Source organism: Rhinichthys klamathensis, unplaced genomic scaffold, assembly GCF_029890125.1.
Source record: "Rhinichthys klamathensis goyatoka isolate OS25496 unplaced genomic scaffold, OSU_Roscu_1.1 h1tg000819l_1, whole genome shotgun sequence".
NCBI lineage: Eukaryota > Metazoa > Chordata > Actinopteri > Cypriniformes > Leuciscidae > Rhinichthys > Rhinichthys klamathensis.
In genome coordinates, this window is record NW_026607205.1 from 891,774 (window position 1) to 963,862 (window position 72,089).

Genomic DNA, 72,089 nt, shown 5'->3' on the forward strand with positions numbered 1-72,089 from the left:
AGGGTGGCCATACATCCGGATTTTGGCCGGACAGTCCGGATTTTAAGCCCCCTCTCCGGCGCAGACTTATTTGTCCTCCTTTTTGGAGTTGCGCTGAATCGGCATAAAAACCCGCTCTAGAATCTTTATTGGGACGCAGCAGCAAAGCGTCTATGCCGTAGACCTCTGGTTAAACAAATGATTGGCTGAAAGCGGTGTCAAATAATTATAATCATTGGTTAAAAACGTAAACAAGCCTCCACGTGCTGGCTACGTCATAACGTCAACATGCCGAAACGCCAGACCTCCTTTAATCCGGAATTGACAAAAGAGCACGAGTTTATATCGGTTTATATGAGCTGAGGCTGAGCACAGGGGGAACTTCTTTATTAAGAACTGAAATGTGTATTTATTTATTTTTCGCATTCATTATTTGTTTATGTATTTCTTTTATTTCCAGAAGTCCAGAAATGTTATGTTTTCGGGCACTGTGCACTTGGCAAGATATGGTTAATCTCAGTGATCAGCTTTTAAACGGACATCATCACAATGTCTTGATTGTTTACAAGTGGGTGAATGACGGATAAGGATTTAAAATGTACAAAAAAAAAAAAAAAACCTGCCAAAAATTCTATTTTTAGGACTTTCTATACGTATTAGAGTGTTGTGTATGTAATGCAATGACATGTACACATTTCAAGAATGTAATAAACCATTTTTTTGGTGAATCAGATCTTTTACCCCATGAAAATGTCATTCCTGGGTAAGTAACTTAATACATTTTTTAATTAATTACATTTCTACCAATGTTGGCATATAAGAATGTATCCATAATTGGAGCTCAATTAACAATTAGTGCTCGGAAAACTACATTTTAATCGCAATTAATATAATCAATTTGGGATTTTCATATAGACACTAAGACATTTTCAGTTATCAATTGAACAATCGTTTGTAATTTAATTTTGTGTGAAAATTTCAGAACTTTTGATCAGATCGTAAAAGTCTGATCAATAATGAGTGAAGGTGATATTAAAATAACTAGTATTTTTGTAAACAGAGAATAGCACATACAGTGCAGTAATGCTGGGGTTTTCCAGATGGAGTCGCTGTGGTCTATAACTAAACAGTAACCTATGTAGATATGAATGTAAATGTTGCCTTTATATAGAAATATAGGCTATGAAATGGCTGTAAAGAAAAATATTCTACATATAGTCTGTAAACTTAGGATCATTCTTTATGTACATGCCATAAAGAGAGGATTTAATGTAGCTAATAATGGCTGTACTAGTGTGTGTTTTCACACAGATGATGGCAGTAATGCACCAGTTCAGTTTGCACTGACTCAAAAACAATACGAATGGGCGGGGCATCTGTCACTTGGGCGGGGTTTGTGTGTCTGGCCCCTCCCATCACTGCGATTGGTCTCTGCTGAAGTGTGTCCCTCCGCCGCTTCCGTCCGCGCTGACAGCAGCAGTAAAGATGGAGAGAGACTCTACGGTCCGCAGAATCAGAGCCCAGCAGAATCAGAACCAGCAGAACCAGCAAAACATTCGCGATGAAGCGAACGCGACGAACGGGTTCCGGAGCCGCAAACCCAAGCCGGAAGTGAGCGCACAGTTGCTGAGTGAGACTTCCGCTGTGGTTCTGATGCTCGGGTTCGTGTGTGTTCTGTGGGTTCTGGTTCTGGTGTCAGTCCAGCAGCTCGTCATCAGCAGAAGCACAGGACAGTTCAACTCCGTCCGGGCCAGGTACACTTTACCACAGTACAGACATGTTTACTATGGTATTGCATGATAACCATAATATTTACATGTCACTTCAATAATATATTCATAGAATACTATGGTAAATCAACATAATGTCATGGTAAAAAAATGTTATAGTGTTTTTAAATTATTTCTGTGATAGACCCCAAACAACTTTATATAGACTGGTATAATTAACATTTAAAATTTAAATATCTTTTTTCCCTGAAAGTCTGTATGTGTTTTTATTAACTATTCTAAATTAAGTTATCATTTTAATTGGTATTATTAATTGTAAACAAAATACTGGTAACACTTTACAATGTGGTTTATTAGTTAACTACCTTTGTTATTAATAAACTAAGAATGAACAATACATCTACAGCATTTATTAATCTTAGTTAATATTAATTTCAACATTTACTAATAGTCTACACATTATTAAAATCAAAGGTTGTATGTGTTAACATTAGTTAATGCACTGTGAACTAACATGAACAAACAATGAACAGCTGTATTTATTAAGTAACATTAACAAAGATTAATAACTGTGAACTAACATGAACAAACAATGAACAGCTGTATTTCTTAAGTAACATTTAACAAAGATTAATAAAAACTGTAACAAATGAATTGTGAACTGTTATACATTACTCAATATTTTGTTTACATCTACTGTGGTTACTACTGTTATTGTTACTTTTGTTACTGATACCACTATTGTTTTTGATGACAGTTGTGGCTGATACAATTTACCAGAGTGTTACCATGACAACAGTAACTAGTACCTCTGATTTAGTGGATTAATTATGGCTACCATGGTCAAATAGATTACTTATTATGAGACATATTTATTAACTTTAATGCATTAATAATATCTGTCTGCTGAGTTTTGATTACACAGGAAAGCATGAACAGAATCTAAAAGGATAATAAAAGGTTAATTTTAGCATAACTATTATTGTTTTTTTGTGTCATAGTGTAAATATCTCTGGCAACATAAAATAAGTCACGTGAAGGTTACAGATCTTTTAAGGAAGCAAGTTGTGATAAATTCATTCATTCTTGCTTTAATAAAATTGTATTTCATTTAATGTGCTTAAAACAAGATTTTTTTTGTTCACATGTTTATGTTTTAAATATCATACTACAGATATCTCTACTAATGATGCTTAAAGTTGGCAATAAATAAAAATGTGTTTCTTGTTCATCTCGTTGTGAATGTTTCATTCGTCCATAAAGCATTGAGTACTAAAGAATAGAGTAAAGTAGAATACTGTAGATTAACAGAATAGGACAGCATAGAATATAATAGAGAAAAATGTAATATAATAGAAAAAATAGGATAAAGTAGAGTAGAATAAAACAGAATACAATAGAATAGAGTAGAAAAGAATAGGGCAAAATAGAGTAGTGTAGAATAGAATAGAGTAGAATAGTATAGTATAGAGTGGAAAGAATATGATAGAATGGAGTAGAAAGGATGGGATAGAATAGAGTGGAATAAAATAGAGTAGATATAATAGAGTAGAATAAAAAGAATGAGATGGAGTAGAATGGAAAGAATACTATAGAGTTGGGTAGAGTAAAGTAGAGTAGAGTAAAAAGAATGGGATAGAATAGAATAGAGTAGAATAGAAAGAATGAGATGGAGTAGAATGGAAAGAATACTATAGAGTTGGGTAGAGTAAAGTAGAGTAGAGTAGAAAGGATGGGATAGAATAGAGTAGAATAGTAAGAATAGAGGGGATAGAATATGATAGAATAGAGTAGAAAGGATAGGATAGAATAGAGGGGAATAAAAAGAATGGGATAGAGTAGAATGGAAAGAATATGATAGAGTTGGGTAGAGTAGAGTAGAAAGGATAGGATAGAATAGAGTAGAATAAAAAGAATGGGATAGAGTAGAATGGAAAGAATATGATAGAGTTGGGTAGAGTAGAGTAGAAAGGATAGGATAGAATAGAGTGGAATAAAAAGAATGGGATAGAGTAGAATGGAAAGAATATGATAGAGTTGGGTAGAGTAGAGTAGAAAGGATAGGATAGAATACAATAGAGTGGAATAGAATAGAACTAATTTTATAGAATAGAGTAGAATAGAATAGAGTAGAAAGAATATGATAGTATAGGATAGAGTAGAATAGAATAGAGTAATCTTTAGTCATTACACACAGGTACATTGAATCTTTATCTGGCTTCTCTGCTGCAATTGAATAAGTGATAAAACTCCATAGGAACAAAACTCAAAATCTATAGATAATTAAATAACAATAGAGTAACAACAGAGCAGCAGAGTTGAGCTCACATGTGTAAAGTTGTGTGTTCTGATGATGTGCATCAGGAAGCATCTGGAGCGGATCACGAGCGTGGGGCCGCGGACCGTGGGGAGCCCAGAGAACGAGGTCGTGACGGTGCAGTATCTGCTGGATCAGATGGAGCAGATCCGGGCCGCGAGCAGAACCGGGCCTCACTCCATCACTGTGGAGGTGCAGCGGCCCACCGGCTCCTTCAGCATCGACTTCCTCGGCGGCTTCACCAGCGTCTACGCCCGCGTCACCAACATCGCCGTCAGACTCGAACCCAAGACCGGCGCGCAGCACTTCATGCTCGCCAACTGCCACTTCGACTCCGTGGCCAACAGCCCGGGTACGTCACATCAACGCTTCACACATCAACATGCTTCTTCCTTACAGGGAAAGTTCACCCCAAAATGAAAATTAGCCCATGATTTACTCACCCTCAAGCCATCCTAGGTGTATATGACATTCTTCTTTCAGACGAAGACCATCGGAGTTATATAAACAAATGTCCTGGCTCTTCCAAGCTTTATAATGGCAGTGAATGGCTTTTTCTATTTTGAAGTCCATCATAAAAGTCTATCTGTCCATCATAAAAGTGCATCTATCGTCATAAAAGTGCATCTGTCCATCATAAAAGTGCATCTATCGTCATAAAAGTGCATCTGTCCATCATAAAAGTGCATCTATCGTCATAAAAGTGCATCTGTCCATCATAAAAGTGCATCTGTCCATCATAAAAGTGCATCTATCCATCATAAAAGTGCATCTATCCATCATAAAAGTGCATCTATCCATCATAAAAGTGCATCTATCCATCATAAAAGTGCATCTATCATCATAAAAGTGCATCTATTCATCATAAAAGTGCATCTATCATCATAAAAGTGCATCTATCATCATAAAAGTGCATCTATTCATCATAAAAGTGCATCTGTCCATCATAAAAGTGCATCTATCATCATAAAAGTGCGTCTATTCATCATAAAAGTGCATCTATCCATCATAAAAGTGCATCTGTCCATCATAAAAGTGCATCTATCATCATAAAAGTGCATCTATCCATCATAAAAGTGCATCTGTCCATCATAAAAGTGCATCTGTCCATCATAAAAGTGCATCTATCCATCATAAAAGTGCATCTATCCATCATAAAAGTGCATCTATTCATCATAAAAGTGCATCTATCCATCATAAAAGTGCATCTGTCCATCATAAAAGTGCATCTATCCATCATAAAAGTGCATCTATTCATCATAAAAGTGCATCTATCCATCATAAAAGTGCATCTGTCCATCATAAAAGTGCATCTATCATCATAAAAGTGCATCTATCCATCATAAAAGTGCATCTGTCCATCATAAAAGTGCATCTGTCCATCATAAAAGTGCATCTATCCATCATAAAAGTGCATCTATCCATCATAAAAGTGCATCTATCCATCATAAAAGTGCATCTATCCATCATAAAAGTGCATCTATCCATCATAAAAGTGCATCTGTCCATTATAAAAGTGCATCTATCCATCATTAAATTAATATTTTTTTCATTTTTGGGTGAACTATCCCTTTAATTCCTCTTTCAGAGCTTTGAGATCTCAGTTACGTGACGTTTCATTTAAGTTTCAACTGTGATACAATATCAACTCTATGATCTAAGTATCAACATGTTTCTACTAGTTTCTCTCAGTGAATATTATGCAGCTTTATTATTGCTCAGAAGTTGCTCTTTCATAACTTAAGAGACTTAAATGAGACATAATTGAGAATCAAAATTATCTTTGACTTTGTCTCAGATGTTTCTTTTTAGGAAAATAAAAAAAAAAGTCCCAGTGAGAGTCTGTAAAATGAGTTTATATTGAGATCTCTGACATATATCGCAGGCTTTGAGCAAATCTCACTCTATTCACTCTCAATCTTATTTTTAAAACTCTATTAGTGTTTTCCTCAGGAGAAACATCTGAGTCGTCTGTTTAACTCTTCACTGTCTGGGAGAAATAGCTGAGATCTTGTGTGTGTTTGGGAATCTAGAACAGGCTGTTTTTTGTCTTATGAGAAATTATTTTGAGGAATTGTTTTGATATGATGTCATAAACGGGGAATGTTCCACATTTCTTCATTGGTGAACTCTGTCTCAGTTTTGTTTGTGTTGTTTGCTGTAGTTTGGAGTGACAGAGATCAGATCGAACAGTTTAAGGGTTCGTTGTGTTTGGTGTCAGTGATCTTTGAGTCAGATCTCATGACTTTCTCATTTTTCACTGTGTTTGTGTCTGGTGTTGTGTGTTATTGGACGGGTGTGTTGTGTTATTTGTGTTATTTATGCATACAGTGCATTATTTCCTATTATACTCTTTTGTGCTTTGTGTTGTGAAATCATGATCTTTAGAAAACCAGGAATTGAAAGTGAACAGCAGGAGCACTGATGTGTGTTTGTGTGTGTTTTTGTGTGTGTGTGATCTGGTCAGATGATTTGCAGATGACAGCATGTTAAAGATGCATATGCATGAGTGTGTGTGTGAGTGTGAGAAAGAGAGAGAGAGTGTGTGTGTGTGTGTGTGTCTCAGTCTGAGTGATCTGCTGATGTATGCATGTTAAAGATGAATATGCATGAGTGTTTAATAGGCATCTGTGGTTTGAGTTAGTCTGTGATTCTGTTGTAGTTCTGCCATGTTTCAAATTTATTTTATTATGTTCGTGTGCATGCTTTACTCTAGTGTGTCAGTAGTAACTTCAGGTTCTGTGTGATTAATAACGTGTGTGTGTGTGTGTCAGGAGCCAGTGATGACGCCGTCAGCTGCTCAGTGATGTTGGAGGTTTTACACTCTCTGGCGAATCTCTCGACTCCTCTCAAACACGGCGTGATCTTCCTGTTCAACGGGGCCGAGGAGAACATCCTGCAGGTCAGAGGTCACGACACACACACACACACTCATCTTCCTGTTCAACAGAGCCGAGGCTGACCTCTCTCACACACACACACACACACACACACACACACACACACACACACACACACACACACACACACACACACACACACACTCATCTTCCTGTTCAACAGAGCCGAGGCTGACCTTCTCTCTCTCACACACACACCCACACACACACACATATCTTCCTGTTCAACAGAGCCGAGGCTGACCTTCTCTCTCTCTCTCTCACACACACACACACACACACATACACACACACACACACACACACACACACACACACACACACACACACACACACATACAGTGTCTGAGCTGATACAAAATCAGTTTCATCTCCTCAGCATCCCAGATAGCTTAGAAACATGCAACAGAAACTTTTGACTCTTTCCTTTCCAGCACTTTAGACACAGTTGCTCCGTTAAGCTTAAAGAAGATTAAAGAAAATAGTCCAACACCGTGGTACAACGAGCACACACACACACACACACACTCAGGCCCTTAAGAGAGCAGCCAGAAAAATGGAGCGCAACTGGAAGAAAACTAAACTAGAGGTATTTCGCATTTCATGGAAGGAGAGCTCGATTGCATACAGAGAGGCTCTAAAAGCTGCTAGATCTGCTTATTTGTCAACCCTATTAGAAGAAAATAAACAAAACCCAAGGTATTTATTTGAAACAGTAGCTAAACTAACGAAAAAGAAAGCTTCAAGCCCAGAAGTGTCCAAGCAACACAGCAGTAATGACTTTATGAACTTCTTTACTTACAAGATTAATAATATCATCGAGAAAATTATAACCATGCAAACGTCTACTACAGTATCGCATCAGGCAGTGTCTGCACACACACTCTCACACACACACTCATGCATGTAAAGGTCGAGGTTGACTGTTGTTGACGTCTCTCTGTCTCAGGCGAGTCACGGCTTCATTACCCAGCATCCCTGGGCTCAGCAGGTGCGAGCGTTTGTGAACCTGGAGGCGGCAGGTGTGGGGGGGAAGGAGGTGGTGTTTCAGACAGGTAAACACTCCACACACACACACCTGTGTGTCTCCACACCTGAGGAGAATCTGCACTGTTGCTAGGCAGAACAAGATTCACTTCATCATCCTGTCATCATTTACTGACACTCTAAACCAGCGGTTCTCAACCAGACGATCTCGAGACGACAACCAGCACCGCAGTCAGATAAAACTACTAACAATCAACTGAAAAAATAATATTTATTATTTTAATTCACCCCAGAATTCACATGGTCTTCAAAAACTAGGATAAATAAGGACGCTTATTTGTAAAAGTGTGATTCCTAGACCTGGATATTAAATATTTTACCTAAATATTTTTTTTTAAAGCCTGATATTTTCTAATTTTCCAGTAAATCAGGAATAACTGGAAAAGTAATGTAAATTCACTGGTTAACAAGAGCGACCGATAGAAGCTTGTTTCCACCAGAGAATAAAAAATAAAAAAGGTAATCGCAAGCTTTTTATCTTCTCTTTATTATCAGAATTACGAGTTATAATGACAGAATTGCACGATAAAAAGTAGAAATTGCCTTTTTTACTAACTTTTTAAAGTTTATATCTCACAATTTTGACTTCTTTCATTGCAGTTCTGCATTTATATCCCACAATTTTAAGTAAAAAAAAGTTTAAAAAGTCACAATTACATTTAAAAACAACATCGGCTTTTTAAAATAGTAGTGCAAACACAGAATATAGTCTATTTACTCCACGAACATGTAAAACAGCGAGAGATGGACCGACGCTGAAGTCCAGGCGCTTCTTAAATGACGTTGCTACTGCCACATTTAGTTCCCGGGGAACTGCCCTGGTGGATAGTTCCTATAACTGACTTCCTTTTCTATAACTGACTATAACTGTGTGAAAGTGAGATTCGCTGATCTAAACCCAGATGTGTCTGATTTATTCTGTGCAACACAAATGTCCATCAGATTGTTGATGTGTCTGTTCACATTCACTTCCATGACATGGAAGAGAGCTGTGTGATCATTATGTGTGTGTGTGTGTGTGTGTGTGTGTGTGTGTGTGTGTGTGTGTGTGTGTGTGTGTGTGTGATGGGTAGGTTTAGGTGTAGGGTTAGTGTGTGTGTTTGTGTGTGTGATGGGTAGGTTTAGGTGTAGGGTTAGTGTGTGTGTGTGTGTGATGGGTAGGTTTAGGTGTAGGGTTAGTGTGTGTGTTTGTGTGTGTGATGGGTAGGTTTAGGTGTAAGGTTAGTGTGTGTGTGTGTGTGTGTGTGATGGGTAGGTTTAGGTGTAGGGTTAGTGTGTGTGTTTGTGTGTGTGATGGGTAGGTTTAGGGGTCATGTTTGTGTGTGTGTGTGTGGGTGATGGGTAGGTTTAGGTGTAGGGTTAGTGTGTGTGTTTGTGTGTGTGATGGGTAGGTTTAGGTGTAGGGTTAGTGTGTGTGTTTGTGTGTGTGATGGGTAGGTTTAGGTGTAGGGTTAGTGTGTGTGTGTGTGTGTGTGATGGGTAGGTTTAGGTGTAGGGTTAGTGTGTGTGTTTGTGTGTGTGATGAGTAGGTTTAGGTGTAGGGTTAGTGTGTGTGTTTGTGTGTGTGATGGGTAGGTTTAGGGGTCATGTTTGTGTGTGTGTGTGTGTGGGTGATGGGTAGGTTTAGGTGTAGGGTTAGTGTGTGTGTTTGTGTGTGTGATGGGTAGGTTTAGGTGTAGGGTTAGTGTGTGTGTTTGTGTGTGTGATGGGTAGGTTTAGGTGTAGGGTTAGTGTGTGTGTGTGTGTGTGTGATGGGTAGGTTTAGGTGTAGGGTTAGTGTGTGTGTGTGTGTGTGTGATGGGTAGGTTTAGGTGTAGGGTTAGTGTGTGTGTGTGTGTGATGGGTAGGTTTAGGTGTAGGGTTAGTGTGTGTGTTTGTGTGTGTGATGGGTAGGTTTAGGTGTAGGGTTAGTGTGTGTGTTTGTGTGTGTGATGGGTAGGTTTAGGGGTCGTGTTTGTGTGTGTGTGTGTGGGTGATGGGTAGGTTTAGGGGTCGGGTGTGTGTGTACAGAATATACAGTTTGTACAGTATAAAAACCATTATGTCTATGGAGAGTCTCCATTTAAATAGCTAAGTAAACGTGTGTGTGTGTGTGTGTCTCAGGTCCAGAGAACCCGTGGCTGGTGCAGGCGTATGTGCGAGCCGCTGTTCACCCGTTCGCCTCAGTCGTCGGTCAGGAGGTTTTCCAGAGCGGAGTCATTCCCTCAGACACAGACTTCCGCATCTACAGGGACTTCGGGAATATTCCTGGTGAGGGAAACACTAAAACATCTGTGAAAGTGATGGTGAAACACACCGCAACTGTGGCTGACAGAACTTTACCAGACAACAACACAGTATTAACACGTTTTACAGCTTGGAGGTACTGAGAAAATCAGGAGTATTTTCTGAGATCATGTTAAAGACTTCTTCTTCTTCTTCTGTCTCCTGCAGGGATTGATCTTGCGTTCATCGAGAACGGTTTCATCTATCACACTAAATATGACACTCCGGAGCGAATCCACATCGACTCCATCCAGAGAGCAGGTGAGACTCTGGATTCCTGATCCACAGGTTCATATAAAGACGAGTGTGTGAGTGTGTGAGCTTGTGAGCTTGTGAGAGTGTGTGAGTATGTGAGAGTGTGTGAGTATATGAGTGTATGAGTGTGAGAGTGTGAGCATGTGAGCTTGTGAGAGTGTGATTGTGAGAGTGTGTGAGTATATGAGTGAGAGAGTGTGTGAGAGTGTGAGCGCGTGATTGTTAGAGAGTGTGTGAGTGAGAGAGTGTGTGAGTGTGAGAGAGTGTGTGAGAGTGTGAGTATGTGAGAGTGTGAGTGTGTGTGAGTGTGTGAGTATATGAGTGTGAGAGTGTGTGAGAGTGTGTGAGTGTGTGTGTGTGAGTGGGAGAGTGTGAGAGTGAGAGAGTGTGTGAGTGTGAGTTTGAGTGTAAGAGTGTGTGAGTGGGAGAGTGTGAGTGAGAGAGTGTGTGAGTGTGAGTTTGAGTGTAAGAGTGTGTGAGTGTGAGAGAGTGTGTGAGTGAGAGAGTGTGAGTGTGAGTTTGAGTGTGAGAGAGTGAGCATGTGAGCTTGTGAGAGTGTGATTGTGAGAGTGTGTGAGTATATGAGTGTGAGAGTGTGTGAGAGTGTGTGAGTGTGAGTGTGTGAGTGCGTGATTGTGTGAGAGTGTGTGAGTGTGAGTGTGTGAGTGCGTGATTGTGAGAGAGTGTGTGTGTGTGTGTGAGTGTGAGTGTGTGAGTGCGTGATTGTGAGAGAGTGTGTGAGAGTGTGAGTGTGTGAGTATGTGAGTGTGTGAGTATATGTGTGTGAGAGTGTGTGAGTGTGTGAGTGTGTGATTGTGAGAGAGTGTGTGAGAGTGTGAGTGTGAGTGCGTGATTGTGAGAGAGTGTGTGAGTGTGTGTGAGTGTGAGTGTGTGAGGGCGTGATTGTGAGAGAGTGTGTGCGTGTGTGTGAGAGAGTGTGTGAGAGTGTGAGAGAGTGTGAGTGTGTGTGAGTGTGTGTGAGTGTGAGTGTGTGTGAGTGTGAGTGTGTGTGAGTGTGAGAGAGTGTGAGTGTGTGTGAGTGTGAGAGAGTGTGAGTGTGAGAGTGTTTGAGTGTGAGAGATTGTGAGAGGATGAGTGTGTGTGTGTGTGTGTGTGAGAGTGAGAGAGTGTGTGAGAGTGTGAGTATGTGAGAGTGAGTGTGTGTGAGTGTGTGAGTGTGTGAGTGTGAGAGAGTGTGTGAGTGTGTGAGTGTGAGTGTGTGAGTGCGTGATTGTGTGAGTGTGTGTGTGAGTGTGAGAGAGTGTGAGAGAGTGTGTGTGAGTGTGTGAGAGTGTGAGTGTGTGTGAGTGTGAGAGAGTGTGAGTGTGAGAGTGTTTGAGTGTGAGAGTGTTTGAGTGTGAGAGGATGAGTGTGTGTGTGTGTGTGTGTGTGTGTGTGTGAGTGTGAGAGAGTGTGAGAGAGTGTGTGTGAGAGAGTGTGAGAGAGTGTGAGTGTGTGTGAGTGTGAGTGTGTGTGAGTGTGAGAGAGTGTGAGTGTGTGTGAGTGTGAGAGAGTGTGAGTGTGAGAGTGTTTGAGTGTGAGAGTGTTTGAGTGTGAGAGGATGAGTGTGTGTGTGTGTGTGTGTGTGAGTGTGAGAGTGTGTTAAATCTGGTCTGTGTGTTAATCTGGTCTCTTACCCTGTACTGTAATGGTTGTCTTCGACTGTTGTATTATTTTTATTAAAACTGCAGAAGAACAATATGATGAAAGATGCCAATATTCAGTAAGTAATTACATGTATTAATACAAATAATGATAAGCAAAATAAATAATGCATTAGCAGAGCCATAGGCAGATTATGACCAACAAGCAAACAGAAAGTTAATGTACTGCAGAATTCAGCTGAAGTGCGTCACATGTGTGTTTACTGAACTCTTAAACCCGGCTCGTCCAATCAGAACGCAGAGCCAGTGCTGTGTGCTTTATGATCGAATATACATTGTAATTGTCGTTGAGGCAGTTAGTGTGTGTCAACAGTCGTGTTTATCAGTCACACTCACTTAGATCTGAGAATCCTGGACTACTGCAAGTTCCCAGGACAAGACTAAACAATATATTTCAGAACTGCCCCAACTTTATCTATTTTTAAGTCTACTCTTAAGAATCATTTATTTCCCCTGGCGTTTAATATCTTGACTTGCTGTTTTATGATTTTACATATTTTACAGCTTGTGTTTTATTGTGTTTTATCATTCGGAATTCTTGTTTTTATTGTTTTGTACAGCGCTTTGGTTCAACTTCTGTTGTTTTAAATTGTGTTTTATAAGTAAACATTGTATTGTATTGTTTTTCCTGATTTCCCGGTGTGTGTGTTCCCGTATAACGCTGTAACTCGCTGCTTCACTGTCCCAGTGCGATGCATCGGTGAAGAAACAATCAAGCTCGTCACGACTGTTTCCCGAAATCATATTTTCGCAAATTGGTCGTTCAACCGCGCTGGTTAATGATGTCAAGCTGGTTAATGATGTCACGCTGGTTAATGATGTCACGCTGGTTAATGATGTCACGCTGGTTAATGATGTCACGCTGGTTAATGATGTCGCGCTGGTTAATGATGTCGCGCTGGTTAATGATGTCACGCTGGTTAATGATGTCACGCTGGTTAATGATGTCAAGCTGGTTAATGATGTCACGCTGGTTAATGATGTCACGCTGGTTAATGATGTCACGCTGGTTAATGATGTCGCGCTGGTTAATGATGTCGCGCTGGTTAATTAATGATGTCACGCTGGTTAATGATGTTTAGCTGGTTAATTAATGATGTCACGCTGGTTAATGATGTCGCGCTGGTTAATGATGTCAGTCACGCTGGTTAATGATGTCACGCTGGTTAATGATGTCACGCTGGTTAATGATGTCGCGCTGGTTAATGATGTCGCGCTGGTTAATTAATGATGTCACGCTGGTTAATGATGTCAAGCTGGTTAATTAATGATGTCACGCTGGTTAATGATGTCACGCTGGTTAATGATGTCACGCTGGTTAATGATGTCGCGCTGGTTAATGATGTCGCGCTGGTTAATTAATGATGTCACGCTGGTTAATGATGTCACGCTGGTTAATGATGTCACGCTGGTTGATGATGTCGCGCTGGTTAATGATGTCGCGCTGGTTAATGATGTCAGTCACGCTGGTTAATGATGTCGCGCTGGTTAATGATGTCACGCTGGTTAATGATGTCGCGCTGGTTAATGATGTCAGTCACGCTGGTTAATGATGTCGCGCTGGTTAATGATGTCAGTCACGCTGGTTAATGATGTCACGCTGGTTAATGATGTCGCACTGGTTAATGATGTCAGTCACGCTGGTTAATGATGTCACGCTGGTTAATGATGTCAGTCACGCTGGTTAGTTACGCTGGTTAATGATGTCGCGCTGGTTAATGATGTCAGTCACGCTGGTTAATGATGTCACGCTGGTTAATGATGTCGCGCTGGTTAATGATGTCAGTCACGCTGGTTAATGATGTCGCGCTGGGATGTCGCGCTGGTTAATGATGTCGCGCTGGTTAATGATGTCAGTCACGCTGGTTAATGATGTCGCGCTGGTTAATGATGTCAGTCACGCTGGTTAATGATGTCACGCTGGTTAATGATGTCGCGCTGGTTAATGATGTCACACTGGTTAATGATGTCAGTCACGCTGGTTAATGATGTCGCGCTGGTTAATGATGTCGCGCTGGTTAATGATGTCGCGCTGGTTAATGATGTCCGTCACGCTGGTTAATCATGTCGCGCTGGTTAATGATGTCAGTCACGCTGGTTAATGATGTCACGCTGGTTAATGATGTCGCGCTGGTTAATGATGTCACACTGGTTAATGATGTCAGTCACGCTGGTTAATGATGTCAGTCACGCTGGTTAATGATGTCGCGCTGGTTAATGATGTCAGTCACGCTGGTTAATGATGTCGCGCTGGTTAATGATGTCGCGCTGGTTAATGATGTCGCGCTGGTTAATGATGTCAGTCACGCTGGTTAATGATGTCGCGCTGGTTAATGATGTCAGTCACGCTGGTTAATGATGTCACGCTGGTTAATGATGTCGCGCTGGTTAATGATGTCACACTGGTTAATGATGTCAGTCACGCTGGTTAATGATGTCGCGCTGGTTAATGATGTCGCGCTGGTTAATGATGTCGCGCTGGTTAATGATGTCCGTCACGCTGGTTAATCATGTCGCGCTGGTTAATGATGTCTGTCACGCTGGTTAATGATGTCGCGCTGGTTAATGATGTCACACTGGTTAATGATGTCAGTCACGCTGGTTAATGATGTCACGCTGGTTAATGATGTCGCGCTGGTTAATGATGTCACACTGGTTAATGATGTCAGTCACGCTGGTTAATGATGTCGCACTGGTTAATGATGTCAGTCACGCTGGTTAATGATGTCGCGCTGGTTAATGATGTCAGTCACGCTGGTTAATGATGTCGCGCTGGTTAATGATGTCGCGCTGGTTAATGATGTCGCGCTGGTTAATGATGTCGTGCTGGTTAATGATGTCGCGCTGGTTAATGATGTCGCGCTGGTTAATGATGTCACACTGGTTAATGATGTCAGTCACGCTGGTTAATGATGTCGCGCTGGTTAATGATGTCGCGCTGGTTAATCATGTCAGTCACGCTGGTTAATGATGTCACGCTGGTTAATGATGTCACACTGGTTAATGATGTCAGTCACGCTGGTTAATGATGTCACGCTGGTTAATGATGTCAGTCACGCTAGTTAATGATGTCACGCTGGTTAATGATGTCAGTCACGCTGGTTAATGATGTCGCACTGGTTAATGATGTCGCGCTGGTTAATGATGTCAGTCACGCTGGTTAATGATGTCGCGCTGGTCAATGATGTCAGTCACGCTGGTTAATGATGTCGCGCTGGTTAATGATGTCAGTCACGCTGGTTAATGATGTCGCGCTGGTTAATGATGTCGCGCTGGTTAATGATGTCGCGCTGGTTAATGATGTGACGCTGGTTAATGATGTCGCACTGGTTAATGATGTCACGCTGGTTAATGATGTCGCGCTGGTTAATGATGTCAGTCACGCTGGTTAATGATTTCGCGCTGGTTGATGTCGCGCTGGTTAATGATGTCGCGCTGGTTAATGATGTCAGTCTCACTGGTTAATGATGTCGCGCTGGTTAATGATGTCAGTCACGCTGGTTAATGATGTTGCGCTGGTTAATGATGTCAGTCACGCTGGTTAATGATGTCACGCTGGTTAATGATGTCGCGCTGGTTAATGATGTCAGTCACGCTGGTTAATGATGTCACGCTGGTTAATGATGTCGCGCTGGTTAATGATGTCAGTCACGCTGGTTAATGATGTCAGTCACGCTGGTTAATGATGTCACGCTGGTTAATGATGTCGCGCTGGTTAATGATGTCAGTCACGCTGGTTAATGATGTCACGCTAGTTAATGATGTCGCGCTGGTTAATGATGTCGCGCTGGTTAATGATGTCAGTCACGCTGGTTAATGATGTCGCGCTGGTTAATGATGTCAGTCACGCTGGTTAATGATGTCACGCTGGTTAATGATGTCGCGCTGGTTAATGATGTCAGTCACGCTGGTTAATGATGTCGCGCTGGTTAATGATGTCGCGCTGGTTACTGATGTCGCCCAGGTTAATGATGTCGCGCTGGTTAATGATGTCACGCTGGTTAATGATGTCGCACTGGTTAATGATGTCAGTCACGCTGGTTAATGATGTCGCGCTGGATAATGATGTCGCGCTGGTTAATGATGTCAGTCACGCTGGTTAATGATGTCGCACTGGTTAATGATGTCGCGCTGGTTAATTAATGCGGGTGGTGATGGCGCAGTGGATAAGACACATGCCTTTGGTGTGAGAGACCCGGGTTCGAATCCACTGTGAGACACCAATGTGTCCCTGAGCAAGACACTTAACCCCTAGTTGCTCCAGAGGCGTGCGACCTCTGACATATATAGCAATTGTAAGTCGCTTTGGATAAAAGCGTCAGCTAAATGAATAAATGTAAAATGTAAATGTAAATGTAAATTATGTCGCGCTGGTTAATGATGTCAGTCACACTGGTTAATGATGTCGCGCTGGTTAATGATGTCAATCACGCTGGTTAATGATGTCGCGCTGGTTAATGATGTCACGCTGGTTAATGATGTCAGTCACGCTGGTTAATGATGTCACGCTGGTTAATGATGTCGCGCTGGTTAATGATGTCAGTCACGCTGGTTAATGATGTCAGTCACGCTGGTTAATGATGTCACGCTGGTTAATGATGTCGCGCTGGTTAATGATGTCAGTCACGCTGGTTAATGATGTCACGCTGGTTAATGATGTCGCGCTGGTTAATGATGTCAGTCACGCTGGTTAATGATGTCGCGCTGGTTAATGATGTCGCGCTGGTTAATGATGTCGCGCTGGTTAATGATGTCAGTCACGCTGGTTAATGATGTCGCGCTGGTTAATGATGTCAGCCACGCTGGTTAATAATGTCGCGCTGGTTAATGATGTCGCGCTGGTTAATGATGTCAGTCACGCTGGTTAATGATGTCGCGCTGGTTAATGATGTCAGTCACGCTGGTTAATGATGTCACGCTGGTTAATGATGTCGCGCTGGTTAATGATGTCAGTCACGCTGGTTAATGATGTCGCGCTGGTTAATGATGTCGCGCTGGTTAATGATGTCACACTGGTTAATGATGTCAGTCACGCTGGTTAATGATGTCACGCTGGTTAATGATGTCACGCTGATTAATGATGTCAGTCACGCTGGTTAATGATGTCACGCTGGTTAATGATGTCAGTCACGCTGGTTAATGATGTCGCACTGGTTAATGATGTCGCGCTGGTTAATGATGTCAGTCACGCTGGTTAATGATGTCGCGCTGGTTAATGATGTCAATCACGCTGGTTAATGATGTCGCGCTGGTTAATGATGTCACGCTGGTTAATGATGTCAGTCACGCTGGTTAATGATGTCACGCTGGTTAATGATGTCACGCTGGTTAATGATGTCGCGCTGGTTAATGATGTCAGTCACGCTGGTTAATGATGTCAGTCACGCTGGTTAATGATGTCACGCTGGTTAATGATGTCGCGCTGGTTAATGATGTCAGTCACGCTGGTTAATGATGTCACGCTGGTTAATGATGTCGCGCTGGTTAATGATGTCAGTCACGCTGGTTAATGATGTCGCGCTGGTTAATGATGTCGCGCTGGTTAATGATGTCGCGCTGGTTAATGATGTCAGTCACGCTGGTTAATGATGTCGCGCTGGTTAATGATGTCAGCCACGCTGGTTAATAATGTCGCGCTGGTTAATGATGTCGCGCTGGTTAATGATGTCAGTCACGCTGGTTAATGATGTCGCGCTGGTTAATGATGTCAGTCACGCTGGTTAATGATGTCACGCTGGTTAATGATGTCGCGCTGGTTAATGATGTCAGTCACGCTGGTTAATGATGTCGCGCTGGTTAATGATGTCGCGCTGGTTAATGATGTCACACTGGTTAATGATGTCAGTCACGCTGGTTAATGATGTCACGCTGGTTAATGATGTCACGCTGATTAATGATGTCAGTCACGCTGGTTAATGATGTCACGCTGGTTAATGATGTCAGTCACGCTGGTTAATGATGTCGCACTGGTTAATGATGTCGCGCTGGTTAATGATGTCAGTCACGCTGGTTAATGATGTCGCGCTGGTTAATGATGTCAGTCACGCTGGTTAATGATGTCACGCTGGTTAATGATGTCGCGCTGGTTAATGATGTCAGTCACGCTGGTTAATGATGTCACGCTGGTTAATGATGTCGCGCTGGTTAATGATGTCAGTCACGCTGGTTAATGATGTCGCGCTGGTTAATGATGTCGCGCTGGTTAATGATGTCAGTCACGCTGGTTAATGATGTCACGCTGGTTAATGATGTCGCGCTGGTTAATGATGTCATTCACACTGGTTAATGATGTCAGTCACGCTGGTTAATGATGTCACGCTGGTTAATGATGTTGCGCTGGTTAATGATGTCAGTCACGCTGGTTAATGATGTCACGCTGGTTAATGATGTCGCGCTGGTTAATGATGTCACACTGGTTAATGATGTCGCGCTGGTTAATGATGTCGCGCTGGTTAATGATGTCAGTCACGCTGGTTAATGATGTCGCGCTGGTTAATGATGTCAGCCACGCTGGTTAATAATGTCGCGCTGGTTAATGATGTCGCGCTGGTTAATGATGTCACGCTGGTTAATGATGTCGCGCTGGTTAATGCTGTCGCGCTGGTTAATGATGTCGCGCTGGTTAATGATGTCAGTCACGCTGGTTAATGATGTCGCGCTGGTTAATGATGTCAGCCACGCTGGTTAATAATGTCGCGCTGGTTAATGATGTCGCGCTGGTTAATGATGTCACACTGGTTAATGATGTCGCGCTGGTTAATGCTGTCGCGCTGGTTAATGATGTCGCGCTGGTTAATGCTGTCGCGCTGGTTAATGATGTCGCGCTGGTTAATGATGTCAGTCACGCTGGTTAATGATGTCGCGCTGGTTAATGATGTCAGCCACGCTGGTTAATAATGTCGCGCTGGTTAATGATGTCGCGCTGGTTAATGATGTCAGTCACGCTGGTTAATGATGTCAGTCACGCTGGTTAATGATGTCGCGCTGGTTAATGATGTCAGTCACGCTGGTTAATGATGTCGCGCTGGTTAATGATGTCAGTCACGCTGGTTAATGATGTCGCGCTGGTTAATGATGTCGCGCTGGTTAATGATGTCGCACTGGTTAATGATGTCGCGCTGGTTAATGATGTCACACTGGTTAATGATGTCGCGCTGGTTAATGATGTCACGCTGGTTAATGATGTCGCACTGGTTAATGATGTCAGTCACGCTGGTTAATGATGTCGCGCTGGTTAATGATGTCGCGCTGGTTAATGATGTCACACTGGTTAATGATGTCGCGCTGGTTAATGATGTCACACTGGTTAATGATGTCGCGCTGGTTAATGATGTCAGTCACGCTGGTTAATGATGTTCGTGCTGGTTAATGATGTCACACTGGTTAATGATGTCGCGCTGGTTAATGATGTCACACTGGTTAATGATGTCGCACTGGTTAATGATGTCAGTCACGCTGGTTAATGATGTCAGTCGCTCTGGTTAATGATGTCGCGCTGGTTAATGATGTCACACTGGTTAATGATGTCGCGCTGGTTAATGATGTCACACTGGTTAATGATGTCGCACTGGTTAATGATGTCAGTCACGCTGGTTAATGATGTCGCGCTGGTTAATGATGTCGCGCTGGTTAATGATGTTGCGCTGGTCAATGATGTTGCGCTGGTTAATGATGTCAGTCACGCTGGTTAATGATGTCAGTCACGCTGGTTAATGATGTCGCACTGGTTAATGATGTCAGTCACGCTGGTTAATGATGTCAGTCACGCTGGTTAATGATGTCAGTCACGCTGGTTAATGATGTCGCGCTGGTTAATGATGTCGCGCTGGTTAATGATGTCGCGCTGGTTAATGATGTCGCACTGGTTAATGATGTCAGTCACGCTGGTTAATGATGTCGCGCTGGTTAATGATGTCGCACTGGTTAATGATGTCACGCTGGTTAATGATGTCACGCTGGTTAATGATGTCGCGCTGGTTAATGATGTCAGTCACGCTGGTTAATGATGTCGCGCTGGTTAATGATGTCGCGCTGGTTAATGATGTTGCGCTGGTCAATGATGTCGCGCTGGTTAATGATGTCGCGCTGGTTAATGATGTCACGCTGGTTAATGATGTCACGCTGGTTAATGATGTCGCGCTGGTTAATGATGTCGCTTTGGTTAATGATGTCACGCTGGTTAATGATGTCGCGCTGGTTAATGATGTCGCTTTGGTTAATGATGTCACGCTGGTTAATGATGTCAGTTACGCTGGTTAGTTACGCTGGTTAATGATGTCGCGCTGGTTAATGATGTCAGTTACGCTGGTTAATGATGTCACGCTGGTTAATGATGTCGCGCTGGTTAATGATGTCAGTCACGCTGGTTAATGATGTCACGCTGGTTAATGATGTCACGCTGGTTAATGATGTCGCGCTGGTTAATGATGTCAGTCACGCTGGTTAATGATGTCACGCTGGTTAATGATGTCACGCTGGTTAATGATGCCACGCTAGAGCTCGTTCACACACACTAGAGCTCGTTCACACACACTAGAGCTCGTTCACACACACTAGAGCTCGTTCACACACATTAAAGCTCGTTCACACACACTAGAGCTCGTTCACAGGTTGCACTGAATGTCATTTTGCTTATTTTCCTCAAGATCAGGAGTTATTGAGTCACATGTCATGCAAACATGAAACTGCTTCTAACCGCAGCTCGATATCTGTGGCTCACACACACAACTCTGCGACGCTGTTTGTGAATGTTCTTTGAAACGATGGTTTTGGGAAACACGACTCGTTGAACTGCTGATAACGACAGAACTCATAGTTAGCAAACGATGCTTTCGGGGAACACACCCCAGAGCGATTCGGAACAGATTGATCTGATATTTAACAAACTGTAAAGATTTAATCCTGTTTTATATAGACAGACTGACAGATCACGTATATGCATCAGTCGCTTTGAGAATAACGCACTTCCTGTTTGTCTCTGTCACCAAGGCGACAACATCCTGTCGGTGCTCCTGCACCTGGTGATGTCGGATGAGCTGGCGGATTCCTCGGAGTATCGCCACGGTAACATGGTGTTCTTCGACCTGCTGGGACTGACGGTGGTGGCGTATCCCGCGCGCGTCGGCACCATCATCAACCTCATGGCGGCCGTCGCCACGGTGATCTACCTGGGCAGGAAGTGCATGATGACCAGCAGTGAGGGTACGTGATGGTCACATGACCAGACATCGGTCCGGCGCCAGTTTGATTTCATGATATCACGGTACACACGTGATCTGGCGTGTGCGGTGTGTGTGATTGTGTGTGTGTGTGTTCTCCCACAGGCGGGCGGTACACACGTGATCTGGCGTGTGCGGTGTGTGTGATCTGATGTGTGTGTGTGTGTGTTCTCCCACAGGCGGGAGATACACACGTGATCTGTGGTGTGCGGTGTGTGTGATCTGATATGTGTGTGTGTGTGTGTTCTCCCACAGGCGGGCGGTACACACGTGATCTGGCGTGTGCGGTGTGTGTGTGTTCTCCCACAGGCGGGCGATACACACGTGATCTGGCGTGTGCGGTGTGTGTGATTGTGTGTGTGTGTGTTCTCCCACAGGCGGGCGATACACACGTGATCTGGCGTGTGCGGTGTGTGTGATTGTGTGTGTGTGTGTTCTCCCACAGGCGGGCGATACACACGTGATTGGCGTGTGCGGTGTGTGTGATTGTGTGTGTGTGTGTTCTCCCACAGGCGGGCGGTACACACGTGATCTGGCGTGTGCGGTGTGTGTGATCTGATGTGTGTTTGTGTGTGTGTTCTCCCACAGGCGGGCGATACACACGTGATCTGGCGTGTGCGGTGTGTGTGATCTGATATGTGTGTGTGTGTGTGTTCTCCCACAGGCGGGCGGTACACACGTGATCTGGCGTGTGCGGTGTGTGTGATTGTGTGTGTGTGTGTTCTCCCACAGGCGGGCGATACACACGTGATCTGGCGTGTGCGGTGTGTGTGATCTGATGTTTGTGTGTGTGTGTTCTCCCACAGGCGAGCGGTACATGCGTGATCTGGCGTGTGCGGTGTGTGTGATCTGATGTGTGTGTGTGTGTGTGTGTGTTCTCCCACAGGCGGGCGGTACACACGTGATCTGGCGTGTGCGGTGTGTGTGATCTGATGTTTGTGTGTGTGTGTGTTCTCCCACAGGCGGGCGGTACACCCGTGATCTGGCGTGTGCGGTGTGTGTGATCTGATGTGTGTGTGTGTGTGTGTGTGTGTGTTCTCCCACAGGCGGGCGGTACATGCGTGATCTGGCGTGTGCGGTGTGTGTGATCTGATGTGTGTGTGTGTGTGTGTTCTCCCACAGGCGGGCGGTACATGCGTGATCTGGCGTGTGCGGTGTGTGTGATCTGATGTTTGTGTGTGTGTGTGTGTCCTCCCACAGGCGGGCGGTACACACGTGATCTGGCGTGTGCGGTGTGTGTGATCTGATGTGTGTGTGTGTGTGTTCTCCCACAGGCGGGCGGTACATGCGTGATCTGGCGTGTGCGGTGTGTTTGATCTGATGTGTGTGTGTGTCCTCCCACAGGCGGGCGGTACACACGTGATCTGGTGTGTGCGTGATCTGATGTTTGTGTGTGTGTGTGTGTCCTCCCACAGGCGGGCGGTACACACGTACACACGTGATCTGGCGTGTGCGGTGTGTGTGATCTGATGTTTGTGTGTGTGTGTGTGTCCTCCCACAGGCGGGCGGTACACACGTGATCTGGCGTGTGCGGTGTGTGTGATCTGATGTGTGTTTGTGTGTGTGTTCTCCCACAGGCGAGCGGTACATGCGTGATCTGGCGTGTGCGGTGTGTTTGATCTGATGTGTGTGTGTGTGTGTGTGTGCGGTGTGTGTGATCTGATGTGTGTGATCTGATGTTTGTGTGTGTGTGTGTGTTCTCCCACAGGCGGGCGGTACACACGTGATCTGGCGTGTGCGGTGTGTGTGATCTGATGTGTGTGTGTGTGTGTGTGCGGTGTGTGTGATCTGATGTTTGTGTGTGTGTTCTCCCACAGGCGGGCGGTACACACGTGATCTGGCGTGTGCGGTGTGTGTGATCTGATGTGTGTTTGTGTGTGTGTGCGGTGTGTGTGATCTGATGTGTGTTTGTGTGTGTGTGCGGTGTGTGTGATCTGATGTGTGTGATCTGATGTTTGTGTGTGTGTTCTCCCACAGGCGGGCGGTACACACGTGATCTGGCGTGTGCGGTGTGTGTGATCTGATGTGTGTGTGTGTGTGTGTTCTCCCACAGGCGGGTGGTACATGCGTGATCTGGCGTGTGCGGTGTGTTTGATCTGATGTGTGTGTGTGTGTGTGTGCGGTGTGTGTGATCTGATGTGTGTGATCTGATGTTTGTGTGTGTGTTCTCCCACAGGCGGGCGGTACACACGTGATCTGGCGTGTGCGGTGTGTGTGATCTGATGTGTGTGTGTGTGTGTTCTCCCACAGGCGGGCGGTACACACGTGATCTGGCGTGTGCGGTGTGTGTGATCTGATGTGTGTGTGTGTGTGTTCTCCCACAGGCGGGCGGTACACACGTGATCTGGCGTGTGCGGTGTGTGTGGTGCTCCTGGGCTGGGTCGTGGCTCTGCTGGCGGTTCTGATCGTGGCTCTGCTCGTCACACTGACGGGTCGCTCCATGTTCTGGTACACACACTTCTACGCCGCCGTCTGTCTGTACGGATCCGTCGCCGCCGGCAAGATCCTGCTGATACACACGCTGGCCAAGAACCTGTACTACGGGGTGAGTGAGGGGACAAAACACACACACACACACACACACACACACACACACACACACACACACACACACACACACACACACACACACACGAGTTCTCAAACATGAGCTCATCTGCTGATTGACGGAAGTTAGTGATGTCACACTTTGATGATGTCAGTTTGACACTGATGTCAGTGAACCCAACGGATGTAAACCTAAAGCAAATATTTTATGCCAAAGCAGTAGCTTTATTTAAACAAATACAATTTTTATGCAGAATAAGTAGCATTATTGAATAAATAGCATTTATTTATTTTGCCCAAAGCAGTAGAATTATTTAAAACAAATACAGCACAGATTTATTTATTTATTTCATACCTGTTTTTAAATCAATAGCATTATTGAAATAAATATATATTTTTTTTTTATTAATTATATTATTATTATTATTATTTATTATTTAAATGTCAAATCAATAGTATTATCTAAATAAAAATATGTATTTATGTATTTTTTTAAATATCAAGTCAATAACATCATTTAAATAAATAATTAATAATAATAATGATAATAATATAATTTTTTTAAATGTCAAATCAGTGACATTATCTAAATAAATACAAATAATACTTTATTTATTTCCTTAACTATTTTAATGACAGGTCAGTGCCATTATTGAAATAAATTTAATATATATATATCTATTTATTTAAAAAATCAATCTATTTATCTTTTTTTTATAAGTCATGTTTTCATTGATAAGTGATAACTGATATGCTGCCTAAAATAAAAATAAAATATTTTTTCATTTATTTATGCGTTTTAAAAAAAAGTAATCAGTAGCATTATTTTGATAAATAATAATAATAATCTAATTATTTATTTAAGTGTTAAGTCATTAGTATTATTTAAATAAATAAAAATATATTTTATTTACTTATCAATTTTAATGCAAAATCATTAGTATTATTTAAATAATACTAGTATATACTATAATACTAAAATTTACATTTTAAAATATATATATTTAAATAATCAATTTATATACATTTGTAATAATAAATTTCATGACTGATAATAACTGACATGCTGGCTAATATTATGCTGAGCTGATCAGACCAGCGTCGGGATCTTTTTTTTTTTTTAAATTATCCTTTATTTTACCAGGATAGTCCCATTGAGATAAAAATCTCTTCTTCCAGGGAGTCCTGGCCAAAATGGCAGCACGAAAAGTTTCACATATACAATATACAAACATAAAACTCAAAATCTTACATAAAATTGTACCCAGCACTCATAAAATTACAACAAAAGTTACTTTACAAAACATGCACACCTTTCCTTTAAATTGGTGGATAAGAAGATTTTTAAATAAGAGAGTTTTCCTCATTATTCTACTTGTTAACCGTGAGCTGGTGTAACCCGAGCGCACTGAGGCGGCTCTACATGTTTCAGGACGTCTGTGAAAGCCTCAGCGCTGGTTACTGAGTGTCCCGTTCTAGCGCCTCGAGTCAGGACATTACAGCTCTCTTATGGGTTTGTGTTTGAGCTTGTGCTCGTCAATGTCACCGAGGGTCTTACTAATGACCCAGTTACCCAGAGTTCACAGCTGCGTCTAATCAACACCGTTTTTTATTGATCCAGTTTCTAGTTTTAAATGTGCGGTTCAGATGCTGTGACTCGGCACTGTTGCATCTAAGCTTTGTTAGTCCATTTAAACAGCTTAATGTGATTTAATAAAAGTACAAATATTCCATTTAGTCTCTCAGTTAATATGAGCTCATCAAAATTGTAGTAATATATATAATATACATAGTAATATATTATGAAAGAATGAAGAAAGTGTTTGTTTGCGCAATCTTACATTATTTGTCAATCATTGAAGCTGCTTTCTTGTGTTTGTAAAGTTACACTTTAATTTCCCAGATTAGTTATTAGAATATATTCAGGTCACACAATATCAGCGGGTCATTTCTCCATTCTTCATTTCTCTGAGGTTTGATGGATTTCTTATCACAAGTATTGAGATTTTATGGTTCTTCTGCTCATCTTTTTGATCAACAATACAGTAAAAACAGTGAAATATTATTCCAGTGTAAAACATCTGTTTGCTATGTGAATATACAGTAAAGTGTAATTTATTCCTGTGATCAAAGCTGAATTTTCAGCATCATTACTCCAGTCTTCAGTGTCACATGATCCTTCACAAATCACTCTAAAATGATGATCTGATGCTCATAAACATTTATGATTATTATCAATGTTGAAAATCAATGCATTTTATTGTTCAGGATTCTTTAATGAATAGAAAGTTAATAAGAACAGCATTTATTTGAAATAGAATCTTTTGTCACATTATAAGTGTCACTTTTGATCAATTTAAAGATTTTAAACAAAATCTTCAGTTGTTGTGATGGATCTGTCAATCAAAACGTCATCTTTCACACATTTGCTGCCTCTAACCCAGAGACTGACATGAGTGTGTGTGATACGAGCTGAAGTCAGATCAGATAAAGACTGATAAATATGTGTGTGTGTTTCAGCGTATCAGAGCGTCAGTCGAGGACAGTAACCTCTCACACACACACAAACACACACTGTGTTAAAGAGCATGTGGCTTGTGCTGAAATATTATTTTACACTCCTGTTCCACATGTACACACTATGTACTTAATATAGCAGTGACAATAACTGGGTAATAACTGCACTAGCCCCTAAACCGAACCCTAACCCATGCATTTACCTTATATTACCAGTACTAGTAAAACTTTAAAACTTCGGTAACTGGATCTAGTTTCTATAAACTCGTCTTTTGTCTAAAATGAAACACTTCCTAACTGACGAAACACTGGAGACGGCAGTTCATGCGTTCATTACTTCCCGTTTAGACCATTTTTAATTCTCTTTTAGAAACGTATTTGTTTTCTCTGGCGAATTGATTTATTTTTATTATACATTTTTTAAAATGTGTATATTATATTATATTTGTGTGTATTAAAGTGTATATATTTCGGATCTGTATTTAGTTGTCCTGTACAGCACTTTGGCCAGTCTTGTGGCTGTTTTAAATGTGCTTTATAAATTAATTAAACTCAAACTTGAAACTTAATTTCTTGGGTAAGTACACTGTAAATACACATACTGTAAAATATCTGCTCTAGTTGATCCTCGGCTGACGTCCGACTCCTGCTGCGCTCTGATTGGCTGAGACACAGTCAGTGTGTGTTTATTGTCATGTTCAACCCCGTAAGACTTTCGTTCATCTTCGGGACACAAATGAAGATATTTCTGATTAAATCTGAGAGCTGGATCACTCCTACATAGGCTTCTAAGGCAGGGGTTCTCAAACATTTTGGAGCCAGGGACCCCTTACAGGGGAAAAACATTTCCAAGGACCCCCTCATATTTATAACAGTGACTGAGCCTAAAGTTAATGTGGGAGTGGTTAATGAAATATTTTGACACAAATAGTCTCCACCCAGGGTCATATGCAGGAATTTCTAAATAGCCTACTGAGGTCCCAAAAGTGAACTTGCTAGGGGGGTTCGGGGGCATGCCCCCCCGAGGAATTTTAGATTTTCTTGATCTACACGTGCATTTTAAGGTGTTTTTAAGGCCAAAAATTGTACTTTTTTCTTGATATACCCAGAAAGAATGGAAGTGCAATGTGACAACATGTCCCATAGGTGGGGCACATTGTAACATGACCATATGACAGATTAAAATGTTATCTGATCTAATCAAACAAATATACAAGACAAACAAAAATATTTTCTCAATAAAATACAATTATTAACTTTTTCATATAAAATAATGGCATTTTAAAACAATTAAAAATAAACTAATTTTTGAGTTTGACAACGAACACACAGCTATACAACATAGTTCAAAACATATTCATTGTAACGCAGTGTGACAACATGACCCACTTGCACAACTGGGATTTACGTTGTGCCCCGCTATCCCCTATATTTCCTTTCCCGGTTGATACTTTGCAAACTGATTGTTTCTGTCGTTTGTTTAAAACTTCTATCTAAAACAGCTGTTTAGTTTAGCGATTTACATCTCATCTCGCACTTTATGACCGAATAACTGAAGCGTCATGCGGAAATTCGCGCTCGGCTTGCAGCTTCTGTGAACATAAACCCGCCTACTTTGATTTAATCTCCGACTCAAACATTGACATTGACGAGCGCTGTTAGTCTGCTGAAACCGCTCAGATGAGAAGGTCAGTTATCATCGCGATGTTTAATATCCTTGCAGCACCAAATTAGAGTTAATATTAGGCAATTATTTCACAACTTTCATTATACACATAGAAAAATTACAGAGGCCCGGACCTCAGGGACCTCAATTGTGGGTATACGACCCTGTCCCTATGCACAAATTTATAATTTACTGTATTCTCCAGAAAATAAGTTGGACCTGAGTGTGTAATACTTTGTTGCGTTCTTGAGGCGTAGTAGGCCTACTTCCCCTCACTCCACAGCAAATCCTTAAATTAATGGTATTCAGAACAAAACAAGAATGAAAAATAATACTATTAATAGATAATAATACAAATAATAATAGTATACAGACAACATTTATTTAAAACATCAAGTCTCTAAACGAATTAAGTTGAATCGAAACTGAAACTGCAGACGTTGGGCTCGTGCATCTCTCATTCGGTCCAAAGTTTCCATATTTGCGATGTAGCCTAACATTTGGAAGCTTAACTATTTATGTAAAGAAAGCTTCATGCTTCAGTCCCAATATAGGCCTACACGTATCAGCATCTTCACATTTGGAGAAATGAGATTGGAACAACAGCAAGTCGACAGTATATGATTGACCGTCTCTGCCTTCATAGTGTACAACAGACAAATTAAATTAAGCAGAACTTTTTATAAGTTCGGTGAGTATTTTATTTTGATAATGAACAGGTTTTGATGTCAAATTAGCAGTGCTAGAACTGACATATTGTGCGCGCACATGAGACGCCGGCGCGAACACTTGGATTTTTCCTCAGCAGTGGTGTGGTCATACAGATAAGAGTACATCATTCAAAACGGCAAAGTGTCTATTTTTTATTTGTGTATACATTAAAAATGACTACAAAATGTCATGCCTTTTAAAAATAAAGAACACAACAGGATGCGCGTTCTGCCGTCTCTGTCTCCTTTCTGGCGCACGTGCCCAAAAATCGACCAAAATACAGCGAATACTTGACGCACAGACATAAGAAATATAGATAGAATATCTATCTATATAAACCTTTAAGAGCCTACTTTTTTATTATTTGACATTAAATGCATTATATAAGTCACTTTGGAATAAATAGCAAGTTTTCAGATGCTAAAGAAAAGATGACTTATAGTCGGGAAAAACGGTAGGCTGTTATAAATTATTTCGCGGACCCCCTGGCTATAGTTCACGGACCACCAGGGGTCCGCGGACCCCACTTTGAGAACCACTGTTCTAAGGGATTGAAACTTGCCGGCCCAAAAGTTATTAAAGACATCGTTAAAATAGTCCGAGTGACTACAGCGGCTCAATCTTAAGTTTATCAAGCGACGAGAATACTTTTTGTGCGCAAGAAAACAAACAAAAATAACGACTTTATTCAACTATTCATTTCCTTCTCTGTGGGCCTCGAGTGAGTTCTCTAGTGTAACAGTGCAGCGCTTCTGTTGTTGTACGTCACACGCAGGCTCACTATTGGCCGACGCTGGTCATGTGTGTGTGATGCGTGTGACGTACAACACAGAAGCGCTGCGCTGGCCCACAGAGAAGGAAACGAATAGTTGAATATTCTGTCTCTCTCTCTCTCTCTCTCTCTCTCTCTCTCTCTCTCTCTCTCTCTCTCTCTCTCTCTCTCTCTCTGTGTGTGTGTGTGTTCAGAGCGCGAGTCGTGTGTATCTGTCCGAGCTGTTCTTCGACGTGAGTCTGCTGTTGTGGTGTTGTGCGCTGCTCTTCCTCACTCAGCGAGGGTTGTGTTCAGCGTACGTTCCCATGATGATGGTGGTGTTTCCGCTCGCCAGCAAACTGATGCTCAGAAAACACTTCAGAGCCAGAGGTCAGAGGTCACACCACACACACACACACGATTCTTTACATTATTCCTCTGAGATGAAGCTTATTTGGTGTATTTATTTCAGGCATTTTGTTTTACAGCTGTCATGGTTCCTTAAGGTATTAATTATATATTATGATATTTTTGTGATATTTTAAGTGTTATACAATACAACATTTTAAAACATTCATTCATTCAGGTCTATAAATTAATAGTGTTTAGAAAAAATAATTTGCTATCACCGTTATACAAAGTAAATATTTTTAATGTAATATTTCAGTGTTTTGCTTTGGCTTAAGTACAATGTCAAAATAAAAGCCAATTGTTTAATTCTGTATTTGAAAAAAATATTTATATATATTTTTAAATATATAATGCCTGTATGCAAATATATAATAGTATTTCAATTGCATCATAATTACCCAATATTTGTATTAAAACTGGACTTTTATTTTGCCGTACCTTTAGGGTGTTTCAGGTCTCTGGTCAGCAGTAGTTTTAGCTCAGGATGGGGTCAAAGGGCAGAAATCAGGGCTCTGATGTTTAAATGAGGTCGACACATGGCTGTTGTGCTGATTAGTGGTGTGTGTGTGTGTGTGTGTGTGTGTGTGCAGGAGCATCTCTGCAGTACTCTGTCCTGTACCTCGTGGGTCTCACCGTGCCTTATGTCCACATCATGTTCCTCATCTGGGTGGTTTTTGAGATCTTCACACCAATCCTGGGCCGCAGCGGAACCGAAATACCACCAGATGTCGTCCTGGCATCAATTGTTACCCTGGCAACCGTGATTCTGTCTTCCTATTTTGTGAGTAAATGTTAGTTACTAACATAGTAAATTCAAATTCAAACAGTCAAATTCAAACCATCAAATTCAAACAGTCAAATTCAAACAGTCAAATTCAAACATTCAAATTCAAACATTAAAATTCAAACCGTCAAATTCAAACCGTCAAATTCAAACATTCAAACAGCCAAATTCAAACAGTCAAATTCAAACAGTCAAATTCAAACATTCAAATTCAAACATTCAAACAGCCAAATTCAAACAGTCAAATTTAAACAGTCAAATTCAAACATTTAAACAGCCAAATTCAAACCGTCAAATTCAAACATTCAAACAGTCAAATTCAAACAGTCAAATTCAAAAAGGCAAATTCAAACATTCAAATTCAAACCGTCAAATTCAAACATTCAAATTCAAACATTCAAACAGCCAAATTCAAACTGTCGTTCAAACATTCAAATTCAAACATTCAAGCAATAAAATTGAAACATTCAAATTGAAACATTTAAAGTCAAACTCAAACAGCTAAATTCAGATATTTAAATTGAAATATTCATATTCAAATTCAAACAGCCAAATTGAAACAGTCAAGTTCAAACTAATCTTAATTGCCTTTCTATGTTTTTGGGATATGATGTTTGAATTAGGAATGTAAAAAATGTGTAAAAAATAAAGTGTTTCTAAAACTCTCTCTCTCTCCAGATGCATTTCATCTATCTGTCGCACAGCACGAAGCGGATGCTGGCTGGTCTGGGGTCAGTGTTCACGCTGATGTTTGTTCTGGTCTGCTGTGGTCTGTTCTTCCCGTACTCTGGTGACCCGTCCAGTCCTCGACCCAAACGAGTCTTTGTGCAGGTATCGTCGTCACTGATCCGTTATTAGAGTTTACTGAAACTCAAACCATGAAATATTGTCCTGACTTGAAATAAAATAAACATTACCTGAGAATAAGTTTTCATATATATACACCGTATATATATTCATTATTTCAGCTAGTTGCAAAAAAACAAAATATTTTCATTTTATTTTAACATGATGCACACCTGAATGGATTATTACAGTAGTTGTGTCCAGTGTTGGGGGAAACTCATTACAGGTAACTTGAGTTATGTAATCACGCTTGAATTAAACCCATAAGCAAAAATGACTATAGTTTTTTTGTTGTTGTTGTTGTTGTTGTTGTTGTTGTTGTTAAGCGCTTGAGCAGCGCCCTGTACTGCACTCTACTTTACTGTACTATACTGTACTCTACTCTACTGCACTCTACTCTACTGTGCTCTACTGTACTGTACTGTACTCTACTGTACTGTACTCTACTGTACTCTACTGTACTGTACTCTACTGCACTCTACTTTACTGTGCTATACTGTACTCCACTTTACTGTACTCTACTCTACTGCACTCTACTCTACTGTGCTCTACTCTACTGTACTGTACTCTACTGTACTCTACTGTACTGTACTCTACTGCACTCTACTCTACTGCGCTCTACTCTACTGTATGTACTCTACTGTACTGTACTCTACTGTACTGTACTCTACTGCACTCTACTTTACTGTACTATACTGTACTCCACTTTACTGTACTCTACTCTACTGCACTCTACTCTACTGTGCTCTACTCTACTGTACTGTACTCTACTGTACTGTACTCTAATCTACTGCACTGTACTCTACTGTACTCCACTTTACTGTACTCTACTCTACTGCACTCTACTCTACTGTGCTCTACTCTACTGCACTCTACTTTACTGTACTATACTGTACTCTACTTTACTGTACTCTACTGTACTCCACTTTACTCTACTCTACTGCACTCTACTCTACTGTACTCTACTCTACTTTACTGTGCTCTACTCTACTCTACTGTACTTGACTCCACTCTACTGCACTCTACTGTGCTGTACTGTACTGTACTGCACTCTACTCTACTGTACTCTACTGTACTGCACTCTACTCTACTGTGCTGTACTGTACTCTACTGTACTGCACTCTACTCTACTGTACTCTACTGATCTCTACTCTACTGTACTCTACTGTGCTGTACTCTACTCTACTGCACTCTACTCTACTTTACTGCACTCTACTCTATTGCACTCTACTCTACTGTACTCTACTGTGCTGTACTCTACTCTACTGTACTGCGCTCTACTGTACTCTACTGTACTCTACTGTGCTGTACTCTACTGTACTGCACTCTACTCTACTGTACTGTACTGTGCTGTACTCTACTCTACTGTACTCTACTGCACTCTACTGTACTGGACTCTACTCTACTGTACTCTACTGTGCTCTACTGTGCTGTACTCTACTCTACTGCACTCTACTCTACTGTACTGCACTCTACTCTATTGCACTCTACTCTACTGTACTCTACTGTGCTGTACTCTACTCTACTGTACTGCGCTCTACTCTACTCTACTGTACTCTACTGTGCTGTACTCTACTCTACTGTACTGCACTCTACTCTACTGTACTGTACTGTGCTCTACTCTACTGTACTCTACTGCACTCTACTGTACTGGACTCTACTCTACTGTACTCTACTGTGCTCTACTGTGCTGTACTCTACTCTACTGTACTGCACTCTACTCTACTGCACTCTACTGTACTGGACTCTACTCTACTGTACTCTACTGTGCTCTACTGTGCTGTACTCTACTCTACTGTACTGCACTCTACTCTACTGCACTCTACTGTACTGGACTCTACTCTACTGTACTCTACTGTGCTCTACTGTGCTGTACTCTACTCTACTGTACTGCACTCTACTCTACTGCACTCTACTGTACTGGACTCTACTCTACTGTACTCTACTGTGCTCTACTGTGCTGTACTCTACTCTACTGTACTGCACTCTACTCTACTGCACTCTACTGTGCTGGACTCTACTGTACTCTACTGTGCTGTACTCTACTGTACTCTACTGCACTCTATTGTGCTCTACTGTGCTGTACTCTACTGTACTGCACTCTACTCTACTGCACTCTACTGTACTCTACTGTGCTGTACTCTACTGTACTGTACTCTACTCTACTGCACTCTACTCTACTGCACTCTACTGTACTCTACTGTGCTGTACTCTACTGTACTCTACTGTACTGGACTCTACTCTACTATTCTCTACTGTGCTGTACTCTACTGTACTGTACTCTACTCTACTGCACTCTACTCTACTGCACTTTACTGTACTCTACTGTGCTGTACTCTACTGTACTGGACTCTACTCTACTGTACTCTACTCTACTGTACTCTACTGTGCTGTACTCTACTGTACTGCACTCTACTCTATTGCACTCTACTCTACTGTACTCTACTGTGCTGTACTCTACTCTACTGCACTCTACTCTACTGTACTGCACTCTACTCTATTGCACTCTACTGTGCTGTACTCTACTCTACTGTACTGCACTCTATTCTACTGTACTCTACTGTGCTGGACTCTACTCTACTGTATTCTACTGTACTCTACTGTGCTGTACTCTACTCTACTGTACTGCACTCTACTCTACTGCACTCTACTGTACTCTACTGTGCTGTGCTGTACTGTGCTGTACTCTACTCTACTGTGCTATACTCTACTCTACTGCACTCTACTGTACTCTACTGTGCTGTACTGTGCTGTACTCTACTCTACTGTACTGCACTCTACTCTACTGCACTCTACTGTACTGGACTCTACTCTACTGTACTCTACTGTACTGCACTCTAATCTACTGCACTCTACTCTACTGCACTCTACTGTACTCTACTGTGCTGTACTCTACTGTACTGGACTCTACTCTACTGTACTGCACTCTACTCTATTGCACTCTACTCTACTGTACTCTACTGTACTCTACTGTGCTCTACTCTACTGTACTGCACTCTACTCTATTGCACTCTACTCTACTGTACTCTACTGTACTCTACTGTGCTCTACTCTACTGTACTGCACTCTACTCTATTGCACTCTACTCTACTGTGCTGTACTCTACTGTACTCTACTGTACTCTACTGTGCTGTACTCTACTCTACTGCACTCTACTTTACTGTACTCTACTGTGCTTTACTCTACTTTACTCTTCTCTACTGTACTTTACTCTACTGTACTGAACGCCACTGTACGGTACTCTACCTTACGGTACTCTATTGTACTATACTGTACTCTACTGTACTTTACTGTACGGTACTCTACTCTACTGTACACGAGTGAATCTGCATTTTCTTGAGCCTGAGGATTAGGTCTTTACATTTGCCTAAAAATATTCATTTTTTTGTTATAAAAAAACAAGCCCAGCCCAGGTGGGGAAAAATAACGCAAAAGTACAGTAACGTATTACTTTTCTAAAAAAGTAACTAGGAAACGCAATATTGTAATGTATTACTTTACAACTTTCCCCAACACTGGTTCTGTTTGTGTGTGTGTGTGTGTGTGTGTGTGTGTGTGTGTTTTCAGCACACCACACGCAGGTTCCACGCGCTGGACGGGTCTCTGCAGAGCTCCGACTCGGGATTATGGGTCAACAGTCTGGATTACACCGGGATGCAGCACATCACTCCTCATATCCCAGAGATCAACGACAGCATCCGCACACACTGCCAGGACCAGCTGCCCTACTGCGGATTCCCATGGTTCCTCCCGGTCAAGTTCCTGGTCAAGTGAGTGAAGCTCGGAGGATCGGGTGATGTGCGGCTTCAGCCTTAAACCCATAAAAAACCCTGTATGTGCGTAGTGTCCGTGACGTCACTCGTAGGTTCTGAAGCCCAAAGTGGGCGGAGCCGGCCGTCGCCATCTTGGCAGCGTGTCACTCCCGGATAACAGAAAAATCACATTTAGGAGCATAATTCCTGGTGAAAAACTACATTACCCTAGCATGGTGGACACAGACCCTTCTCAGTCGTAACTGTGGGTCTGGGGAAGCTTCATTCCCAAAGGGGCGTCACCAACAGACGTCAATTAGATAGACCTAAAACCAATCAGAGCGATCGTCATCGTGTAAAGCCCGCCTCAAAGTTTGTGATTGGTGCCTCGATTTGCAAAGATTGGAAATGGGCTTGAATGGGCTCTTGGCCAGACTGACTTGCAGAGCAAATCTCAAATTTGCCGGAAGTTCGTCTGGGTTTTCCCGGGCTAACATTACCCATGATTCTGCAGAGAAATCTCCACCAATCAGAGAATCATGACAAGCAAACTACACCAAAAGAGCTCCGCCCACTTCAGTGAAGCACTACGAATAACGTAATAGTCTGAAATATTTTTAACCCCCCATTTTGGCAAGTGAGGCATAAATGACATATCCAAAATAAAAGCTCATTAGTCATTGTGAATATACACATAACCAACATATATATATAGAAAGCCAATACTTGAGAGTTTACAGTTCAGGACAGTTCAGAATTACTCTGAAATTAATTTAGATGTATAATCTCAAACATAAAAACAAAACAAAAATATATTAACATTATTATATTAATAGTATTTTGAATGTATACAAATATGATGTGGCTGTAGTGTAGCAATTTAGAAACACAATGAAACTGAAGACACAAGTGTGGTCATTCTTCATTTAAAATCTGAAGTTTTTATGAAATATTTTCTAAGCCCATGTCATGTGAGTTTTTAGAAAAGGCTAATAAAAAGCTAATAAGAAATAATATTGTTTCGGATGTTCGCTATTAAGTCCCGTCACCAAATATACCATTTTTAGATTTTTATCTTCAAGTTGGGTGTTAAAAATGACAGTGTGAATGCTAAGTGACTAAATGTATTATTTTCCAGACCAATAGAACTGAACTACAAGTGTGAACCATATACTGTAAAAAATATGGGCGTATTGTGCGTGACGTCACCCGTAGTGTTTCTGAAGAGCGTTTTTAAAGCCCAAAGTGGGCGGAGCCGGGCGAAGTGGATAACCGGAAATGTGCAGCGAGGCGGATTAGCTGAGGTGACGTGATGCTAACGCTAGAAGACAAACGGCTAGTAATGACATCAGCGGCAATCCACCTGTCAATCAAGTGGCCACGCCCTTAATTATGCTGAACTTTAAGACTTAATATAATTTAAATGGATGAGTTATAAAAAAATTCATCTTCCTCACAGTCGTCATGAAGGGCAAAATTATCTATATAGACCAAAACCACTTTTTGCTCCAGACTGTAAACATGTTTATTTCTGCTGTAAATTTGGTCATTTTAACATGCGAGTCTATGGGATTGAGTCTTTTCTGCAGCCGGCCTCTAGAGGCCAGTGGAGGAACTGCAGTTTACACCACTTGTGTGTTGATTCGAGAGCGAGACCGGAAGGTTGAACCTCATGATGTCTTTCTCTCCCTGTTTCAGGAAGAACTGGTATCTCCCGGCTCCTGAAGTCTCTCCTGAAGCTCCGCTGGAGTTCCGGCTCTTATCCAGACAGAAGACCGAATGGGGAAGCGTTAAAATGACTTTTGAGGTCAAAGGTGAGACTTCAGACTAATAGGATTTTCATGTGTGAGAGTAGAAATGTATGTATGTGAATGGAGAATGTATGTGTGTGACAGTAGAAGAATGAATTTTGGCTTGTACGGCCCCTCATAAAAATACATGCATACATACATACATCCATACATACATGCACACAAAAATACATACATACCTATATATATGCATACATGCATACATACATACATACATACATGCATACATACATGCATACATACATGCATACATACGGTACATACTACATACATACATACATGCATACATACATGCATACATACATACATACATACATACATACATACATACATACATACATACATACATACATACATACATACATGCATGCATACATACATACATACATACATACATGCATGCATGCATGCATGCATACATACATACATACATACATACATACATACATACATACATACATACATACATACATACATACATACATGCATACATACATGCATACATACATACATACATACATACATACATACATACATACATACATACATGCATACATACATACATACATACATACATACATACATACATACATACATACATACATACATACATACATACATACATACATGCATACATACATACATACATACATACATGCATGCATGCATACATGCATGCATACATACATACATGCATACATACATACATACATACATGCATGCATACATACATACATACATACATGCATGCATACATACATACATACATACATACATACATACATACATACATACATGCATACATACATACATACATGCATACATACATACATACATACATACATGCATACATACATACATACATACATACATGCATGCATACATACATACATACATACATACATACATACATGCATACATACATGCATACATACATACATGCATACATACATACATACATACATACATACATACATACATACATACATGCATACATACGGTACATACTACATACATACATGCATACATACATACAAAAATACATGCATACATACATACATACATGCATACATACATACATACATACATACGGTACATACTACATACATACATACATACATGCATACATACATGCATACATACATACATACATACATACATACATGCATACATACATGCATACATACATACATACATACATACATACATACATACATACATACATACATACATGCATACATACATGCATACATACATACATACATACATACATACATGCATGCATACATACATACATACATACATACATACATACATACATACATACATACATACATACATGCATGCATACATACATACATACATACATACATACATACATACATACATACATACATGCATACATGCATACATACATACATACATTCATACATGCATACATTGAATAGTGCATACATACATACATACATAAAAAATACATACATACATGCATACATACATACACAAATACATGCATACATACATACATACATACATAAAAAATACATACATACATACATACATACATACATACATACATAAATACATGCATACATACATACATACATACATACATGTGTAAGGAATCTGGGTCATAAGCTCTTTAGTCAGTTTTGATTTTGGGGATAAATATTCAACAGTTATTAATCTCTGATCAACAAATTATCGAATATAGTTTGAGCCGAGTCCTTGCATAGATAAATCACCCAACGAGGGGTCGTACAGCATACACGTCGGTTCAGGGCATATATATACACAATTCACACCACGAATTATGAGGAATTGTGAATATATTCAATTCAATTCAATTCAAGTTCTTTATTCAGTCATGATGTTATTACAGACACAATATTAATCACATCAACAACAAAATAATAACATTCAATGCTGAATAGGAGCATGAGGAAGACCTAGTCTTATAATTTCATGCCCCTTTTTTCAATAATCTTAGTTGACACAAAACAGATGGCTCGCCGTTTTTTTTTTTTTTTTTTTTTTTTTTTTTTTTTTTTTTTTTTATCGAGGTAGGCTACAATATTACTTCACATCTAAATAATTAACAATTTCAAATTTGTCAAACCTTGGTTCTTATGCTTCACTGCCTTCGTATTTTCTAAGAGCATTTTTTTTATACATTTTTTTGAATTCAACAATCGTGTTACATGTTTTTTGCACAATGTCCAAAGAGTTCCATAAATTGATCCCAATTGCAAGAAACCCTTTTTGTTTTTGTGAGGTGCGTGAATATGGTACACAAAAATTACCTTTTCTTCTGTTGTTACTGTCTGTAACTAGCATGAATTTGTTTTGAATATGTATTGGCACCAAGTTATTTTTCACTTTCCACATAATTTGTAGTATTTTAAATATGACCAACTCTTTTAATTTTTAAGGTCTGCAATTTTATAAACAGTTTGTTTGTGTGGTCTCGTAAACCTTTATAAGTCACAATTCTTATCGCTTTCTTCTGAAGTAAGAAAAGCCTTTCTGTATAACTGGTGCAAGCATTACCCCACACTTCGATACAATATGTTAAATATGGAACAATTAAGGTTATGTATAGAAGCTGTAATGAAGCTTCATCCAATATGTGTTTAACTTTATAAAGAATACCAATATTTTTACTAACTTTACCTTTGATATGCTCAATATGAGGCTTCCAGCTAAGTTTGCTGTCTAGGATAACTCCCAAAAATTTGATTTCTGAGACACATTCAATATTTACATTCTCAATAACTAATTTTGTGCATCCCTGTTTTCCCTTTTTTCCAAAAACCATATAATTTGTCTTATCCCAATTTAGAAACAATTTATTATAATCAAACCATTTTTTTAATTCTACCATTTCCTTTTCAATAGTGGCCATTAATTCATTTAAATCTGTCCCAGTCTTAAACACAGTTGTGTCATCAGCAAACAACAAAAAATTCATGTCTTTGGAAGCCTCAAATATATCATTAATAAATAATATAAAAAGTTTAGGGCCAATTACTGAACCCTGGGGAATTCCGCATACAACAGTTTTACAGTCCGAGTTATAGTTTTTAAATTGAACATATTGGCTTCTATTACTTAAATAGCTTTCAAGCCATTTATATGTCTGACCTCGTAATCCATAGTGTTGTAGTTTTGTCAACAATAAGTTGTGGTTGACAGTGTCAAACGCTTTTTGTAAATCCAGGAATATACTCACAAAATACTGTTTTTTGTCCATTGCAGCAAGAATTTCTTCAGTTAAATGAATTAGTGCAAGGGAAGTTGATCTATTGGATCGAAATCCGTATTGATAGTCAAAAAGTAAATCATTTTTTTCCAAAAATAAATCTAATTTATGAGTAAACCATTTTTCTATTATTTTAGAAAACTGCGAAAGTATTGAAACAGGTCGATAATTATTAAACTCATGTTTATCTCCTTTTTTAAAAATAGGTATTATCTTAGCAGTCTTCATCTTTTGAGGGAAAACACCTGAACTAAAAGAAAGATTGAAAATATAAGTTAGAGGTTGAAGTATGCAATCTATAGTTTTTTTTACAATGCTCATATCTATTCCATCACCATCACAAGATGTTTTAGTTTTGCACTTTCTCACAATATCTAAAATTTCAGTTCCGGTAAATTCATTGAGAAACATTGACTGTAAGATTCTACTACCTCCTGTCGCACTACTACACCATTCTACATGATTGGATTTTTCAAGACTTTTCGCAATATTAGGTCCGGCATTGACAAAGAAGGAATTAAACTCACTTGCAATATCTGTTCCATCATTGATAACCTTTCCTTTGTGCTCAAAATACTCAGGTAAATTTTTACTCTGAGAATTTGGCTTCATAACCTTATTTAAAATTTTCCAAGTTTCTTTAATATTGGTCTTGTATTCATATAATTTGTTTTTATAATAATCCTTTTTTGCCTGACGCATTATAGTTATTAACTTATTCTTATATCTTTTATATGTAATTTCATGATTACTAGACTTATATTTTATAAAATCACGATATAGTTTGTTTTTCTTTTTACAGGCCTTCTGTAACCCGCTGGTTATCCATGGTTTTTTGTTAAATTTATTCACTTTACCCATTTTTAAGGGACAATTTTTATTATTAAGGGTTACAAATATATTCAGAAAGACCTCATAAGCATTATTAACTTCCTCTACAAAAACTTTGCTCCAATCTTGGTTAATCAAATCCTTCCTAAATGAGCTTATTTCCTTCTCCGTCCGAATTCGAGTGTATTTAACCTTATCAATATCACTAAATTTCTTCCCAGTTTGTAGGCCACAGACAATAAAAACTGGTAAGTGATCGCTGCTATCACATAATAGCAGACCACTATGGAAAGTAGTGTCAATATTATTGATAAAAATATTATCAATCAATGTTGAAGTTGTTCGTGTCACTCTACTGGGTTGTGATATCACTGGAAACATACCTCTGCTGTACATTTCGTTTAAAAAATGATGGGTTGCTGTAAGGCCTTGAGGATTCATTAAATCAACATTAACGTCACCACATAACCACATGGTCTTGTTTAACATTGTACAATCTATAAGTTCAGTGAGTTTGTCTTTAAATACTTCTACATTTGAGCCTTGTGCTCTGTACACACAAGCAATAATTATTTTTTGCTTTGTTTCCAAATTAATCTCCACTGCCACACATTCTAGAAGACCTTCAATAGCCACAGACATCCTTTCAACAATCTTACAAGTGTATGTTTTTTTAACACACAATGCCACACCTCCTCCTCGTTTTCCCGGTCTGTCAACATGATACAAACTATATCCATCAATTCCCAAATCATAACCTTTGACCGCATTTAACCATGTTTCAGAAAAGGCGATAATATCAAACTGACTTTTTAATGTATTTAAGTAATCTATAATTTTATTAAGGTTTGTATAAAGACTTCTACAATTAAAATGGACAAGTGAAAGATTATTGTCTAGTTTAACATTAGAGTTGAATTCGTCCTCACTATAGTATTTGCACGGAATTAAGTTATGATTGTACACATGCCTTTCTGAATCCAAATCTACATCCAAATCATATATTTTATATTCCCCATTTTCTCTCATCTCAAATGGGTTAATTTGTTCAGTCATAAATCGTTAATCAAATGTTCAAACATAAATACACAAGAACGAAACTCAATGCGCGACAGTTCCATTTTTCTTGAGCCAGCGCCTTTAAAGTAAAAACTTGTAAACTTGAAATCAGTACCTTGTGCATGCATTCCCTTCTTGGTTTCATTGTTCCAGCCATAATCTTAATCCGTAGACAATACAAAACCCCCTGAGTCTTTAGCTTGTAACTCCAGTTGGATGCTTATTTTCCAACAATGATTTGACAGCGTCTACAACGTGGCACACCGACGTCTTCCTTCTACTACGGGGACTAACAGTTTGCCAGCCAGCTGCACATAGCGTTGTCTCCAAGTCTGGTTCCTCCACAGGTAGATCCATTGTGATGCCGAACTCAGGTAGGCCTCGCACAGCAGCCGCTGGGTTTTCAAAAATCTTGGCATTACCGTCTTCACAGAAGATTTTCAATTTGGCAGGGAATAATATGCGGTGTTTGATCTTCCTCTCGCGCAGCACTTTACGCACACCGTTGTATTTCCCCCTTTCCTTGTAAACAGCTGGAGTAAAATCTTCGTCGAAGTAGATCCTGTTACCATTCACTTGAACAATTTTCTTCATCCACGCTGCCTTAAGCACACTCTGTTTTGTGGCAAAACTTTGAAATAACACCATAATAGACCGGGGACGCTCGTGTTGCCCAGGCCGCTTTGGCACGGATATCCTGTGCGCGCGCTCAATGCGAAGCTCTACGGTGACACCAAGTTGTTCCTGGATCAGATTCGACACAAAATCAATCATATTATTTCCCTCACTTTTCTCGGGCACTGAGTAAATCCTGATATTATTCCTTCTTGAGCGTCTTTCCAAATCTTCACATTTTTCTTTGAGTAAAGTTTGTTGCTGTAACATGTGAATCATTACTCGCGTAATGTTCCTCTCATTGTCCTCGCTATCAGACAGCCTATGCTCAGCAGCGTCCATTCTTTTTTTGATATCTCCAAGTTCATTTCGTAAATCACTCACTTCTTTCCTCAGTGCCACAAAATTCCCCGACGTCTCAGTACGAAATGCTCTTATTTCGTTAAGTATTTCAGCCATACCAAACGCGGCTGCGTTGCTTTCCTCAGTCCCATTGTCAGGGTCAATTTGTTTGGTTTTACTTTTTGGCTTTGTCATTCTCAGTTTTTCAGGTCAAAGCCCTTTAATGGGATGTTCTTCTAGTGAAAACACCACGTTTTGTCCCAAAGAAAACAGTTATAGTCGCAGTATTCACTTCAGTTTAAACAGAGTCATTTACCAGCCATATACTCCGGCGGCCATCTCATCCTACGCAGAGGGCTATAGCTCTGCGTAAGAGCTATAGCTCTTACGCAGAGTAAGAACATAGAACTTACGTAAGAACATCCTACGCAGAGGGCTATAGCTGATCTTTAAAATTACCACAGCGATTGACACCTCGTTAAGCCAGCACGTCCGCCGCGCTGTTTCGCTAGAGGTTACCAATGGCTGGTGGTCTTATTTTAGCTTAAATTTACTGACAATGTTTTGTGCACTTAACAATTATCAGATTGTAGCTAGGATCTTTATATTAAAGAGGCTTTGTTATGTGATCAACAACAAACACAGAGGCAATAAAGTATAAATGAGGTTTAATGAACTACACTACATGTAAAACAAAGATATATATGAAACCAAAATGAACTTAAACAATAAGAAAAGAAGGTAGAAACACAGGGAAAAACACAATTGGTAGCACAGTTAGGCCCTCAGAGACAGCCTAAGAATACACACTTCAGAGCGTCTAAATTTAGATGGAACAGTTTGCATTCAGACCTGGTTAGAGCGGTGTGGAAGCGAGCTCGTGGCGTCCTGGGAATAGGAGGCGGGCTTCTTTGATTCCTCCAAGCGTGGTTGTCGCGGGAGATTTAAAAGTTCTAACGCAGTTCTGTATGCGTGAAGATAGTCCTTTCGCTGGGATGCTGGAAGACTAACGAAACGCACGTGGGTATCTCGAGGACCGCACTAAGGACAGACTGGCTATGCGCAAAATAAAACGAAGACAAAATAAAACAGGAACAAAATAAAACACGAGGATTACATCAGGATACAGGAACAGGGAACAGAGAACAGAGAACGAATGTCTCTGAGTTTGGGGTTTTAAAGATAAACAGAACACGCCTTGGATAGGTGTGTCGGCCAATGATAATGGCCCATCTTGAAGAGAGCCTACGCCCCCCGAGTGGGTCATTCGGAATCAATTTGCATCTTTATGACTAGAAGGACCTTAAGCTTACTTTGGAAATGGCATATATAGGTAGTTCTGTTACAGGTATTTTAATACACCAACTCTGTTTTAATGCCGATTTATAGATAGAAACCTAGGGTTCATAGGTATGTGTGTGTGAACAAGGGTGTGTGCGTAAATGTGTATTGCACGCAGACGGGACATCTGTTCTCGCCTCTCCCGCCCGATTTCCGTCAGGAGGGAGTGAAGAAGGTCTGGGTGTTGTCTCAAGAGGGGGAATTCGCTGTTTAATGGACATTCAGGACCATTTATCACCATAAATGTTTGAAAGTCCATTTGCTCTCTAGACTTCTAGGCGCCAGTTTGGAAGGTTGGAAACCTTATCACGGGACCACATGGTAATAGGAATGTGGGTTAGTTAGGGTTCTTTGTTCTTAACTTTTCCTGTTGTGAGTTAAGGATTTTACTACAAGAGAATCAATGATTGTCCCTTCAATCCCTACACATGCATACATACATACATACATACATGCTTACATACATACATACATACATACATACATGCTTACATACATACATACATACATACATACATACATACATACTTACATACATACATACATGCATACATACATACATACATACATGCATACATACATACATTCATACATGCATACATACATACATGCATACATACGGTACATACTACATACATACATACATACATACATACATACATACATACATACATACATACATACATACATACATACTTACATACATACATACATACATGCATACATACATACATACATGCTTACATACATACATTCATACATGCATACATACATACATGCATACATACGGTACATACTACATACATACATACATACATACATGCATACATACATACATACATACATTCATACATGCATACATACATACATGCATACATACGGTACATACTACATACATACATACATACATACATACATACATACATGCATACATGAATACATACATACATACATACATGCATACATACGGTACATACTACATACATACATACATACATACATACATACATACATACATACATACATACATACATACTTACATACATACATACATGCATACATACATACATACATACATACATACATACATACATACATGCATACATACGGTACATACTACATACATACATACATACATACATACATACATACATACATACATACATACATACATACATACTTACATACATACATACATACATGCATACATACATACATACATGCTTACATACATACATTCATACATGCATACATACATACATGCATACATTCATACATGCATACATACATACATGCATACATACGGTACATACTACATACATACATACATACATACATACATACATACATGCATACATGAATACATACATACATACATACATACATACATACATACATACATACATACATACATACTTACATACATACATACATACATGCATACATACATACATACATACATACATACATTCATACATGCATACATACATACATGCATACATACGGTACATACTACATACATACATACATACATACATACATACATACATACATACATACATACATACATACTTACATACATACATACATACATGCATACATACATACATACATGCTTACATACATACATTCATACATGCATACATACATACATGCATACATACGGTACATACTACATACATACATACATACATACATGCATACATACATACATACATACATTCATACATGCATACATACATACATGCATACATACGGTACATACTACATACATACATACATACATACATACATACATACATACATGCATACATGAATACATACATACATACATACATTCATACATGCATACATACATACATGCATACATACGGTACATACTACATACATACATACATACATACATACATGCATACATACATACATACATACATACATACATACATACATGCATACATACATACATACATACATACATTCATACATGCATACATACATACATGCATACATACGGTACATACATACATACATACATACATACATACATACATGCATGCATACATACATACATACATACATACATACATGCATACATACATACATACATACATGCATACATACATACATACATACATACATGCATACATACATACATGCATACATACATACATACATACATACATACATACATACATACATACATACATGCTTACATACATACATACATACATACATACATACATACATACATACATACATGCATACATGCATACATACATACATACATACATACATACATACATACATACATACATGCATACATACATACATACATACATGCATACATACATACATGCATACATACATACATACATACATACATGCATACATACATACATACATACATACATACATGCATACATACATACATACATACATACATACATACATTCATACATGCATACATACATACATGCATACATACGGTACATACTACATACATACATACATACATACATGCATACATACATACATACATACATTCATACATGCATACATACATACATGCATACATACGGTACATACTACATACATACATACATACATACATACATACATACATACATGCATACATGCATACATACATACATACATTCATACATGCATACATACATACATGCATACATACGGTACATACTACATACATACATACATACATACATACATGCATACATACATACATACATACATACATACATACATACATACATACATACATACATGCATACATACATACATACATACATACATTCATACATGCATACATACATACATACATGCATACATACGGTACATACATACATACATACATACATGCATACATACATACATACATACATACATACATGCATACATACATACATACATACATGCATACATACATACATACATACATACATACATACATACATACATTCATACATGCATACATACATTCATACATGCATACATTGAATAGTGCATACATACATACATACATACATACATGCATACATACATTCATACATGCATACATTGAATAGTGCATACATACATACATACATACATACATACATACATACATACATACATACATACATTCATACAAAAATACATACATACATACATGCATACATACATACATACATACATACATACATTCATACATGCATACATGCATACATACATACATACATGCATACATACATACATACATACATGCATACATACATACATACATACATACATACATACATTCATACATGCATACATACATTCATACATGCATACATTGAATAGTGCATACATACATACATACATACATACATGCATGCATACATACATACATACATACATACATACATACATACATACATACATACATACATACATACATACATACATTCATACATGCATACATACATTCATACATGCATACATTGAATAGTGCATACATACATACATACATACATACATACATGCATGCATACATACATACATACATACATACATACATACATACATACATACATACATACATACATACATACATACATACATACATACATACATACATGCATGCATACATACATACATACATACATACATTCATACAAAAATACATACATACATACATACATACATACATACATTCATACAAAAATACATACATACATACATGCATACATACATACATACATACATTCATACAAAAATACATACATGCATACATACATACATACATACAAAAATACATGCATACATACATTCATACATACATTCATACATGCATACATACATACATACATACATACATACATACATACATGCATACATACATTCATACATGCATACATACATACATGCATACATACATTCATACATGCATACATTGAATAGTGCATACATACATACATACATACATACATACATACATACATACATACATACATACATACATACATGCATACATACATGCATTCATACATGCATACATACATACATACATATATACATACAAAAATACATACATACATACATACATACATAGATACATGCATACATACATACATATATCCACATACATATCCAAAAATATATTTGCCTTCGTTTTAGAGAATAAAATGAAATAATTAGCAGCATTTAATAATCCAGTCAGTGTGTTTGTGTTTGACTCATTTAGATCAGACTCACAAACACTCTCTCTGGTAATAATCATGAATAATCTCCTCGTTTACACTGTTGTCCTGTCTCAGGCCCGACACACATGTCCCTGTATCTGCTGCCTGACGCCGGTGTGTCTCTGAGCGGATGGTCATTCGGTGACGGGACGCCCCAGTTCGACCTCAGCGGGGAATACTTCATATTCTACTCCCACGGCCTCCACGCTCCGGCCTGGAGCTTCTGGTTCGAGATCCAGGTGAGTTAGAGCTCAGGAACCACAGGTTTAACATGAGGAGTGTGTGTCTAGTGTGAGTTAGAGCTCAGGAACCACAGGTTTAACATGAGGAGTGTGTGTATAGTGTGAGTTAGAGCTCAGGAACCACAGGTTTAACATGAGGAGTGTGTGTCTAGTGTGAGTTACAGCTCAGGAACCACAGGTTTAACATGAGGAGTGTGTGTATAGTGTGAGTTAGAGCTCAGGAACCACAGGTTTAACATGAGGAGTGTGTGTATAGTGTGAGTTAGAGCTCAGGAACCACAGGTTTAACATGAGGAGTGTGTGTATAGTGTGAGTTACAGCTCAGGAACCACAGGTTTAACATGAGGAGTGTGTGTATAGTGTGAGTTAGAGCTCAGGAACCACAGGTTTAACATGAGGAGTGTGTGTATAGTGTGAGTTAGAGCTCAGGAACCACAGGTTTAACATGAGGAGTGTGTGTATAGTGTGAGTTAGAGCTCAGGAACCACAGGTTTAACATGAGGAGTGTGTGTATAGTGTGAGTTAGAGCTCAGGAACCACAGGTTTAACATGAGGAGTGTGTGTATAGTGTGAGTTAGAGCTCAGGAACCACAGGTTTAACATGAGGAGTGTGTGTATAGTGTGAGTTAGAGCTCAGGAACCACAGGTTTAACATGAGGAGTGTGTGTATAGTGTGAGTTAGAGCTCAGGAACCACAGGTTTAACATGAGGAGTGTGTGTATAGCGTGAGTTAGAGCTCAGGAACCACAGGTTTAACATGAGGAGTGTGTGTATAGTGTGAGTTAGAGCTCAGGAACCACAGGTTTAACATGAGGAGTGTGTGTATAGTGTGAGTTAGAGCTCAGGAACCACAGGTTTAACATGAGGAGTGTGTGTATAGTGTGAGTTACAGCTCAGGAACCACAGGTTTAACATGAGGAGTGTGTGTATAGCGTGAGTTAGAGCTCAGGAACCACAGGTTTAACATGAGGAGTGTGTGTATAGTGTGAGTTAGAGCTCAGGAACCACAGGTTTAACATGAGGAGTGTGTGTATAGCGTGAGTTAGAGCTCAGGAACCACAGGTTTAACATGAGGAGTGTGTGTATAGTGTGAGTTAGAGCTCAGGAACCACAGGTTTAACATGAGGAGTGTGTGTATAGTGTGAGTTACAGCTCAGGAACCACAGGTTTAACATGAGGAGTGTGTGTCTAGTGTGAGTTAGAGCTCAGGAACCACAGGTTTAACATGAGGAGTGTGTGTATAGTGTGAGTTACAGCTCAGGAACCACAGGTTTAACATGAGGAGTGTGTGTATAGTGTGAGTTACAGCTCAGGAACCACAGGTTTAACATGAGGAGTGTGTGTATAGCGTGAGTTAGAGCTCAGGAACCACAGGTTTAACATGAGGAGTGTGTGTATAGTGTGAGTTAGAGCTCAGGAACCACAGGTTTAACATGAGGAGTGTGTGTATAGTGTGAGTTAGAGCTCAGGAACCACAGGTTTAACATGAGGAGTGTGTGTATAGCGTGAGTTAGAGCTCAGGAACCACAGGTTTAACATGAGGAGTGTGTGTATAGTGTGAGTTACAGCTCAGGAACCACAGGTTTAACATGAGGAGTGTGTGTATAGTGTGAGTTAGAGCTCAGGAACCACAGGTTTAACATGAGGAGTGTGTGTATAGTGTGAGTTACAGCTCAGGAACCACAGGTTTAACATGAGGAGTGTGTGTCTAGTGTGAGTTAGAGCTCAGGAACCACAGGTTTAACATGAGGAGTGTGTGTATAGTGTGAGTTACAGCTCAGGAACCACAGGTTTAACATGAGGAGTGTGTGTATAGCGTGAGTTAGAGCTCAGGAACCACAGGTTTAACATGAGGAGTGTGTGTATAGTGTGAGTTAGAGCTCAGGAACCACAGGTTTAACATGAGGAGTGTGTGTATAGCGTGAGTTAGAGCTCAGGAACCACAGGTTTAACATGAGGAGTGTGTGTATAGTGTGAGTTACAGCTCAGGAACCACAGGTTTAACATGAGGAGTGTGTGTATAGTGTGAGTTAGAGCTCAGGAACCACAGGTTTAACATGAGGAGTGTGTGTATAGTGTGAGTTACAGCTCAGGAACCACAGGTTTAACCCTCTGGGGACCAGAAACGCGCGGGCGCGTTTTGCTCGTTTTTTTTCACATAGCAGAAAAATAGACTTAAAGTACTACCATCATTTCTGTTTATATAGAGTTAAGAAATATGAGAAAATAATCTGTTAAATGTCTACTTTTTTATGTGCCCACATACAATCGAAATAAAATATTGTGCTTTTGTAAAATAAAGAAAATAAACAGGGTGTGCGTTCTGCCTCTCGGTCACCGTGAACTTTTTTTCTGGAGCACGTCTCTAATCTTCAACACAACTCAGCTAATACTATTCACCCAGCCATAAGCAATATATCTTTTAAATCGTTTGAGTTTGTACTTTTAAATGATCCGATTCAAAACTAAAATTAATATTCTCCGTTTATGTCATCTATATAAAAAGAGAGACGTGTCAGCCCGTCTCATTATCGTTCTCTCAGCTGATTATCTCTGGTAATGTGACACGCCCACGGAGAGCACGCGCTATTCAAACGCAAATATGTGAAGCAACACATTGAGACGCGTTAACGCCCATAAACTCTGAAAACACACATTATTTTTTAGTCAGATTAATCTACTGTCGTCTTGCGCGGCTATATGAGGAACAATCCTGGGACATTTACCACTGGGTTTATTTTCACTGCGAGGATGAACAGATTCAGCTGAGAAGTAAGTGTTTTTTGCAAGTGCTTTGTTCTAATCGCGATATAGAATAACGTAGTGTCTGTAAACGGAAAAATAGCGTACTGTTAAATGTGAATCATGTTTGTGTGTGTGTGTGTGTGTGTGTGAATGAATGAATGAATTAACGCACAGATACGCACTGTTACAGACTAAATAACATTTCGTTGACTCGTTTTGGATAAAGTTTTTACTCTAAAATAGACATCAAATAAGCTTTTTTTAGGAGTTTCTGCTCATATGTTAGTATGTTATAATATATAGTATGTTTTGTCAATAAACTAATCAACTAAGATGTTATAGTGTTTGTTCAAGCTATATCAAAATAATGAATCCTCAACTTTGAAATATGTATGATCAAACTAAGACATTTATGGAGAAAGACAATTTTCTTTTCAAGATGTTTCCAACTCTAACTTTGAACTTTGAACTGAAATAAAACCATGTCCTTATGGTGAAGGGTGTGTGATAGAAGTGTCCAGACTTATGCACCCTGTATTTTCCTTATATAAATCCAAACAATCTAAAAGCCATTCTTTTTTAAATCTCCTCATTCTTTGTGCAAGGCTCCTGTAATGATATGGCCTGATAGCACCTAATAGGGCCATTATGGGAGGGTCTTTGTCTTTCTCAGGTGTGAAATTCCACACATATTAATGAGAGACCACGCCTCCTGCATAAAGCTTTCTCAAACAAAACACGTCATTAAAAATGTAAAAGACTTTATTGACTTATCTGAATGAGTAGTCAGGATGATTCTCACATAGTTTTGGAGCAAATATTCTAGGCTATGTGATTCAATTTTCAAAAGTCTTGTGAAGAAATAATCAATATGTGTTTTGTGGTCTTATTTCAGCAACTTTCATTTTTATTTTTTTCAATAACCACGCATAAACATTATTCTATTAAAAATACAAACATGTACATACATGTTGCTCACTCATCATGGTAGCCAAGTTTGTGCTATATAGAGTGAATTTACACCTTTGCCATTAACATGTTTATAAATAACTGAAAAAAGCACAAATGTCAGTGCATGTCAAAACATCCCAAGGGCCCCAAAAACACTCTGGTCCCCAGAGGGTTAACATGAGGAGTGTGTGTATAGTGTGAGTTAGAGCTCAGGAACCACAGGTTTAACATGAGGAGTGTGTGTATAGTGTGAGTTACAGCTCAGGAACCACAGGTTTAACATGAGGAGTGTGTGTATAGTGTGAGTTAGAGCTCAGGAACCACAGGTTTAACATGAGGAGTGTGTGTATAGTGTGAGTTACAGCTCAGGAACCACAGGTTTAACATGAGGAGTGTGTGTATAGTGTGAGTTACAGCTCAGGAACCACAGGTTTAACATGAGGAGTGTGTGTCTAGTGTGAGTTAGAGCTCAGGAACCACAGGTTTAACATGAGGAGTGTGTGTATAGCGTGAGATTTAACATGAAGAGTTTGGAGGTGTGAGTTGATGTGATTGGGAGGTGTGTATAGTGTGTGTGATGTGTGTGTCTCGTCTTCAGTCACCCAGAGCTTCAGAAGCGTCTCCTGACGAGGGCTCGATCTCTCTGGCCGTCTCCGCTCATTATTTCTCCGGTCCGGACCGACGCTCCGACCCGCTCGAGTCGTTCCTGAAGAGATTCCCAGACTGGACGTTCCCATCCTCATGGATCAGCACATACCACATGTACAGATACTGAGGGCCCTGATCTCACACACACACACATATACCACATGTACAGATACTGAGGGCCCTGATCTCACACACACACACATATACCACATGTACAGATACTGAGGGCCCTGATCTCACACACACTCACACTCACACACACACACACGCGCACACACACACACATACACATACCACATGTACAGATACTGAGGGCCCTGATCTCACACACACTCACACTCACACACACACACACGCGCACACACACACACATACACATACCACATGTACAGATACTGAGGGCCCTGATCTCACACACACACACACACACACACCACATGTACAGATACTGAGGGCCCTGATCTCACACACACACACACACACACACACACACACACACACACACACACACACACACACACACACCACATGTACAGATACTGAGGGCCCTGATCTCACACACACACACACACACACACACACACACACACACACACACACACACACACACACACACTCTCACACACACACTTAAGCCGCTCACTGTGGACCCGTGAACACGTACGAGCTCCTTCATTCACATCAACCAACGCACAGTGTTTTATTTTATTTTTCTGGGTCATATTTCAACACAAAGTCAAAAGGAAAAAAAATGCAATTACATTAAAATGAAAATTAAGTTAAGCTTCTTTAAATCAGTTAAGATTTTTACTTTGGGATAAAATGTGTTTAATTATCATTGAAAAATTTTTTTTCCACAAATTCTCATGTGACATTTTTTATTTTATTGTTTGTAGTTTTATTAAATGTTTTTTTTTTTAGAATTATTTAATTTACTTTTAGTTCTAATTACATTTTTTAGTTAAAAAAAAAGAAGTTTTTTTAGGTTTAATAATTTAAAATGTAATTTTCATAATTTCATAATAAATGCCATGACAGAAATAATGAGAATTACAAAAAAAACTAACAAAAAAAAAAAAACATAATTTACTTGTTTTGTTTATGTAATTCAAATAATTTAAACTAAAAATACTACAATAAAGCAACAAATACTACCATGATTTATTAATACTTTGAAATGTAAATAATATAAAAAATTTTTACACAAATTAGATGCTTAGCTGTCATAAAAATAATGCAATGTGGATTTTGAGGTGAAATGTGACGGTCACATGATCTCGAGCGGTGTCTCGGGATTGGCTCTCAGTGTTTCTGTGGTCATGTGACTCAGCCGGTCTGAAGTGGTTTCGGCTGGTCTTGTAGTTTCTCGTCTCTCCGTCTGAGAGATTCACTGGTTCCAATGGAACAACAAATCCTGATGTCATTTCCTGCCGGTGATCTCGTGATGATGACGGTCATTCAGGCGTGACGTGAACGAGACATGTTACTCGTTCTTGGTGTTTTGTGTGCAGATTGCGCACTGATCCATTCACACACATCAGCTGCATCCAAACAAACATGCAAAAACTTCACACACAAGTGCTTTTTTTATTTCTTCGTTTTTTGAAGCATTGGACAATTGTTCATGTTTGTATATTTTTATTTTTATTTTTTTGTATCATGTTGCAGCAGAAAAAATGGTGCCAAGCTTCTTCTGGATTGAACTGGATTTACCGATGAATGTTGATCTCAGCACATCTGAACCATTTCAAGCTCTTTCGAGAGATTAAACTGACAGTTTCACGCACACTTTACAATAACGTCTCATCTGTTAGTTATGATGCATCCGCTAACAATATTATTACAGCATTTATTAACACAACTTGTGCATTTCCTAATGTTAACGGTACTCTGCAACTCTCGGCCCTCTAGTGGTTACGAGTAAAACTGCATGTATTTTGCGGAAGAACACTGTTGTGGTTGTGCTTCGGCTCTACGGATGAATATGAATAATATAATTATTCTATTGCTCATAAAACATTCACTGTAAGAGATATAACTAGACGTTACTGTAGCTTTACGCATTAATACGCGGTACTCTGAAATTAAAGTTAAGATTATTAAACGCATTAATGAATGTAGTCAACAGAAGGAACGTTCTTGTAAAGTGTCATCCGAGATTATTATAATTAATCAGTTATTTGACATTGTTCTTTTTATCTCTGGGTTTGATGAGCTTGAGATCTGAATGCTTTCGTCTAATGAATCGAGCACTTTTTGATTGTAAAATCTCAAACAAGTGGTTCTTTGTCTCAGATTTCAAAGGAAATAAACTGATAAGCTAGTGAACGTTTATTATAATAACCTGCTTTTGTGTTTTTATTTGGGATGAAGTCGATGTTCAATGAGAATTATTTTGTTATTGATATAATTGTTATTGTTCTGATCTTATGGGAGCTCTGACTAATAAACCATGTGTTCGTTATATTTGCATGTCTGACAAACTAAAGCAATTATACACACAATAATTCATTATAACGTCCACTCTGAATAATTGAGGATAAAATGTGACTCAAATCTGTAAAGATGAAGAGTTTGTCATATTCTGAAAGACATTTTATGATTCAAACTCTTGCTGTTTTGACGTCCACGAATCACACGAGTAATTTTGTTTAATAATTGTCAGATTTCTGTGAAAGTTTTCATTTGTCCGGTTCTGATGGTTATTTTATAGTATCATAAACTGCACTAAACTGTTCTTGCAAGACCAATCAATTTTCTATAACAAAATCATTTTATGTCTCCTGTCGTTTGTCTATTTTTCCCTTCATTTGTTCAGTTAATCAACAATTTGAAGATTTTTTTTTTTTACTAAGTATGAAGCTATTTTTTATTTTAATATTTAAGTTTGGGCTCTTTTAAATGTTTTCTGAAGTCTCTTCTGCTCACCAAAGCTGGATTTATCGGATCAAAAATATAGTAAAAATTGTGAAATATTATTATAATGTAAATCATCTGTTTTCTATGTGAATATACAGTAAAATGTAATTTATTCCTGTGATTTTCAGCATCATTACTCCAGTCTTCAGTGTCACATGATCCTTCACAAATCACTCTAATATGAGGATCTGATGCTCAAGAAACATTTATGACTATAATCAGTGTTGAAAACAGCTTCATATGATTATGGAAACTGTGAAATATAATCTTTTGTAACATTATAAAAGCCACTTTTGATCCATGTAATGTGCCTGATGAATAAAAGTATGAATGACTCCATATGAAGACACCGGGAAGCTGATCAAACATAAAGCACACATGATGTTTAAAAAATAATTTATTGTTCTTTATGTACAGGAAATATAGAAAACTGAGTAGAAAAGTTATTGTACAGCAAACTCTCTCTGTACACTTCATTGAGAAGAAACGTCCAGATAAAACCCTCCAGCTCAACATCAGTCCAGTGACGTCAGCGGGACAGAGGGATTGTGGGTAATCTGTACCGTGAACACGTCAGTGAATCTCACACACATCCAGAAGCTCTTTGGTTTGTGAATATCATGATCATCACTGCATGTGTTCCTCATGAGGACCTAAAGCTGCGTCCGGAGGAGCAGCCGCTGGTTCGACTGGGATTCGGGCACTTGTCAGCTGGTTTGAACCGGTTTAAACCGCCTCAGACTGGTTTAAGCGGCTCGTTTGAGACGTCCGGGGGGAAATAAAACATTAAAATAAAGATGCATCTCATTAAAGCTGCTAAATACTCAGACGACGACTGTCAATGATGCATAAGAACTAGAATAACTAGAATAATAATCATAATACAAAGGCATTCCATAAGTGTAGATGATTTGGTCCGTTCTGAAGGCGTGATGTTCACGAACACTCGTTTAATACTGATGCCCTTCAGAGATTAGAAAACACACACAAATCACTCCCTGAAACCAAAGAAAACGTCCGTCTCTTTGTCCAGATGCTCCTCAAATAAATAAACGTAAAACTGCAACACTTCAGAAGAAAATAGCAAAACAGAAACAGCGCTGTCAGTCGGGATACAGCGAGGACAAACCGCGCGCTTCAGATTAATGACACGTGATCGTCCCGGCTGTGGAGCGGAGCGGAGGAATAAATAAGGATTCGATCCCGCCTTCGTGAAGACGACGTCAGGACACGAGCGCAGGAGGAGAGGATAGTGTCGGACGCCTTAAAAACAGCTAACCCTGCGACACACACACACACACACACGCGGTGGAGATCTGAGGTCAACGAGGGTCAGTCTTCCTCAGATATATATCTGCATCCAATAAAACAAGGGCAGATATTTCATGATGAACTTTAAAACATGAAGCCAGAGCAAAAACAAACCAAAAGAAAACAAATCATTGTGATAAACACGACATCTGACTCATGAAAGGAGAAATGTGTGTGTGTAGGTGTGTGTGTGTAGGTGTGTGTGTGTGTAGGTGAGTGTGTGTGTCTGTTTGAGTGATAGTGTGTGTGTGTAGGTGTGTGTGTGTGTAGGTGTGTGTGTGTAGGTGTGTGTGTGTGTAGGTGTGTGTGTGTGTGTGTGTAGGTGTGTGTGTGTAGGTGAGTGTGTGTGTGTAGGTGTGTGTGTGTGTGTAAGTGAGTGTGTGTGTGTAGGTGTGTGTCTGTTCGAGTGATAGTGAGTGTGTGTGTGTAGGTGTGTGTCTGTTCGAGTGATAGTGAGTGTGTGTGTGTGTGTGTGTGTGTGTGTGTGTGTGTCTGTTCGAGTGATAGTGAGTGTGTGTGTGTGTGTGTGTCTGTTCGAGTGATAGTGAGTGTGTGTGTGCACTGGTGTGTGTTTGTGTAGGTGTGTGTGTGTGTGAATAGGTGTGTGTCTGTTCGGGTGATAGTGAGTGTGTGTGTGCGAGTGTGTGTGCACTGGTGTGTGTGTGTGTAGGTGTGTGTCTGTTCGAGTGACAGTGAGTGTGTGTGTGTGTATGTGTGTGTCTGTTCGAGTGATAGTGAGTGTGTGTGTGCACTGGTGTGTGTTTGTGTAGGTGTGTGTGTGTGTGAATAGGTGTGTGTCTGTTCGGGTGATAGTGAGTGTGTGTGTGTGTGTGTAGGTGTGTGTCTGTTCGAGTGACAGTGAGTGTGTGTGTGTGTGCACTGGTGTGTGTGTGTGTGAGTGTTATGAAGTCATGATTCGGTGTAAAGCTGGTTGCGAGAGCTGATGTTGTAACGACACTGCAAAAAAAATTAATGTCTAATTTTGTCTTATTTTGAGTTTGAGTTTCAGACTCCTCTTCAGTGTTTCTGCTGCTTCTCCAGTAAATGATCTTGATTTAAGAAAATGCTGGAAAATACAAAAACAAAATAAGACTTTTTTTGCAGTGTTTAAGTGAAGAGAGAAAAAAACATGATGATGCATTTGACCACAGGATGGAGAACACACACACACTGCAAAACACACACGACACTGCAGTCTGGAGGAGCCGGAATCAAATAAAAAGACACACACACACACACACACACACGTAACTGGTCACGGAGCAGCACAGACGGGTCATGAGAGTGTGCAGTCGTACGAGCCCTCGTCCAGCGGCTCACACACACACAAACACACACACACACTAGTGTTGTCAAAAGTACCGACTTCGGTATCAAGTCAGTACTAAATTTTTTTAATTGTGAGACTGAGCGCTGTTGAGTGGATTCATAAACACCTCTGATTGGCTGTTGTGTTCATGAGCTCATCAGACACGTCTGTGATTGGCTACAAGGATCAGCACTTTCGAAACCGTTGTGAATATACATCAATGAGGCTCTTCAGCGAGCGCTTACACACACACGCGAGCGTTTGAAAGCAGGCGTCTATCAGCGGATCGGTCCTGCGCGTGTTTTCACACGCTTACGTGTGCTGATCCTTGTAGCCAATCACAGACGTATCTGATGAGTGCGTGAACACAACGGCCAATCAGAGGTGTTTATGATTCAGCGAACAGCGCTCAGTCTCACAATTTTAAAATTTCAGTACCGACTTGATACCGAAGTCACTATTTTTGACAACACACACACACACACACACACACACACACACACACACACACACACACACATACGTGCAACCGGTCATGAGTGTGCAGTCGTACGAGCCCTCATCCAGCGGCTCACACACACACACACACACACACACTCATGAGAGTGTGCAGTCGTACGCCCCCTCCTCCAGGGCCTCACACACACACACACACACACACTCACACTCATGAGAGTGTGCAGTCGTACGCCCCCTCCTCCAGGGCCTCACACACACACACACACACACACTCACACTCATGAGAGTGTGCAGTCGTACGCCCCCTCCTCCAGGGCCTCACACACACACACACACACACACACACACTCATGAGAGTGTGCAGTCGTACGCCCCCTCCTCCAGGGCCTCACACACACACACACACACACACACACTCACACTCATGAGAGTGTGCAGTCGTACGCCCCCTCCTCCAGGGCCTCCTGCTGCTCGGGCTCCTCGGGCGTGTCCTCCAGGGGTCGAGCGCCGGCTCCACAGGGGCCGTCCAGGGGCAGCGGGTGGGCAGAGGTCACGACCCCGCGGGGTCGCAGCGGGTGGGCAGAGGTCACGACCCCGCGGGCGTCCTCGGCTCTGGGCTCGGGCTCCGAGGCCCCGCTCGGCTGGAACGGCTCCGGCTGAACCGGCTCCTCGGGAACCTCTGAGAGCTTCAGCAGCTGCGGGCCAATCAGGTGCAGGAACGGCTTGTAGCCCAAGCTGACAGGAAGTGACATCAGAGAGGAAGTATAACATGAAATAAACACGTCCATCGCAACATTAATCAATGAGTGAAGCTTCTTAAACATTATACATATGGGTTATGGGTCAAGTCACCTTCATTTATAAAGCGTGACAAGCTTCCATAGAAAACAGAAATTTTTAATTGTAATAATTTATGTATTTTTGGTCAAATAAATAAGAGACTGTTCAATAACAAATAAATCTTGCCGACCCTAAACTTTTCAACGGTAGTGAAAAGTTTCAAACTTTTCAAACTTTTCAAACTTTTCTTCATCATTTGATTTTCTCACTCAAAGCGCCTGATCTCGGCTGTATAACACTGACCAATCAGAGGAGACCCAGAGGTCGACGGCCCTCAGCCCGGCTCTGATGCTCTGCACCGTCTCAGCCGGCACCTCGGCACTGTCCAAGAAGCCCACCACCTGCTTGATCACGCTGGCGTCCCGCAAGATCAGCCCGATGATCACACACCACTCCAGACAGCCCGCCTCCATGAACACGTGCAGGAGATACCTGACACACACACACACACACACATGAGAACCAGGGTTCGTACAGACACTAAGAGAGGAAATCCAAGGACTTTTCAAGCTCTACTTTTTTGGTTTTCAAGCACTACAATCAGAGATCTCACTTATCAAACAATATCTTTATTATCTTTCAAATTCTATAAAAGGTAAATAGATCAACAAAAAAAAAAGACCAAAACCAAAAAATGGTACAAATAAAGCGCAGCGGATTAGTCTGGTTAAAACCAGACCTTTCTCAGTTGTAACTGAGTTATGGTCTGGCAAAGCATCATAGACAAATCATTTCCAGAGGGGCGTCACCAACGGACGTCGCGGATAGACCTAAACCCAATCAGAGCGATGAAGGAGATGACGTATGCAGAGCGCCGAGTGTTGTTCTTTGCTCGGTTTTTAACAAAAAGGAAACGTTTAAATGGCTTAAAACAGACGCGATAGCTGATTCGAACGAGTGATGTTCGACGGCGGCATCCATCTTTGTAATGTAGGCTACAAAATCTGCTTCAAAATCCCAGCGCTGTCGTCATCGTGTAAAGCCCGCCCCAACGCTTCTGATTGGTGCCGCGATTTCGACGGATTGCAAATGGGCTTGAATGAGCTCTTTGCCAGACTAACTTTCAGAGCAAATCTACATTTGCCGGAAGTTGTCTGCGTTTTCCCAGGGTAGCAGCGGATGAAATGACTGTGGAACTTTAACCCTCTAGGCGCCACGGCCGAGTTTACTTGACAAGACGCGACACTGAATAAAACGGCCGATTTTGTCAAATTGGGTGTCAAATTTCGTTCGACCTCCCCTCTACTGGATGGCAGGCATGTCATACTTCATCCCCAAATCAAAAAAACGTCATGCTTCTATACAAAATGTTCGAGTTAGAGCGCATTGAATCAGTGCGATCAAAAGCGGAGCTAGTGTGCGAGTGAGCCATGTTATCAGATCCTCTCCGCAATGACACTGACAGCAGTCCGAGCTGTGCACACTCGATCTGGCCGCGCTGCTCGTGTCATCTCACTCGTGATCTGTGCGAGTGAGCGTTTGAACTAAACAGGTCTTGTCTACTTGAGTTTGTGTGTCATATGAATAATATATATGTGCCCCATACATGGAATCAGAGTGCCTACTGTATGTAGTAAATGGAAAATCGGTTTGTTTCTACCATTTATTAGTAATGATTTACACAGTTTGTTTACTAGTTACTATATACCTGAGCATTCAGTATTGTGCAATATAACATACAGAAGGTGATGGACATTTTGGGGGGAAAGAAGTGCTGCATTTTATCATTTAAACATGTGACTTTTCATGAAAATTCTATAATCCAAGATTGCCGCCACCATATGACGTCATAATATGCAAATTAGATGGGAAAATGTAATCCCTACATAAACTTTGGGTCATCCTTAATATTTCTCTAATTTACAGAAAGTCTCTATCTTTTATCACTTTTAAGATATAGCCTTTTGAAATTAAGATGTCAAAATCGAACGTTTTAGGAAAAAAACCTCTGGCGCCTAAAGGGTTAACCATTGAAAGGATACTATGATAAAGATATCAGTTTTATCAAAAATCATTTTTTTCAAACTGATTTTTGATTGACCTCAAAAATGAAAGCTGTATCATATACTTGGATATTTATGAGCAATATCACACTAGTCATGCAGAATATCAGACGGCTACAGCGTTCATTTTGTGTGAAAAGATTGTTTTATCAATAAATTTTAACAAAATCAAGCACTTTTCAAGTACCTTTTCACAAATATGTCTGTTTTCAAGGGTTTTCCAGGACTTACATTTCAAAAAGTCAAATTCAAGCATTAAAGCCCCAAACACGGTCAGTGATTAGATTGGTTATCGGGTGATGATCTCATGAACACTCACCGGAGCTGCACTTGGCTCTTGTTAGGCCCTTTATTGGCCAGCTCCATAGAGATGTGCTCCAGCTCTGATTGGCTGAGACTGAGGGTGGAGAAATTCTCATCCACCATCGTCCAATCACCATCCACCACTGAACTGGTCTCAGTGAGGTCCGTGGCTGAACCGATGCTGTACTCCTCTCCTGAACAGGTGAATCAAAAGAAACATAAGAGAGAGCGAAAGAATGAGAGAAAGAGAGAGAGAGAGAGAGAGAGAGAGAGAGAGAGAGAGAGAGAGAGAGAACGAGAGAGATTTGATTCTCTTACCTTTGTTAATAAGAGGAGAGAGAAAAGCCTCCTGGGTCTGCGGTCCTCCGTGAGAGGAGGCGGAGTCTAGTTCCTTAGGCACCGCCCCCAAACCGTCAAGCCAGCTGTGATTGGCTGGCGTGACCTGAGGGGGCGTGGTGTCCATGTCACTGTTCAGCAAACTGTCCGCAGACTGAGACTTCAGCAAACGAGAACTCAACACTACGGAGAGAGAGAGAGTTCATGTGATTTCAGTCATAGAGTTCATTTATATAGAATCTTAAGCCAATTAAAAAAAAATTACACATAGAGGACAAAAATATCGTTGTCAAAAAAACTGTCATAAAAATGTAAAGCTTGGTCTCATTTTAAAGAAGACACTTGGTGGATTATTGTTGAAGTGTAAAAGTGACACAAAAGTTATAGAAGTTTAAGAAAATTATTTATGAACAATATTTTATAAAGAATATATATATTTCATGAAACATGTTGAACTCTAAAACTGCTAGAAAATTAAAGCCATAAATCTAAACAAAAACATTTGTAATTTTGAAGCCTTGTCAACAGAATGAAAGACAAAGATTGCATCATTTTATAGTTAAACGGCCCTGGGATTAATCATAGCAGAGGAACGATTTTTTGTTACTAGTGCAAAATAGATTTATTAAAGTAAATGGGGGTGAAATACTTCAATTCCAATAAAAATACACACTTGTGCCAAAATGTATGCAGTTAGCATTAACACAATCAACATGATAAAAAAACTGAAAGACAAAAATGTCCATAAGGTCGCAGAAGGGTATATATACAACATTTAGAGAAAAACATTTCATATATACGTACACACATTGGGTCTCATACATGAAACATTCGTAAATATACGAGTAAATATGAGAGTGATTTGCGTGTAAAGAGACCTTCCCGAAAACTCTTCTCCTGATTCACAAATACTTCGTAAACGTCAGAAAATGGACGTAATTTGAAATTTGAGACTTTATTTAGTATCAATAGTAACAAAGCACAGAGATTATTGCGATTTATTGGATTGGATGCGCTCTACAATGTTCCATTCATTCATCAAATTAAAACAGGATGACTAATCGATTCTTGAGATTTAAGAATCGATATCGGTTCGTAAAAATGAGAATCGATTAACATGGAGAAATCGATATTTTTTTACCCAGCCCTAATATATATAGTAATTACATCCAGTTTTTCTTTTTACTTCTGGGACTGTTTGATTAACAGATGAAACTCCAGTAACTGCATCTGTAATGATGCCAAGCTTCTTTCTTTAGGACCTGATACGCCACTATGTACGCTTGAAAATAAAATGTGGTGTTTTGAATGAACTTCTGATAATAAAACTTTGATTTCTGCATCTGAGAAATTTTTCTTTTTCATTCGCTTTTGAGAAGACATGTTGAAATCCTTCGTTTGGTGTCATAATATGATGCCCATATATAGTTGTCAGTCGGATTAAATGGGCGGGATTTATGGTAATTGAGAATGAGCGTGCACGCGCGTCCCATTTACGACTGATTGGAATTCATTAACACACACACACACATTTCACTATCACATCTGACGTTTACGAAGTATTTGGGAATCAGGAGATGAGTTTTCGGGAAGGTCTCTTTACGCGCAAATCACTGTTTCATGAATGAGACCCAATTATATATTAAAATAAAGATAATTTTTAATATACATATTAACATTTGCAGTTTAAAAGCGGCCTTGTGATACACATTGTTATGCCATAACTGGAGGGAAACTCATTCACACACCTGAGCGGCAGCGTCCGTTCTTCAGCGGCGAGCTAACAGAGCATGCTGGGATGACAGGAAACGGCCACAGGAAGTCCTTGTGCAGGCATTTGAGCGCGGTGACGAAATCCTCGACGCGAGCCACTCGCGTGCGCTCCCGACACAGCCAGCCAATCAGCTCGAAGCCCAGCTGAGCGGAGAAGCAGCCGAGGTCCCGCAGCCGGACCTGCTCCAGCAGCAGCCGCGCGTGTCTCCACAGCATCAGGTCAATGTAGAGGTTCTCCGCGGAGTCCGTGTCCTTACACCAGCGCTCGCCCCTGAGGACACACACACACACACACACATCATATAAGCGCTCTCCCAGGGCTGGAAACTAACGTCCTGGGGACGATAGAAAATGTGTTTAGGACTAACAGAAATATTCTCCAGGACGCTTACAGGACGAAAGACATTTTTGTATGCGTGTTCATTTATTACTAGCCTATAGACCAATTTTCAGTTGGTAAACATGGTGACGTTTCTGTGGGCGGAGCTTAGGTGGAGGCAGAACGATCCCCCTGGCTGCTTCTCTAACGCTAGTTTGCAAGTTTTGTTAGCTTGTTTTTTTACAATGACTGGAGAAAATCTGATTTTATCTTAATGTGTAAGGTCACTCAGTGTCCAGGACCGTGATTGTTATTTGCAGAAGTTAATTTTAACGGACGGAACCAGATTGGCCGACCCGTACTGTACAAGCTGTCAATGATGGACGATCTGACAGGATTAACGCTAACGCTACCTCCGGTTGAGTGGCCTGACTTCTACACCTAACGTTACCTGATAGAGAAACCGAGCGTAAAGAGAAACGGAGGGCATGTAAATCTTTAGATGTCTATAACTATGTGCTGAATGCTCATGTAAAGACTTGTGTGTGTGATCCGCAGTTCTGCCGCGCCAGCGCCGAGAAGACGACCATGTAAAGAGTGACATCACGGTGCGATGTTAATGATGTGAATATTTTCTAGAAATACAAATTCCAGATACAGCATATTCATTTTTCATCGATTCTTGCACCCAACAACACAACAAGATGACATTTAATAATAATAATAATAATAATTTAAGCTCCTTATTATGTAGCCGAATCTGTGCTGGTTTGTATTGGCCGGATTTTCCAGTTTTCCCTTTGGTTTGCCTCCAGCTAGCGCCGCGACGTAACTGTGACGTCGGCTCGAAATTGGTCTATTAGGCTAACTTAGAAAATGCCAAAATTAACCGACCAAGCGCTGACAACAACTAAGCGTGTATTCTCATGCTGTTACTATAGTTACGATCACTGGCCGGCTACTCACCCGGAGACTGGTTCAGCGGTACATCTATCAGACGGCTACGACGAATGAATCTATTGACATTTTCGTCAACGAATAAAAACTAGACAAAAATGTACGATGGTGACGATTTGGGAAGCGATCCAGTCAGAACTGATGTCCTGCGTGTGTGGTACTTTCCCCTTCTTGTCCCGGACAAGCGTTATGTCGAGCCCTGTATCTGCATGTGTGTAGTGTGTGTGTGTGTGTGTGTGTGTGTGTGTGTGTGTGTTACCCTTTGCAGGACGGGCCAGAGGGCATGCTCAGGGTTTTCTGCAGGTTGAACTTCCCTCCTGCGATGCCGTCGGCAGACTGAGACATACTGATGCTGCGGTTACGGAAGAACTCAAAGCCTCCCGTAGAGCTCTGCTCCTGCACACACACACACACACACACACACACACACACATCTCCAATCAGCACATGAGCTTCAACACGAGCATCTCAACAGTAAGGGTGTCACGATTTCAATTTTAAATCGAAATCGACCGAAATTAAGTCACAATCTCGAGCTTCGAATTAAAAAATGGAGTGGTCGCTGCTGCCACGCCCTCATGTGACGTCCGGCCGGCGTGCCAAACGGAAACAAACACACGTGTTGAAGTGCTGCGAGTCAACCTCCTCTAACTTAGCTCCAGCCAGTCAAAAGATAGCAGACGCAGGAGACCCATCGACAGAGCTTGAACCCCCTCCTCTTTCATTGAAGTCGCCGGTGTGGAAGTATTTGGGATTTCCAGTGAGTTATGTTGACAACGTTCACGCTTCAAAAAAGCCACAGTTTGCTAACTCTGCTATGTGCGTGTACCATATTCTTCCACGGCAGGGCATCTCCGCAGGCACCACAAAAACACAGATTTATCTGTTAAACAACAACTGTTTGTTTTGTTGTGAACTTGAATGTCATCTCCTGTAAAGACTGCCCTTACAAAAGAGAAACTAGACGGCAGGTTATTTTGCTTAAGTTCCCAATTGACTGAAGATATAAGTTATTGTTACATTATATTGTTAATAAATGTTTTAAATTTGACAATGTAGTGTGGTCATTTGAACAAAGGTCAGATATTATATTGCATAAAAGTCTAGTCTAAAAATGAATTATTATTATTATTATTAAAAAAAATAAATGTAAAAATCGAGAATCGAATCGAACCGTGACCTTAGAATCGAACATTTAATCGAATCGAGGATTTGGAGAATCGTGACACCCCTACTCAACACCATGCACACACACACACACACACACACACACACACCATCTGTGGTCTGCTCACCTGTGTGGTGGGTGTGCTGGGCGGAGTCTCGTTCTCCCCTGAACCAATGGCCTTCAGGAAGCGGATCATGTGACGACACAGATCCCACTTGCCCTGTTCGAGGGCCGTGTTGAAGAGCAGAGTGGCGTGTTGACGGCTCACCGCTGGAACCTCCATATTCTGCATACAAATATCATAAAATAACATGAATAAAATAGGATTATTCAATTAGATGCCCCCTCTATTACGAAAAAGCTGTTTAGGACAGTTCCATTAGGTCATACAATCAGTGTAAATGATCAAATATGATATATTATATACATGATTATCAACACAAACCTGAGTGAGAGGTCACATGAACAATCGTATATTTAGTGAAATTAATTTTCTTTATTCAAGCTTTCTATTTCAGATAAATGCTGTTCTTTTGAACATCTTATTCATCAATAAATCTAATGTACTTAAATAACTGTTTTCAACATTGCTAATAATGAGAAATGTTTCTTGTGCATATGATCATGTGACACTGAAGACTGGAGTAATGATGCTGAACATTCAGCTTTGATCACAGGAATAAATTACACTTTACAGTATATTCACATAGAAAACTGATTATTTACACTGTAATAATATTTCACAGTATTACTGTTTTTTGTATTTTTAATCAAATAAACACAGCCTTGGTGAGCAGAAGAGACTTCTTTTAAAAACATTAAAAATCTTACCAATCCAAAACTGTTGACTGGAAGTGTACATGTGATAAAAACTATAAAAATGTCCAGGGTCCATCTTAAAAAATACTTCCTTTAATGTTTCTTTACATTAAACCGTTTAATTGAATGTATTTATTTATTACATCACAGACCATTTAAAGTGGGTTAAACTACTGAAGATGCAACTACAGATAATGGTGACTTATTTCAAGAGTATTTTATTTACTTTTTCAGTATTTTCAAAGTATACATCAAGTGTTTTGTTCTTAAATTGGGTGTTTATTTCTTGTTTGGGACTCACCTAGAGGATGATCAGGTAATTGATCATTATAATAATATTTCACAATATTTCTGTTTATTGTTGTTGTATTTTTTAATTAAGCCTTGGTGTGCAGAAGAGACTTCTTTTAAAAAAACAAACAAATCTTACCAATCCAAAACTTTTGACTGGTAGTGTACTTGTGATGATAAATTTTATCACTATTATAACTATTAAAAAGTTTTCCTGGGTCCATCTTACAAAATACTTCCTTTAATGCATCTTTACATGAAAATATTTTACTTTATTTATTGATTTAATCACAGACCATTTAAAGTGGATTTAACTACTGAAGATGTCAAATAGATAAACATAAATGGTGAGCAACTACAGATAATGAAGTGTATTTTTCCAGTATTTTCAAAGTATACATCAAGTGTTTTGTTCTTCAATTGTGTGTTTAGGCCTCACCTGCAGGATGATCAGGTACGACGCGGCCGTGTCCAGATCCTGCGCCATCAGACACTCCTCGAACAGGTCTTTGGGGTTCCCGACGGCGGCGAACAGGTAGTTCCACAGCGCGTACTCGGTCTTGCGCGCGCAGTGAACGATGGTCTGCAGGAACAGTGGGAACTCGGTGACGAACTTGGCCACGGTGGGCAGCAGCGGGTCGGGGATGGGCTCTCGAGACGTGGCCTCCTCCTCCAGAACCACGTGCACCATGAGCTCCAGCACGTGCGGGAAGTACGGCAGCGCCGCGCACGACTGCGCTAGCATGAGCGCCTGCTCGCCCAGGTTACGCATTAGCAGCTGGCGTAAGATGTGATGGAGATAGATCTGAGATGTTCGTTCCACCGTGCAAAACGGGAAGAGCGTCTCCAGTGGCTCGGAGGACGAGCTCAGGCCGTCGAATAGCATGGTCTCGTTGGAGGCGCCGAGGATTAGCGCGTCCTCGAAGAGCACGGTTAGCGGGTAGATGTTGATGTGGAAGGGTAGCATGATGCGGCGCGACAGGAACGAGTGGGGTTTGCGGTGGTCTCTGGGAAACAGAGGGAGCCACACCTTCATCCCCGCCTCTCCGCACGAGAGCCACAGCGCCTCCATCAGGTGGCGTTTCTTGCGGTTGCTTCGGCAGGTGGTCCACACGTTCTCCACACACTGGGCCAGAACCACCGGCGCACAGAACGGCTGACGGAGGGAGACACGCGTTAGTTAACAGACAGAGAGAATGGATCACGATCACAGATTGACATTTAGGGAGCGCAACAGCGCCGCCCACTTTGTAGGCGATTTTTAAGTCTCTGTTAAAGCCACAAAAAATGATTGTCTTTGAGAGCATAGGGAGATTGACTTGGTTATGTAATTTGCATAATCAAGTATATATGTTTACATATATTTGAAGTGCATCATGAGAGTTGGCGGGTTTTTTGGCGTAATTTGCTTGTCATGATTCTCTGATTGGTGGAGATTTCTCAGCAGAATCATGGGTAATGTAGTTTTTTCACCAGGAATACTGCCGTTAAACATGATTATAAAAAATTAAATAAAAAGCTGAAATAACAAAAGCATATATCATTGATTAACAACCTCACGGTACGTCTGTCCTAAACAGATACCTTATTATTAATTATTTCCTTATCAAGAAAAGGAATGAGATCTTTCCACACAGAACCGAACTCTTGTGCTCTATTGGATCAGGATGAGGGGCGGGGCATCAGACTCACCAGCATCGTCTGATTGGCTGGCGTGTCCTTCTCTCGCACCTGTGGCCCGGATCGGTCTCTCTGCAGCATGATCAGCTGACCAGCCAAATTCAACAGGATACTCTCAGCCGAACAGGCCTGACACACACACACGGGCCATGAGTACGCATGCAGGAGTGTGTGCGTAAGTGTGAGCGTGAGTGTGTGCGTGAGTGTGTGAGTGTGCATGAGTGTGCGTGAGTGTGAGCATGAGTGTGCGAGAGTGTGCATGAGTGTGTGAGTGTGCATGAGTGCGCGAGAGTGTGCGTGTGTGTGTGAGAGTGTGCATGAGTGTGAGCATGAGTGTGAGCATGAGTGTGAGCATGTGTACCTGCTGCGGGGCTTTGAGTGTGATCCCGGTCTCAGTCCGCACTGATGTGAGGGTCACAGACACGACTAAACCAGGGTGAGGAATATAACGAGACATCGAGACCTCCTGCAACAGCTCCACACTGGCCGACGGGCTCGGGCTGATGACACACACACACGCCGAAACATCAAGACATGTTCAAGACAAATACAACAAACATCCAGCCAACTTACAAAACACTTGTGTACAAGAAACATAAATTAGTCTAAAGAAAATGGCATTCTGGGTCATATCTATGGAGCGCCAAAGTGCTTGAAATTAAATATAATTATCCACCCTTTCTATTGCTTGACATTTTCCATTATTGTGATGACAAAAATCAAGGTTTGGAAATACAGGATTGATCCTCCGAAAAGAAAAGAGACTTAAGAAAAAGCTAACTTTTAATATATGTTTTATATAAAAATATAAATGCATTTAGAAAAACAAAAAACAACATTAAACTATACATAAATAAATAAATATAAATTATATAAACACACACATACAGTATACATATATATATATATATATATATAACATTTATATACAATATATAAATGTATGTATATAGCATTTCTAAATGTGTCTTTTCTTTATCTGTGTTTTTTTGTGTTAAATGTAGCATCAGTGAATTTCATGATGACAGGGTTTAATAACAATTGCTGGCTTTTTAAGGGATTATTTCCAAATAAACTAGTCCATTAATTCCAGATGATCTTGGTCAGTGTGTGTGTGTGTGTGTGTGTCACCTGTCGTGCCGTCTCTCGATGCTGTACAGGCAGATAGAGCAGTCGGCCCGGAACAGAATCACCACGTTACGAAACACGTTCAGCAACAGCGTGTCGGCGTGAAGTTTGGTGACGCTAGCAAACGCGTTATCCAGGTTAGCGGAGCGCACGTACAGCCTCAGCTAAAGCCATGAAGACACAAGACAGTCCATCACACACACACAGATCAATACTGAGACATCAGAGGAACACTAATGCAAGAGTTCTTGCCTCTTCCTGCCGGTCGATGAAATTATAACACGCAATAACAACAAAGTCGTTCCACCACGCGAGGCCGCCCGTCACCGCCATATTCTGCTCCTGAAAACACATGATTATAGAACGTTTTCATCACAGGCTTTTACCTTTTAAATGAAAACACACTGATGGAGGGGCGTTTACCTGTGTGACGTTACCAAACAGTTTCCATTTCCTGGAATATAAGGAATAATGTGCAAATCCTCGGCGACCGGCGACGGCCACACACTGACCAGACCAGTCTATCGCTGCAAACTAAACACACACACACACACACACACAGCAAGATTAAACCATGCGTTTCATGAAAAACTGCATTTTTGGAACCAAATGTAACAGTGAAAAGCTCATTAACATATGACCGCCCACATTTGCACATCTATATCTATAAAGAGCATTAGTGCCCGCCCACTTTTTTAGCAGCGCTGGTTCTGGATTTTATTAGTTTTTACCCCAAAGGGATTATAAAAAGTTTTTGTTGAAGAGTTATACGCCATGAACCGAGGCAAACATCTACGAGGAGAATCTTAATATTACAAACTTGTGCGGTTATGAAAAAGAAAGAAAAGTGAAACTCAGCTTTCAGTTAACAAGGGACACTTAAACATTCAAAATGAAGAATTACAAGTATATAGACCAAGACATACACATAAATATATCGCCTTGATTAATCAAATGTACACTACAGTCAAAAAAGTTCAAAAAGGGGTTGGTAAGATTTTCTGCTCACCAAGGCTGCATTTATTTGATCAAAAATACAGTAAAAAC

The 72,089-nt window shown here is 40.3% G+C and overlaps 2 protein-coding genes across 4 annotated transcripts in view; one reads left to right on the top strand and one right to left on the bottom strand.

Annotated features, from left to right (window-relative positions):
* Positions 1–1,414: 1,414 nt before the first annotated feature.
* LOC130078137 (endoplasmic reticulum metallopeptidase 1) lies at positions 1,415–53,573 on the top strand. Its single transcript, XM_056243647.1, has 15 exons — positions 1,415–1,733; positions 4,074–4,378; positions 6,801–6,928; positions 7,876–7,981; positions 10,077–10,223; positions 10,407–10,499; positions 21,146–21,358; positions 23,700–23,920; positions 29,783–29,957; positions 30,569–30,759; positions 31,441–31,593; positions 35,176–35,378; positions 37,059–37,174; positions 48,917–49,080; positions 53,378–53,573. The coding sequence occupies exons 1-15, from the start codon at positions 1,465–1,467 to the stop codon at positions 53,552–53,554; spliced, it is 2,661 nt and encodes an 886-aa protein (XP_056099622.1). The 5' UTR covers positions 1,415–1,464; the 3' UTR covers positions 53,555–53,573.
* A 6,263-nt stretch (positions 53,574–59,836) lies between these two features.
* The window catches only part of LOC130078127 (guanine nucleotide exchange factor subunit RIC1-like), a 42,641-nt gene continuing 30,388 nt past the window's right edge, over positions 59,837–72,089 (bottom strand). For all 3 annotated transcript variants that reach the window (XM_056243637.1, XM_056243636.1, XM_056243638.1), the window contains 13 exons: positions 71,466–71,576; positions 71,295–71,384; positions 71,046–71,206; positions 70,276–70,414; positions 69,927–70,043; positions 68,674–69,390; positions 67,252–67,410; positions 66,216–66,352; positions 64,656–64,951; positions 62,890–63,090; positions 62,588–62,765; positions 60,509–60,697; positions 59,837–60,160 (listed from right to left, as the gene is read on the bottom strand). In XM_056243637.1, the coding sequence (XP_056099612.1) occupies positions 59,848–60,160; positions 60,509–60,697; positions 62,588–62,765; positions 62,890–63,090; positions 64,656–64,951; positions 66,216–66,352; positions 67,252–67,410; positions 68,674–69,390; positions 69,927–70,043; positions 70,276–70,414; positions 71,046–71,206; positions 71,295–71,384; positions 71,466–71,576 (2,808 nt within the window). In that variant the 3' untranslated portion in view covers positions 59,837–59,847. The remainder of the gene's footprint in view (positions 60,161–60,508; positions 60,698–62,587; positions 62,766–62,889; positions 63,091–64,655; positions 64,952–66,215; positions 66,353–67,251; positions 67,411–68,673; positions 69,391–69,926; positions 70,044–70,275; positions 70,415–71,045; positions 71,207–71,294; positions 71,385–71,465; positions 71,577–72,089) is intronic.

Excerpts from the sequence above, each read along its gene's own strand:
- LOC130078137 (XM_056243647.1), top strand. The coding sequence starts at position 1,465 with ATGGAGAGAGACTCTACGGTCCGCAGAATCAGAGCCCAGCAGAATCAG. Across the intron at positions 30,760-31,440 it reads TGATTCTGTCTTCCTATTTT|ATGCATTTCATCTATCTGTC; the intron begins GTGAGTAAATGT and ends CTCTCTCTCCAG. Across the intron at positions 49,081-53,377 it reads GCTTCTGGTTCGAGATCCAG|TCACCCAGAGCTTCAGAAGC; the intron begins GTGAGTTAGAGC and ends TCTCGTCTTCAG.